This window comes from Lutjanus erythropterus, chromosome 21 (assembly GCF_056507025.1).
Source record: "Lutjanus erythropterus isolate fLutEry1 chromosome 21, fLutEry1.hap2, whole genome shotgun sequence".
In the NCBI taxonomy this organism is placed as follows: domain Eukaryota; kingdom Metazoa; phylum Chordata; class Actinopteri; order Lutjaniformes; family Lutjanidae; genus Lutjanus; species Lutjanus erythropterus.
In genome coordinates, this window is record NC_139337.1 from 20,145,867 (window position 1) to 20,217,955 (window position 72,089).

Consider the following 72,089-nt stretch of genomic DNA (forward strand, 5'->3'; position numbering starts at 1 on the left):
CCCTCTGTGGGAGAGACCCTGTAAAAAGCGAGAAATGGTCCGTGGTGACGGAAACAAGATTCTTTACAACCTCCCTCTTCTTTCATGGGCTGGCATCGCTGTTAGTCTTTCTTTGCCTGTTTAGTTCCAGAGCAACGCTTAACGCTAATGCTAATTTAACAAAGGCTTGTGGTGAAATTTAGCGCAACATCTTGGTGAATAAAGTCCTCACTGTCCACAGCTGGTTATTTTTCTAATCTTAAACACCAGAACAGACTTGGGTGGGTGGGGGTGGGATAATCTCAGCAGACTGCCGTCTGACTGGCTGCATGTCGATCTCTTTGCCTTTGAATCAATGAGAATACTGTGCATCAGCACTCTGCAACCACCAAGTAATTTGGTGGCATGAAATTTGGGATTTAGCGTCGGACAAGTGGAACCTTTTTTTTTTTGGGCTTAGTCCAGACCTGTTAGCAATAATTACAGCTCATTCAAGTCACTTACACCAAAACTGCTCTGTAAAATGATGTGTTTAATCCCGGCCCAGTATCCCCAGGAATTATGTTCATATTGGATGATTTATGTCCATTGTCAATATGCCAGTGCAGGAAATAGTGTTCCCTTTATATCCAAGTGGAAAGGAAAGGTGTGGACGTCGGAGTCGTAAATGGGCGTACAGCAAATCTGACTTTTTTAAATTGACATGGCACTTTGTCAGCCAGGTGCCAACAGTGTCTTATGGTGCATTCAGGTACTCCCTGGATGATCACATTTCCCAACCTGGAACATTCCCACTTTGGTGCTACACATGGATGCTGTTGTATTCTCAGAGATTTAAACAAAATGTTGATGGCAGTTTCCAGTATTTCGATTCCCTAAAACCACTAAAATTTGATAACTAACTTGCTGGGTTAATGCTAATAAATAACTATTCTAACTAATCCAGGTCACTGTACATGAACAGCAGCGGTTACTACTTAATACCGTATTACAAATTACACTTGTGCAAGAATTTCCTTTGCAATACATGAATTAATGGAAAGTTTGTTACCACAAACCCAATATTCAATTTTGTCCACCATGTTTCTGCACAATATAATGTCACCTCGGTAATTTGTATGCTAAAATGTTTACTTTTTGAGGTGTCTGATTTGAGCGGTAAATTTTTCCAGTCTGGTACTGATTTTCCGATTATTCCAACATCACATACAGGGTTTTTTCCACATCTGGCAGATAAGGATCAACATTAGCATGTGTTTCATGTTTCTGGCCACCTGGTGTGCATCCGAGTCCAATAATGTTGCAGAGCTACTCATTCACATTGTTTTCACACTGTTGTTGCAAAGATAGCTACTAACTAGCTTCTAACATCTTTCACAGACAATGGTTACAAAGTGCTTCATAGACAATAAAATAAAATCTAATAGAATCAAATAAATAAAACAAAGATAAATACATGAGGTCTGCAGTCCGAAGCTCCTGTACTAGCAGTGTAAACACCAACAATTCCCTGGTGCTCCAAGCTGCCAGTCTAGTAGGACCTCTAGCTGCACGGCTAACTGAGCTAAAGGTAGCTTAACTTCCTGGTGATGTGCTGCTCCTATTTGTTTGGAATATGAATTTGACAGGTGGCCTAATCTTATTGTGGCCATGCCACAATATTGTAGAAAGAGAGGGTTTCAAAGATGGTGGCAGTGAATGCAAAAAAGTGTCTTATAATTGTTCCTGACTTCATTTGACCTCGACTCATCTGTTGCAATTTGAATGCATATTTAGCCTTTAATGAAACTTAAGAGAAAATGTGTTTATCTAGATGAAATAATGAAACTGACCCCCCAGAAATTGATCTTAATTCATATTCAGGCCGGCTCCCTTTCAAATTAAAGCAGCAGCGTGCAGAAAATGGGCTGCTGTTGTAGACAGTATATGTCTAGTAGAGCACTTTGTCCTCTTTTAACTTGCAGTACTGTACACGAGGCCCGGCAGCCTCTGTGGGACATGTAGGCTGGCAGATTGTGGAGAGATCAATACGCTCTGCAGGAGGTAGCAAATGAAGGAGATAAGAGGAAGAGACTTTAGGATGAGATGGGGAAGATGATGTTGAGGCTCTGAAGAGAGGGATGAGAGGAAGTGGTAAGAAATTTTCACTGAGCGCCGCCTTGATGACAGCCCACTTATGAATCCGTATGTGTAGAACTAATGGCGGAATAAGCAACGTGCTGCATGCTTCCTACCATGAAGACTTGATTGAAATGATACAAGAGGATCAAAGTGAAGCAAAACAGACTGCTGTTGCTGCTGCTGACTCGGGAGGTCTTATCTGAGCTGAGAGAGTTCACAGTTAGACTGAACTCTGCTGCAAGTGGCTCGTGTTAATGTGATTAGGGCTCTTTGAACCCTCACCGGGCAAAGCAGGGCAGGACCCTTCACTTATGTAACCCTCTCCAGTAAGCTACCAGTATGTCAGACACACTGGGACTGGTCTCGTTCCACCCACAGGGGCTGTTGTAGCTGCCAGTTTGTGTTAGATAATCAGGGATAATGAGATGACTTGTGCTCGCTGTGTATTTTTGTGATACGGGAATTCATTACAGTATGAAAAATGCCGTTAATGATCACGAATAGGAGACTAAGCGAGCGATGTAATTACAGGTGACACTGTCGGGTATTTTGTTGTGTGTTTTCCAGGTTGGCAAACACTGATTAAATAAACTGAGTGCACCAAATGCTGAGGGTCCTTCCCACTTTTATACAGTGATGCAATGATATGACAACAAGGACTACAGCTATAGAGGGATTTTTGCAACAATTTGGCATTATAATGCATTATAAACATACTTTACTAGCTTTATAACAATAATCATAGCATAGTATTAAGCATTTCAGAATGACTTATAAGGGCAAGTACTATAATACTTCATAATTGCTGGTCACTCGCTGATATTTTTTGGCAAGGATCATAGTGTATTATATTTGTCATAGTACTTTATATTTTATAACCAAAGCATTATAATCACTGTTATAATACATTAGAATGTGATTATGTTTTTTGGAGAAACATTACATTAGTTGCAAATGTTAATTAAATGTTAAAATGTTAATTAATTAATTGCAAATGTCCTTCATTCAGTTGTTAATTAGTGTTAAAAATTTTTAATTTCTGTTATGACCCGTTAATTTTGTTTGGTGTGCTGTTCTTGCAGAGATTTCAATTTTCTTTTTACTTTATTTAAAGCAAATAATGACCACGTATAGTGACTTATAATCAGCTTATTGTGAATTATAATTTTTCATGACACCATTACAAAAGCATGTAAGTGTAATAAAAGTTAATGACATCTTTGTGATAAATCCAAAATGTACCGTTTCACTTGAGGTCAGGGAAAATATTCATGATACACGTATAATGGTTTAATGTCCTGTTAAAACATAAAACTAAACAGCCTCTAGAAGTTTGATAATGTCAACTTGACATGAGAAAGACACTGACATTGATGCTGTCTTGGGTAATTTCACACAGACATGACATGGTTATGACAGTCTTATGCACACCCCTTCAAATAAAGTGTTACTGTATGTTTATAATGACATGGGTGTCAAAGAAGGATTGGAGCTGAAATGTGACCGATCCAAAGTGGCTGCAGCTCAGTAACAGGAAGATGTCCCTGATAATTGGTGCATTCAGTGAATTTTCCACTGGGTGTTTCTGGTTGTAGGCATAATTGACCAGTGACACAGCAGCCCAGCATTGATAACCAAACATGGACAGAGTGGGCTCAGCTGTTTAAGGTACTCATCTGTGCGGTTTCTGCTGCTGTGTATTAATGGGGCTTTGGAGTGCTCCTGAGCTCTGCGGACTCCTTATCCCCATCACTGTTGTGTAAAGAGAGGGAGCCTAATCCTATCTGGCCTGCAAATCCTCCTCTGGGGCCCAGACTGTGTGGAAACAGGCAAACCAATGCACAGGCGCCTGCCTGGCCCTCTCTTTGTCTTTTGTACACTTAGTTGCACACACATACACACACACATGCACACACAGCTCTGGATAGCTGCCAATGCCAGTACAGTCACAGGTGAGCACTGTAGTTTACTGCAAACAAAGACAGGGATTGTCAGGATACTTTCCTCGTCACATACACTGCGGTGGAAAAGTGCCGCCTCTTGTGTATGTATAAGCACGAGGGAAGCTCATGCATTGGTAGGTTATGAATAGAAATGTACATCAACAAAGTCAAGACTGTAAACAGCTGAGAGAAAAATGTGTATCTTTCATTTCACACTACATTTCCCTCCGCTGAATAAAGAGGCTGACGTGAAGTGGGAGCGCATGTCCTGCTTTCAACTCTCCTTACAGTAAGACGGCAGTTGATTATTACACTGCGGCCGAGCAAACCTGACCAAATGAAAACAGTGACCTCCTCTCATCTCCTGTTCGTGAGCCAGAGAGAACAGTTCTCTAATTGTTGCTTTGCTGCGCTCCTTTGCCAGCCAGCTACATTATCCCTAAATGACAAACACACGGTGTTATTTTGGGTGATCCGCAAAACTGCAGGAGTCAGTAGGACTCCGCATTAAAACACACACAAATGATAGTCTGCCAGGTTTGGTACACAAATCATCCGCTGGAAATAAGCAGTGTGTATCCAGAGTGTCCTTGTGTTCAGACAAAATTGCCTCCGTATTTTACAAATAAAACCGAAAAATCTATGTTTTGATTTCAAATTGCAGGTTATCATGTGTGGCAGGTTTTGTTCTGTTTATTTTAGTCTCTTTCATGTTTGGTTTTGAAAGATAGCTTATTTATCTTCAACCTGACTTGGTTTTAGCATCATTTTTTATCAACTCTACTCAACTGTTAGTCAATTAATTTTAGTTTTCAGGGAATTCTGGACTCTAATATTCCAGTGGAGGCGTTGAAAAGCACCCGTTATTTCCCCTTTTGATGCAAAATCAGATGTGTGTAATAGGGCAACATGTTAACTTGCTGCACCTGTCTCATACATCCACAGATATCCAAAAAAAGTAATATGCAAATAAAAAAAAAATACTTGTCGACGTCCAAGGGGGGCTGTAAACAAATGCTCACATACTGAATGTGATTTGCATGTTGTACAGACATACAGATTTGGTCCTGGACTGACTGATATAATATATAGACATGTTGCCTGGGCTTTCTCCAGTCTTTATGCTAAGCTAGGCTAACAGCTGCAGACTGTAGCTACATATTTATCCTGTGATGGTATCAATCTTCTTATCTGTCTCTCTGCAAGAAAGCAAATAACCATATTTCCCAAACTGTCTGACTATTTTTTATGATTTCACACAAAATATAGAGCTGTGATAATCAACGGCACTGAAACAACTCATATATATATATCAGCTGAGCCTGTCATCTCTGCCACAACATGTCATCAACATGAGAAATCATTCCATCACATCTCTGTAAATTTGCATTTTTATTAATCCCAAATCACTGCCCTGAATTGGAATTATTCCTCACAGATTAGCGCCCCTCTTTATTCCTCTGAGGCTTATACTCCTGTAGTCGATCTATCTCGGCTCTGCAGAGCCCATAAATTGTGGCTAAAGAGGGTAGACAAACACAGTGGGCTGGTGGTGTGGGAATCAGGCGATTTAATCCTTTGTCATTATCTGGCAGGCCCTGCCAGCAGACATCTGCTTGTGAATGCAGTTTCAGGGAACACTGAGAAAACCGGCGTTACTTAGGTTAGAGAGGAAGAGACACACCCCGGTCCCTTTATGCCGCTTACATGCACTTCATTAGGGGTCTGGGTGTTCCTCTCAACAATGGAGAACAGGCCCTGTCGCTGATAGCTTTATCTCTGGGTGGCTACGCAGGCGCCAAAATCCGCCCAGAAGCGGTCCATCCCATTGCCAGCTTCAGCAGAAAAAAATGTAACTTCCTGTATCCTGCTGTGATTATGGTCGGCAAGACTGATGAGTCAGGTTAATAAAGGTGAAATAATGAGTCATGCTTGAGAAGAAGAGTACAGAGAGTGCTAGAGCGGCGAAGTGAAACCAACCACACAATGCAGGAAAGTCTGTTGTTTGACGGTACCTGGCTGAGCAGCTTGACATTTCAGTATGTACAACTGAGATCCAGCAGTCAGCTGGTGAAAGCAGGAAAAAAAATATTTAGTCTGCAAGGCATATTTGACGAAAACAACATTTAAAAAAAACAACAATAGGCTGAGTAAGAATAAAAACAGGGAAAGCTGATCCTGTTTGTTTCTTAAAAAGGACCGCTGGAAAGGCAATGTGGCAAACAGAGGAAAACAGAGTCGGTGGAAAGGATACTAATCTAGACCTAATCCCCTCAGCATCTGTCACTGATGCATTAATCAGACAGAAAGGAAACATGTTATTCTGTAATACCTCCTCTTATCTAAAGCCACTGTTGTTGAATTTTACAGACTGGACATGCGTCACAGTTCTATTTCTCCTAGAAACAACAAAAAACGCTTCCATGTAAACCAGTTTTACCATGTCTAGTTGGCTTTAATAGATTAGGTAAACTGAGTATTCAGTTGATTATAAGTGGTTATAACCACACTCTGAATTAAGGGTACACATATAAATGGTTTGTAAAGGATTGCTTGTGATTAGATTATAAAAGATTTACAGGCTTGATATTTAATGTATGTGTCCTCCTTTATTAAATTCACTATACTGTAAAATCATATAAATCATCATTCATACAGGAATTTAGTGGAATTCATTTATCTAAATTAATAAAATTTAAAATATACTTAAGATTTACTTCTAACTTGAAGTCATGTAAAGAAACATGATCAGCATGTCAGCAGACCTCCCAGCATGCTTTGTGTAAGGGCTAAAACTCTTCTGAGACCCTTCTTTTTTATAGCTTGAAGAAAACATGCATGATGAAAACTCGCTGTTTGTCTCAAATTCATTTGAAGATTAGTCATGGTTGCTAGTTTTCACAATAGGGATGGACGGATCGACGGATCTGCGTTTGGTATCGGTTCCAGTTACCCTTGTTTTCAATCGCAACCATTTAATTTTCAAGCACAAATAATGAGCTCACTGTGAACAATTTTTTAAACACGAATTTTGGGGGTTTCTAAAACTCAAAGATTCAAGTTTAACTAAAAAACAAAAGCAGATTAGCTGAAGAAAATATTATAGGTCACCAAAACTTGTTTTAATTTATTTCAGGTTTGACGAGTTTGATTCAAAGCTCAAAAATCTAGCAATGGAAGTTGCATTGAAATTAGGAGTTTTCTCAACTTTTTTTTTCACAGTGTTGTCAACCCTGCTTATTTACTTATGCTTCATATTTACTCATTAGGGTTTAACAGTGCTGAGGTGTCAGATTCCATCAACATCTTGTGTTGCTGTCTAATCACACCTGAAAATACAAACCTACTGAAGAATTAACTATAAATAATAATTAACTTTTTGCTTTTACTAGTTTGATTAATTAGAGTATCAGGGGGCCATTAGCAACATTGATGTAGATCAGTCAGATCTCAATTTGCCTGCCATAACAGCTCTTCTCACCCCCCCAAAAAACACTTGTCATCAGTGGTATCACTGTCGTTACCATAACGACTGCTGATACCGGGGCTGATGGGTTCACGGCCGATTGCCCGTGCATATGGATCCATTGTGCGTGAGATGGAGGTAGTGTATTGTTTAGATGATTAACAGCACCTGGAGGTGTGTGTGAGCTGATGGCCGGTCGCTGATGGGCTCCTCGCTCAGCATTTAATCATTATGAAACACATGCTGTCACTCCTCGTCCCTGAGCCCCATCAGTTAGAGAGGGGCTTATGTTGGGCCAATCCCAGCGGGGCTTTCACCACCAGGGATGAGTGTGGGGTGAAACAGGCCTGAAGGCTGCATCTGTAGCAGAGTACTCTGGTACAGTGTGAGGTCATGTCAGAACTGGGATGATTAAAGTAGCCACAACACACATCAAATCTCAAACACACAGGATCTGCTGCATTAATCTCTGCAGCTTTTCTGCAGACAAAAAAAAAAAAAAAAACAAGCACTCAGACTCCTTCGAAAAAATATAAAATGTGTTTACACAGGCTGAGGTTAGCTGCTCGGCGCTGATTGGATTCGCTTTGTTGTGTGTTTTTAATCATTAGAGCTAAGACACGAGTATTTACAGCACTGATGGACGTTTAGCTCCAGAGTGTCAGCCTTCATTTGCATTTCTACCTCACCACACGCGGGATTTTAGACAAAAACTAATCTGCTTCATCACGATAAACACATTGATTATGCAATAACACATAATTAGGATAGTGATTCACTCTGTCGCACATGACAGTTAACGCCTGTCTTCAAAAGAAAACAAATGGCCCCTTTAGCGCATGGCTTTTATTTTCAGTTTCATCTTTGCTTATCTAGATTAGTCTCATTAAGATCAGAAATCTCTTTTATAAGCAGCACAACAGCAGCACATTCGGCGTCAGACAGAAAACATTACAAACAATAAATGATACATCATAAAAAGTAGGAACAAAGAGAAGAAAACATATTCACATCTCTTTAATTTCAGTTTATTTGCTTGCACATGCATGCACAAAAATGCATTATACATGCAATCTACAGCTCTTGACTACTGGAGTCCTGGGTCTGCATGTGACGTGCAACTCCCTCTCCATTTCACCCTGACGACCTTCCTCCTGGTACACAAATATTGCTCATTACATGGGGGTTTATGTGCTCGATATAGCCATTGACCCTCAGCCTGCCTCTGGCTCCTGCCTTTCCCTCTCTCTTCCTCATCTCCTCCCTGTCGATGGCTAGTTACCGATGGGGCAGTAAATTATAGTGGCTGGGCTCGGATTAGGCATGAGAGGGGGATGTCTGAGAGGCAGAGTGGAGGAGGATGCACGCACACACACACACACACATACACAAACAAATACGCACATACCCACACAGATGATTGTCTCTTCGTATGCCAGACAACTCTGCATTTTAGTGCTCCTCCCCCTCCTCCACCTGCAGATTGCGCTATCAATCAATCCAATTTCCTGTTTGCTTTTTTACTTTTTATGTTTGCAGATGCACACGTTTGAATACGCATGCAGCATACAAGAGATTTCAAGGCTGAAAAGAACCATTTCTGCAGCTGTTCAGACAACAAACAACATGTTGGACAATTAGGAAATTAATATGTGGACTTAGTTGATGAGAGTGGGATTTGTTTTATCAGAGCAAGCAGGTGCAAATTTTGGAAACAGGTATGATATACTGGCAAAAACATGCTTATTTTCCTTAAAACAAGCTAGTTGGTACTTCTTTAACATTTTTTTTCCTGTATTTAGTTTGGGGTGAAACAACAGAGAAACAAAGGATTGATTTAATCTAAGATTACCTTAAACCAGAGTTATGTCAAACTAAAATGACTAAATTCAGATTTTTAGTTTCAGCAGAGCTCTGTTGCACAATTAAAATCTATGTTTAGTATATCCAAGTTTATTGACAGTTTACTGAAATTCTGTTAACAAAATTTTAGGCTGCATTGTTTGCTAGCCAGCTATAAAGTTCACAAAATGTTACGTTGTTTGCTAGCTACCCTAAAAAGTTACCAAAATGTTACACTGCAAGGTAGCTAAAAAGTTAACTTAGTTTAATGTGTTGTTTGCCAACTAACTAAAAACTTAACAAAGCATTACATTGTTTGCTAGCTATTTAAAAAGTTAGTTAGCCTACTCACGATGGCTCGGCAGAAGAAATCTAATTAATAGAGCTATATGGCCAAATAGCTGGATAAGAGATTAAAAAGTTAATACTGGATCACCTTTTAAATTGGAGTTCAGAGTTTAAAGAGGGGTTTAAATTCAATCTTTCTTAATTTTAAACTAGTCTTATAGTTTGGTGCAGCATAATTTAAAATTAGACCATGATTTAATGTGGTTTCAAGTGAATGCTTTTTGGTGCAACCCGGCCTTAGTGTAATTTTCTAAAAATAGTAAATAATTGTCACTCTATCCTTCATGCAAATTTTGGAAAGTCTAAATCACTTCACCTAATGACACAATTTTTCATTCTAATCCTGCATGTGGGAGTAAATGACTTGTTAAGGTCGATATCTTTTTTTTTTTTTTGCAGTGCATGTTGGGGGTAAGAGGAGCCTGTAGTCTTAATATAGGGGATGACCTCAGCGGTGTCCTTTCCTCGGCTCCTACTATAGACGGACTGTGCACACATGGACTCACGCTCAAGGCAGCCGATGGAAATAGAATTGCTGCAGGGATTTCTCCACCAAATGACCTGGAAAACATTGCCTGCTTGACTTGTGGGATAATATGTGTGTATCTCCTGCACATCTTTGCGCTGATATCTAATTTCTCAGGACACCAGAGTCATCTTTAGCTATTTGTTTGCTTGCTTAATTAAATCAGATACTGTTCTCTTTTTTTTTTCCACTGTGAGGAAGAATATGAAATAAGCTTTCTTGACATCACGAGATCAGGGCACTTTAAAGTCTTAAATATCAGGACTGTGCTGTGTTGTAGGAACAAATTCACTCCATGACTAAATGCTAAACCAATTCAAGACTGCTCTGTTGGTGTGACTCCAAACTATTTGGCATTCCTTTCTCAGTTCTCTCTGCAGAGCGCTGCCAAAACATTTTAGAAATAATTACGTGTACTTCTGTGAAAACGCTCAGGAATCTCCATCCTCTCGCTTGCTCTTTTCTCCTTTTTCCCTCACATGCACAAGCAGATATGCAAGTATTCATTATGTTTGTGTGTTCGCATGTGTATGCAGCGGAGTCGGTGTGTGGGGTCTTTGTGTCCAGGAGTGAGAGACCTGCTCCAGTGATTAATGGGGTTCCTGTGTGAGGCACCGCACGGCGCCGTACACAATCACTGGGCCAGACCGCAGCCCCGCCAGGCTTGTCCTTCACATGAGGAGAAGAGAAAGGCGGGAAGGAGGGAGGGTGGAGGGGAAAATATTCCCTCGCTGTCCTTTACTCTCTCTTTCCTCTCCTCTGCCCATCCATCCTGCTTTTCCCCTCCTAAAACTATCTACTTTTACAACTACTCCCAGCCTTCACTCTGTCTTCCAGCGCCATACGCTTTCTTTCCATTGGCCCCCGTGTCCTCCGTTCAACTCTGTGGCATGTCCCCACGTACCCTCACACGTGCACACGGACACTGTGAAAAACAAATTCTAGAAAACACAGAGGACAAAAAAAAAAAAAAAGCAGAAGTGCAGTGAGAGAAAAAGATAAAGTGAATTGTCAGCACAACACGGGCTCAGCTTTGAAGAAAAAGCTGGGGTGGAGGGTGAGGAGCCTGCTGTGAATCCCTCTCCCTCCCCCCTACCTCCCCTTCCCTGCGGTTCGGGTATGCGGCCCCTCTTCTCAGTGTTAAACAAGCCTTTTAAATAGGCTTTAACCTGGGCCCACCCTCAATGGGGCCATTGTGGGAACGGATGTGTGGACAGTAGTGCTCGGTAAACACTGCTACTTGTCCCTTTCTCACATTCTGAGACCATTCTGCACCGGCTAGCCCGGAGGTTGACGCTGTGGTGTGCATGTGCGCGTGTGTTTGTGTATTGAGGGAAGTGTGAGTGTGAGAGTTAGTGAGGTACAGAGAGAGAGAGAGAAGAAAAAGGAGAGAGAGAAGGGGGAAATAACAGTTTGTTAGAGAAGGAGAAAGTGTGATAAAGCAAGCTAACCAAGGACATCTAACGGTTGAAATTTAATCTTAGATTTGGTTGAACTTTACAGAAACTGCGCTATGTATGAAATAAGACAAAAATCTGAAATAATATGTTTTTTACAAGAGTGCTCTTTATTAGACATAATTAGAGGGTAATTAGAGACACATTACAACATTTTATTTCCCCACTATAAGACTCTAATTAGACTTTCTTAGAGTATAATTTGAGCCACATTATGACAGAACTGTACTGTAAACTAAAGTGACATCACACAGACACGCCTTTTTTTAATTCGTCCCATATAACTGACAGAGCAGCCGAGACCGATGCCTACTTCTTTGATCAAATAACATTTTTAAATGGAGGAGTAGCAGGGATCTAACAGTTTGGAAACTGCACACTTTAGTTTACAGTACAGTTCTGTTGTAATATGTGCCTTATTACCCTCTAAGAAAGTCTAATAAGGGTCTAATAAAGGGTTTTGTCTAATTTAATACCAAATACAGCTTGTTATGTCTTATTAGTGTACTGTAAAATAGACAGGGAGGGGGGAGGACTGTGCTGTACTGTAAATTCTTATATAATACTGTACCAAGTCCAATAGACTTCTCAGTCTGTCAGTCAATAAATGTTAATGACTGTCCAGGGGTCTGTGACCACTTTTCCCTGCCCTGACATCCACCCAGTCGTCTTTTTTTGTTAACGCTAAACGACTGTGGACTTATTTAGTTAACCCACGTCGGTCCGGGGCTGGATTTCATTATCTTCCCTCTCCCAGGGTCTCTAATTGGGCCTCACTGTTGTCGGCCTGGCACCTGCAGTCGGCCCGCATGTCACTGTAGCCGTGGTAACAGCAGCATGCTGTGATGCTGATTCTCCGAGCCTCAGCGACTGCACGTCCCCCCAGCCACCCCCACCTGCTCCTCCCCTGCCGTTCCCCCATTACCAGCGCCGTATTGTGCTCCATCCCCCCAAGTGAAAAAATGCCACTCATTAGACGTTTCGGGGTGATTTTGTTTGACGACAACCGACCGCTGCAGAGCCGAGAGCTGAGATTTTGCTAACTAACTACACTTACAGGACTGTTTTAATGGAGTGGGTGCAAACATGACTCAGACTGTATGTTTACATAAACACAAATAACTGGATTACATAACCAGAGTAAGTGAAATTATTACACTTACATGGCTCTCAGTTACTTGTCATCCTCTGTACATAAAATTTAAAGATGTTCTGTTACTGTGTAGAGAAAGTGGAAAGACTTTGTTGCTGTTAAGTGTTTTGTTTCCCTTTCCTGCCAATAGTTAGATGGCAAGATTGATACCACTGTTATGAACCACAGCCAGCAGCCTGTTTGCTAAGCTTAGCATAAAGAATGAAAACATGAGAAAACAGCTAGCCTGGCTCCTAAGGTAACAAAAACTGTCTACTAACACCTCTCAAACTTACTAGTTAACATGTTAAGTCCAACACAGACAAGTCATGGAACTACTTTTTTGCTGGCAGTAGTCTCACATCAGTGTACTTCTGGGTTTATGTACAGATTAAACAAACAAAATATGATATATATCATGTTTTAGGGACTGTGTCCACCAAAGTAGGGTTCTTTTTTTGACACTAAAAGCGACAGACATTGGGAGCTCTTGAGGAGGCACGTATTTTCAAATAAGACGCTTTGGTTGCTATGATTAGAAACATCCATGGAAATAACAGTTAATACATGCTTGCAAGTACCTAATTTTGATAGATTGATTGTGTGATCAAAAAAATATTAAATGAAAAAAAAGTCTGTGCAAGATCCCTGTTCTGGATGAAGGAAAGGCTGAAGAACGAAGGGAGAGCGGACCGGCCTACCAGCGTCTGTGGGTTTGTGAGGTTTTGTGGGTGATGAAACGACTTCCAAGTTCCATCATTTGGTTCAAGAGCCCGGTTCGAGGAGCACTTCCATATGAGCAGGACACGGTTTGTGGTGTTTGTCCTGCTCCTCCTCCACTGTGATCATACCGCCTGGTAAAAAAAAAAAAAATGACAGTGATGAGCGCAGCATCTTGCCCAAAGTCAAACATTTTTCAACTCTTGTCAACCAGTAAAAACATGATAAGCATGCAGTGCTGTTTGTAACATAGCGTAAATATGCAGTGCTCTCATTGTATTGGTAGACACTGCCCCTTAGTCTTAATGCTAAGCTAAGCTAACCGGTTGAAGCTTTAAATCTGCTGTACGAACATGAAAGTGGTATCAATCTTTTCATCTAACTCTCGGCAAGAAGACACAATATTTCCCAAATGTTGAACTATAGCTTACAGCCTTTTCTTTCTGTTATTTTGCAGGTGCACATCTTCCGGGCAACTTAAAGGACCAGTGTGTAGTATTTACTGCCATGTATCAGTGACCTTGCAGATGCAAACACGTTGTTTCACTTTTCCTTTCCACGTGTGTACTGTAAATCTGCATAAATCCTACATACTGGACATTTTATTTAAGTTGAACTAGCTGAAATGTGATTGTTGTCACCTGACCAAAGTCTTATTTTCTATCACAAATAGTCTCAAAAAGCTACTTTCCGTCCAATTTGTTTATAACTTCTAAGGCTCTACATGCGCACAAAACCAAAAATACAGAAAGAAAACCACACACAAACAGAATAATTGAAAAGCTTTCTTTGCTGAGTTATGATCACTACATTGTTATTTGTCTTAGTAGGTAAAACACTGAGTGAGCTGTTGATACTTGACTCACAAATATTTCTTCTGAACCTTCGAGGTGACACGATCGGTTTTCTGTTATTGCTGGAAATGAGTTTTTCCAGCAACAGCTATTTTGACATTCCGATACTACAGTACACACTTTGATATTCTCACTCAGACAATGAGAACAAAAAAAAAAAAAAAGGAGGAAGTGTTCGGTTTGTGACGGGAAACACGGCCGTGTGTGGTTTCCTTCTCCTTGTGTCTGTGAGAGCGTGACGCGACGAGGGACTTCCATCACATTCAGACTCTCACCTTCTGTTGCAGAGAAACAGCTTCTCGATTTCTGCTGAAACCAATCTATTTCTGTAAATCATGTCTCTAATAACACTGATAAGTATCACAGTGTCATAGTGGAGGTATTAGAGGTAGAATAAGGAGGTTATTACTGGTCACATACACTAATAATTTGTTTGCTTATCGGCGCGGTGGCTATCAATCTAGAGAAGGAAATCTTTAGTCAAGGCGTTGCCCTTTATGTTACAGTACACTAATAAGACATAACAACCTGTTCTTTTTATCAAATTAGACAAAATCTTGAAATATGTTCTTTATTAGACCTTTATTACACTTTATAGAGCGTACTTAGGGACACATTTCACTTTGGTTTACAGTACAGTACTGCTGCAATGTATCCCTAATTACCTTTTCATAAGGGTCAAACACTGGAAAATAATACACTTTATTTTATTGTAATACTGTCTAATTACGATCTAACAGTAGGAAACAATGCAATTTAGTTTACAGTACAGTTTTGTTGTAATGTGTCCCTAACTATGCTCTAAGAATGTTTAATAGGCTCTAATACTGTCTAATATAATATATTATTTCTATTTTTTTTTCTTTTTAGCTTTGTACACTTGTAAAAATTAAGTGCAACCATAGAGTTTTGCAATTTTATGGGTTTTTTTTTTTTCAATAGTCTTGCTTGTTATTATGTGTCCATGTGAAACGATACTGTGTGTGACTTCAGTGTTATCAGCTCTCTATCAGTATCAGGGCAGCAGAGCGCTTCCTTTGCTTCAGAAGCCTCTGTCTTTTCTTTGAAAGCACGTGTGCTGCATGTAAACATTACAATGAGGAAGTGCTGCAGTAAAAGGAAAATAAGCAGATGAGGGGTTTCTCTTTTGTTGTCTGGCACTCAACGGCAATATCTCCGCATGCACTCATACACTACATCTTTTAGCACTGTTATGTAGCCATAAAGCACAGGTCGCCATGTATTGATTTCTGGGCAATGCAGGGAGCCATCAAGAGCTGTAAATTCTGTAAGACATGTGTCCTGACAACACTGCTGCTGCTGCCTGAGCGCTGACAGTAGTTTCACAGCTATTGAGGAGAGTGTGATGGCAGCTCAGGAGTCTACAATCACCACAGTGTCTTTGTGATGAAGTCGCAGAGATAGAGGCCAATTGCGGGGTCCGGTGTGGAAGTGAGGTTTAGCTCAGTCATGTGAATAATGGGCCTGAGTATTGGTGAGGGATGCGATTGGACGAGCAGTATGCTCCAAGCAGGGGACCCCTTCACTAATACCCGTGTCACTCATCATTAACCCTCTCAGCACCGGATTTACACACCTCTTTTTTTCACTTTCTGTTGTCTATAACGGCTTCCTGTGAACACAATCATTGTGTAGCGAGCGATACTGTCTGGTGATCTCTTACCTGTTCGCTTCACGCTGCAAAAACACTGCAATAATAGATTCAGCCTATTAATATTCTGGGTGTCAGGGCCATCTGTCTCATGAAACTGGAGGATGACCTGGATTCACAAAATGCACCTCATGTTCAAAAATGAAAAAGAAAGGTCAAAGGAGGTGAAACAATTGCTTGAGACCAGTCAGTCAATAGAAAATGAATCATAACTATGTTCGTCATTGATTGTTAAAGTCCTTTTTCAAGCACAAACATCAAACATAAGCATCTCAGTTGTGAGGATTTGCTGCTTTTTTAGGGCTGCAACTAATTTGGTTAGTAAGTTAGTTGGTCTGTTAAATGTCAGGAAGTTGACATATTGAAAGATTTTTTTGCTTTTAACCGTTTTGTTTCACTTTCTTGCCAGTAGACGAGAAGCCCGACACCACTCTTATGTCTGTGCAGCAAAGATGAAGCGACGGTCGGCAGCTTGTTAGCTTAGCTTAGCATAAAGAGTGGGTACAGTGGAAAGCCTGGCTCTGTCCTCAGGCAACAAAGTCACCTACCAACACCTCTAAAACTCACTCATTGACATGTTTTTGTTTAATCCATACAAAAAGATGTAAAAACAAGCAACTTATGGTTTTTTATTTGTGGTTATTTGTGGAACTACTTTTTGGGTGGGAGCAGTGACTTTTGGAGATTCACTTAAATCTACTGTTGAGTTTGTGTACGGATGAAACAAACAAGTTATAATGTGTCAGTCGGTTGCTTTTATGCAGTGTTTTGTGCATCGAGACGACAGCAACATGTCTACAGATAAAAGTTGGACAGAACTGTGCGTTCAACTGACTTAATGAGACACAAAAGACAAATGAAGCGCCAAAAATACATTTTAAAAACTCAACAGCAGTGTCTCTTTCCAGAATTCATGAACTCAAGATAAAACACAGACCTTGTTGTCTGAACTATATTCTTTTTACCGAACTACATCCGCCGACCGTAACACTGTGCAGAACGAGAAGTGCATCTACTCATGGGGGAGAGGCTTGTGCTCATGACAGCACAGGTTATAAGCATTCATCTGGGCTGTAACGTCTTCTATTTTTGATTTTTGAACTGCTCCTTTTATTTTTTATAAATTTAAACAATAAATCAATTAAATTATTAAAATCGCTACAGATTAATTTGGCTTAATGGTCATATACGCAATACTTTTCTTTGTCTTTTGTGATTGGATTACATTGAATCTCTCTGGGTTTTGGACTGTTGGTTAGGTTTTAGAGGATTTTCTGACATTTTATCGACCAAACCGTTTACTAGTTAATCAGGAAAATGAAGCAGCAAATTAATCAATAGTGAAACTTACTGTTACTCGCATGCCCGCCTTTCTAAAATCTAATTATCTATAAAAAATAAAGGTACCCCAAACCCTTGATGCCTTGAGTGAGGCCATTCTTTTGATAGTCTATTAGGCAATCAATAATATTATGTCAGGGGGGAGTCTATAGCACATCACACCGATGAATAAAACATAGAACAAACGTCCTGGGAGAGACAATCCAGAATGCATTAGTCAGACAGCCCTGTGACGTTGCCAAGTAAACAAAACCCAAACTGGCAGCTTTTCTTCCCCCTAAAGCTAAAGACACATACAGAGAACCAGTAAGAGCAAACACACATACTGTATGCAGCGAGGGCAACCCAAACATAGTGCTTGTTTGTTAGTGAATGAATGGAAGCATTGAAAACTGAGCATTTCTTGCCTCAGTGTTGCGGCGACAAAGGAAAACAGCAGCAGTGGCAAGTTGTTGAATTTGCCTGTCTCAGAGCTGAGCAACTGAAACCCATCAATATTGCTCAAATATACAGTGCAGAGAATCCTGGGAAATTAAATTGAGAATAGACGATGGCAGCAATTATTTTATATCTGCAGTCAATCTGAGGAAAACCAGGAAAGGTAGATTTTTGAAAGGGTCTTTGTTCCTTATGGAAAACTGCATCACATTTCCTCACTCATCCTGAACGGTGGAGGAAAAAGGGGGAAGAAAAGAAAAAAGTGACCTCTCCTTTAATGGGCAGCTGATGATGTCATATCACTACACACAGATTCTTTGGTCTCCAAGTAAACCAGCTCCTCTGCGTGATGATTGGCTGGCTGGCTGGCTGCGAGAGGGGGAGGGTGTCTCTTTTTTTTCTTCTTCTTCTTTCCCTCTTGCTTGTGGATTAATCCCTGTGCCTGAGTGAGCTCATCTCTTTTTGTTTTGTCTCTCATGTAACTTGTGTCAAAACAACAGTTATTCTCAATGTAGTCATGTGTTAGTGATTCCCAGCGCTGGGAGGGTAACTTTAAAAATGTATTCTGATACAATTACTAATTACCTGTAAAAAAAAATGTAGCCAGTAACCTAATCCATTATCACAATGTTTAAGTAATTAAGCTTAAGCCTAATATAATGTTTTATGTTTGTTTATCCAGCAATTCCTTCCTTTCTTTTAGATTAAAGCTATAAAATGTAACATTTCTGCATTAAAATGTCTAACAATGCTAGACATATTTTGTATATTTTGTTGAGTTGTGTTCTTGCATGATCCAGATCCAGAACAATGGTGAAACCCAAAGAAATTTGTTCAAACTAATGGTGTGCTTTCTGCTACCCGTTGCTAGCTAGTTGCTAGCCGCTATAATTCACGGGAAAACATGTAATATGTCAGATATGTCAGACAGTGAGAAACGAATGAAGTCTGAGTAACAATAACATGAATAAAACTTTAATATTACCTAATTTATGGTCATGTTTTTTGCCAGAGTCATGTCTGATGTAGTGGTTATTTAAAAGTGAAGACAACTCCCATGATCCCATACCACTGCACAATGTCATCAAACTCTTTTGTTATTGTTTTATTGTGAGAGAGACTGTCAGCAGCAGAATTTACATATTGTGCCATAAACCTATTCCTGTCTAAGGCTTGCTAGGTTAGCTGGTGAACTGGATTTCTCTATAGCTAAGTTAGCAGTTGTTCTGTGTGTGTTTTCTGCTCAGGTGTTAAGTAATCTTATTAACAAAACACTTAAGTTCTGAATTGCTGCTCAAAATCCAATAAATTAGCCTTATGCATGCTTTCCTCAGTTAAATCTATTTCCTCAAGTGCTCTTTTAATCCTCAAGTCTCATCCCCTGTAGCTGCGCCGCTTGTTGTCTTGGTTGTGATGAACAGTGGCCTGAACTCTGCATTGCACTGCTTGCCCTCCGCAGTGAAACACAATGCCATGCGCCTCTATCACAGTCATGTCTGGGGCTACAGGTGACCAGCTGTCTGCTTGTGTTCCTCTCCGCTGGGACAGCTGGAGCCATCAATCAGCTCCCCCAGAGCCCCGTTGTGTCTGTCTGCCCCAGTCTGACCACCACAACAACATCGGACTGTCTCATCTGGTCTGTCGCTCCTCCAGGGGACACTTCACTCGACTTCTATCAGCACGAATGTTGTTGTAAATTTGTACTTTGCTTATTCCCAGGCAGGCTTTCTAAGACTAGGTTGCACCAACAAAGATTAATCAAAAATCTAAGATAATTGTTTATTCAACATGGCAGTGCTTGCTTACCCCAAATTTAAATAAATAAATAAATAAATTCATAATAAATTTAAGTGCTGTCTGTATCTAGTAAGTATAAAAGAGGAGTGAAACCCCTTTTGGCTGCTCTGTATTCCTTAACAAAATATTTATTGCATTGTTTGCTAGCTACATAAAAGCTAACAAAATGTTATGTTGTTTACTAGCTAGCTTTTTTTAAAATTATTGGCCAAATGAACAACTAGAGTGAAAGATAGAAGAGACGCATCATAAAACTCAACTGGGTTGCGTCTGTCACTGAGCTTTCTTCAAGATAATTTTGTTCAGTCGATCTAAAAAAGGCGGTTTATATTGAAGTTTACAGTTTTGGTGCAACAGAATCGAGATTAATCTTGGGCTAAGAGTAAAAACCAAACTGAAAAGAAAGGCTAGTTTTAAAGTTTGGTGCGACATAATTTTTAAGTTAAACCGTGATCTAATCGAGTTTAAAAATTCATCCTTGTTGGCGCAACGCAGCCTGAATCTTAGCTGACAACGTCATGCCAATTCATGCCTATTTATTGATGGCTTTGGCATTTCACTCCGCGGCCCCCGGTCTTCACCTTGGGGGCAGTTTTATGATGCCTCTGATGGCCATAAATTGATACATTGTTGAGCCCACTCCACGCCGCACGTGCAGTCACAGGCCTTTCTCCCTCCGCAGATGGAAAGCATTGAAGCCCATTATTGTGCTCTTGGAGGGGCGTCTTCCACCATGAACTCTCTGGCACACTTTTAAAGAGAGTGGCCTTAATGTATTCAGGCCTGATTCAGTGGCTTTGGCACTAAGGGCTCCCATCCCCCCGTCCTACACGCACAAACACACATACATATGCAGCTTCTTTTTCTTAGAAGAGAGAGTAAACATGTGCGAGTCTCACTGTTCCCTGGAACTTTTGCTTGTTTATCAAAATGGGAATTGATGTGCCTGACAGGGGACTTCAAAGGGCAACATGAAAAGCATGAGTCCCACCACCAAGACATTTCCTGTTTATCTCAAGAGAACTTCATGAAGGACACTTCATCAAAGAACAAAAAAAAAAAAAAAACAACGCAGGAACTCACAACGAGTCTCTGTGTTACCCATTTTTGCCTCTTACATAATGTTGTCCATCAAAACAACACTGTTGGAGCTGGGTCGGCGATCTGATGTTTGCCAAAGCTGCGTCTATAATTAGGCTTTACGCTGTAACCAAACCACACAAGTGTCAGAATGTCTCCAGGCTCTCAGGCACTTGTCAAACAGAAGGCTAATTGTTAATGCTAGAGTTTATTATTAGATTTTTTTTTGTGAAGAGAACAGAATTCAACTGTGACTGCTGCTGCTGCTGCTCATGTGACTGTCGGTTTCTTCCTCGGGGCCGCGGATGCTTCATTGTTGTGTCTTTAAGAGTTGCAGAGGGCGACAGGGAGGCTAATTGGGTGGAGTCTGTCTGGACACACAGACTCCCAGGCTCACGCTGGAGCATTACCATGTCACCCACGCCCTCACCTACAGTATTACACACCTTAGATGCATGAAAACAAAAACAAAACTCAACTAGACTGTTATTATTACAGCACAGATAACAGCCAAGATCTGCTATGCAGATAACACTATTTGTTTGTTTACTTGGCTCCCTATTTGCTAAACCTTTGTTTTATTGCCTTGACCTGTCTTCAAGCAAAGTAGTTATTTGGGAGCAGTTTATATAGTTGTTTTCTTCTCAGCTTTTTTTTTTTTTTTTTTTTTTTAGGATTTTAAAGATCTTAAAGTAGTGAAAGTGTTGTATTCGACAATATAACAGACAGAAATGAGAGAAAAACTCTTTTTCTCTTCCATTTAATCATCAATAAATGGTAAACTGATAGTTAATTAAACCTTAGTTAATAGTTATTTTATTATTAACAAAGAGAAGCATTTATTATACAGTTGTAAAGTTTTGTAAACACTTTATAAACAAAGTTGCAACTTTATAATGACCATCCAAATCATGATCATAGATGCACTACAGAGTGTTTTATTAATCATAAACATCAGCTGCAATTTTATAATCATCATTCAGATGTTTATAAAGGCACTAAACAGTTTTTAACCACTTACAAAGTATTATAAACATCAGTTGCAAAACAAAGTTGCAACTTCATGACATCCAAATAATGTATATACATACACTACACAGTATTTATCAACCATTTACAGTACAGTAAGTGTTATAAACATCGGTTGCAACTTTATAATTACCATCCAAATAATGTTTATGAACGGCACATTCTCACTTCCGTCTCATCTAATTATGGCAGCTCGGTCAGTGGCCCTATAGGCTTCAAACCACGACACTGTATTTACCCCTGTACCGTCAGTTTTGCATGCGCGGGTCTCCCTGGTCAAGTTAGAAACCTGGGTAGATTTTCAAAATACTGGCACAGAAACTACCTCACTGGGTTTTGGGAAAAGATCATGGTTTGGGTTAAGATAAGTATGCATTATCAGATGCAACTTCATCATACAAATAATGTTTGTAGACTGTCTCTAAACTAATTATGTGTTACAAATATCTGGTCCATCTTTCTAGTTATGATTTCTGTAAGGGTTCCAAATCACCTGGTGATAATTAACAAATACTTAATATTGTTTGTTGATTGTGAAACAACCATTAACTAAAGTTTAATTAACTGTCAATTTACCGTTTATTAACAGTCAGTTAAAGTGTTACCAAATCATCATGTGCCCCCCTCAGATGGATCCCCAGGTTGTGAGTCAACTCTCTTCATTCTTCCACTTCTATCATTTCTTCCACTTGCAGTAACAACAATGCAAAAGCAGGATAACACTTTAAATGGCACCTTTTGCTCCTCGTCTTAATCACAGTGTATTCAGGCTATAACCGTGTGATGAAAATGAATACCTTGATCTTGACTATTTACTGAGGAAATGCAGAAAAACATTACTTTTAGCGACTTCTTTTACACCATGTTTTCCTAAATACACTCGCTGGATTTTTTTCACTTATTAGACAGAATCTGGCTTCAATGTCACACTAACTTGTTAATGTTGAAACCAATAAGACTTGACACTGGACCCTGTTTGTGTTGTAAATCAACAGCTTTTCACACATTTTCACTATAGCTTCAAACTACTCCTTTGGGTTCACAAATAAATTGCGTGGCCGGCCATAATCTGTTATCTAACATGTTCATTATCACACAGCCATTCGCTCCTGTTTAAATGCTAATTTATGACTCTAGTGAAACTACTACCTCCAAAGCAGATTAAGTAAATCCACACACTTGCACACTGTGTCTTGTCTTATCTAGCGTCTTAATTATGCTTTACTCATAAACTTGGAAAAACAGAATTTCATTTGTAAACAGGAACACCGTGGACCCAACAGGAGCAGTAATGGGGCTGTTTCTGCTGTCATTCAGCTTGATGTGCTTGTTTTGCCTTGGAGGGGTGATGCCCTAAATGAGGCCCTCAAGCTCAACAGTCTCGTGAGAAAAGGGCCCTCTATTAGCAGGAGACAATTAGCATAGCTCTGTGTACACACAGCCTTTAGGAGACCTCTCCCCACATTTCTGAGTCAAGCACCTGTATTGACATTGGCAGAACACTTTGCCTCAGTGTTCAGGTCCAGCTGAGAATGAAAGCAGAGCATGTCAGCGCGCTCGCCGTGGGCAGGGAGACTTGTAAATACCTGAGAGCAGTTCAGCGGAGGAGGGGAAGGGTGTGTATCACTGCTCGCCCTGCTTCTGGAGAAAAGGCTGATTCAATCAGCAGTTACAAAACCATGGAATTTCAAATACTGTCCTTGCGAAATCATCAATTCTGGTTGAAAATTCATTCTTGACCTTCAGTGTAAAAATGTGGAGGAGTAAAACCCCCATCAATTCCCAAACACCAAAATAAAGTTCTTCACTTTTTCTCAAAGATCAACAAACTCTAATGAATTCAACTAACTTACAGAACATTTTCTATTTTCCTTTAAATTCCTTGTTCCTTCCAAGAAATTAAATTGTTTTTTCCATCCAGAGTACCCAGAACTTTTTGTTCAAGGAACTAATGGGACTTTTCCATTGTCACTTTTAGCTGAACCATGTCAAAACATGCCATGCTGGTTAGCATTTCCATTATCACTTTCATTTTTGCCGAGCAGTGCCCGAGATGGCCCCAGCCTGCCTCCTAGCATTTTGCCAACCGCGGCCAACCCATGATGACCCCACTTCCTCCTCTTTCTCAAGCGTGTTCGGTGCTTCTGTAGCTTCTAACTGAATCTCTGTGGTCTGAAGTTTAGTTTTTCTCCCTTGTCTCTTTTTGTACTTTCAGGTATCTGCTTTATTTTACTGTTTCATGTTTCACTGGTTATGCTGCTTCATAATGAAAGCATTTAATGACAAAATAATCTTGTGCTTTTATTGTGTTTATTTGCAGGCACTCGATTTGAGCTTGTCACCAATTCACACATGCCTTCAAGTGGGTAGTCCTGTCAAAGAGAGTCAAGCCAAGCCAGCACATGTGTATGGAAAATAGGTACAAAAGATTACTAGTCTCCGGGGAAAGTTACTTTGTGGAAACGTCATGAGAAAGTAAAAACTTTTATTTTCAAATTAAAGATCTAAATGATGTTTTAAAGTTCTCTCTGTGCTGTCAGAAATGGTTCATTTATTTGGAGCATAACTTTCCATTAAACAGACAACTTTTTTACAATTTATATATGTGTTGATTAAACAAATTAGATATTAATTGGTGAGTTTTAAAGATACTGATGTAGGTGATTTTCATTACTGAGCCAGGCTAGCTGTCTGCTGTCTTTGTGCTAAGCTAAGCTAACTGGTTGCTAGCTGTACCCTTTACTAAACAGACATATATGAGCGTGGTATTCATCTTCTCATCTACTCTTAGCAAGAAGGCGAAGGATATTTTTCAAAAAAGACAAACTCTCCTCCTCATGGTCTCCAGGAAACCCCAAGCTTTATTTTGTCAAACCACCAATAAACTGAAGTGCCATTACAGCGGAGGAGCTATTAATGGCAACCGATTTTATATCAGCTGAGTCCGAGCTCCTGCTGTGAATCAATTTAAGAACGTGCTTCTGGTCGTTTATTATAAGAGCAGTTGTTTCCTTAGAAACCATGCCTCACTTTTGTGTTCCATGAAAAAGAAACTGAGTCATAATTTCATAGAGCTTAGTCAGTGTTTTCCCTTGACTGGAAATAAGCCACACCACACAGCATTACAGCACCGCCCACGTCACTATTAGAGATGATGTTATCTGTGCAGTGATGGTAATGCTTCTCACTGTGTACCAGTGAGCTCATACAGAGAACGATGTGGGGATCCTCTGACAGTGTTTATGTGAAGACGTAACATGTTTTGGTGGTGATATTGATCAGAGCCTCAGTTAAGAACAGCGTTACATGACAGTGATGTGTTGTTGGCGTTCTGGTAAAACCACGCATCTCAAAAACATCAGCTCTGTTTTCAGCTTTGTCACAATGCATTTTTAAGATAAAACTTTTAAATATTTCAGCTAAATAATTAGGAGAATTATCTCAGCCTATAAACAGACTTAATCCTACTCTTCTAACCATGAATAGAATATTACCACAAACTAGCAATGCATATATTTAGAATAATAGTGTTTATTTTTAGTTTATGTTAGAATTTTAGTTAAATGTTTTTATATAACCTGTCTACCTAGCTACCAATTCACTTCTACATCTAATCTATCAACACAGAAAAAAACTCATCTCAAAAATGTTACATTTCTAGGAAAATAGAAAAATAAAACACCCAGGTTTATGTATATAACAATGAATTTCTCAGCCAACTAAACTCATTTAGGTACAGAGCTATTTTCCAACAATAAAACGGTTATGTAGTTATCCATGATTATATACTTTTATTATCCTATCAGTCTCTTTGGGTGCCCTAATGTTGTTTGTTTTAGTATTTTTCCAAGCAAAAATGACCACAATTTACCAGTTCCAGCTTCTTAAATGAAAGCATTTGCTGTTTTTCTTTGCTTATTACGATAATAAATGAAGAGCCTTTAGGTTTTGGACTTGGTGGGACAGATGAAACAATCTGAAGATGTCACTTCAGCTGAAGTAATGACGAAAAGTTCGCAGAGGTTCTTGAGCAACATATGATGCCATTCAGACAATTTCTTTTTCAGGGACATTCCTGCTTTCAGTGAGACGATGCCAAGCCATAATCTGCACGTTACAATTGTGTGGCTTCATAATAAAAGAGTTTGGACACTATATGGGCCTTTCTGCAGTCCAGCAGCTCCCACTGAATATATGTGGTGCATTATGAAGCAGAAAATACAACAATGGAGACTATATGGAGATTAAATATCTTGTCTTTGCACTGTAATCAATTGAATATAAGGATTTGCAATTCATTGCATTTTTGTTTTGTTTACATTTTACAAAGCATCCCACTTTTTGGAGTTGGGGTTTTATGCACTGGTTATATTGTTTAATTTTTCGGAAACTTCTAACGCAACTCCTTCATAGCGAAACTCATTTTGATTTTATTGCTCATCGTTTCTCTTTCCTTTTTGAAAACTACCTATCAGTCTATAATAACTTGATTTGACTTCACATCAGTTTACCTACAAAAACCCATAAACAACTATATATATTCGCAAACTCGCCACCAGAGGCTCTTTAAGGGCTCAGTAGTGCCTGTTTGTTTTATGAGACGTGTTATCCTTATTATTGTATGAGTACAATAGCTGGCCATATGTTATTCCCGTGCAGGTAAGTAGTAGTGTATGGGTACAGTCACTATAGAGGAGGACAGGCAGGCAGGCAGGAAGCAGCGTGGGCAGCCTCCCTGTGTCACCGCCTGCGTCAGACCAGACGCCAGGAGGGAGTTTTCCACTGACGAAAAAGGCTGCGCTTCTCGGCAGTCTGCTACAGACAAGGGAAGCGCTTCAGCTGGTACGGAGCCCCGTGCGGCGGACACACACAGACAATAGCACCGAGAGGAGAAGGAGCTGCCTCTATGCGGGGATAAACGCTATTATTTATTCGTGCCATTTTTTTTCTGGATTACTACTTACACTGTTACCCCATCGGCTGTTTATACCCGACGCTATTTTGTCACTAATGGTGATCGGATACTGGAATTGGTGGTGAGTAGTTCGCTGTTTGGTGTTATTGAACGCATCGTAGCCTATTTAATGTGTTTAACCTGAGCTCAGGAGGGAAGCCGAATAGTTTGAATCTTCTTTCTCTTGTGTGGGATTCATTTAAATGGACTGTTTGTGCGGTTGTGTGAGAGAAAACGCTGTTACAGGTGAATTTTTGTGTTTTTTTTGGCTGGAGTTCTGTTAAAAACACACTTTGGATTCAGTCTTGTCCATTTAACTTGCCTGTTTTAAATATTGACACGGTTGTCTGCTCGTTGAAGTGAGTCTTAACTAATAGACACAGGTGTTCGCAATTAGATAATTGCAAATATATAAAATAATTTATTGATTTGGGCGAGATTCCAACAATCCGCGCTTCATTTACTTATTGATTTATATCGATCTCTGATTATTTTAGGGGGTTTTTCTTTAGAAACTTCCCACTCCGCACCGGGAGTGCTGTAGCCTACTTTACATTACAGTGTGTGTTTTCGGCTGTGGGTCCATTTATGTGAAGTGTTGATGAGCTTTGTGTATTCAGAGTTGTTCTTGTTCACCTCAGCGGTGCTGGTGCGCCTCTTGTAACTCGAGCGACTCCTGAAGGCACTACATGTGAGCACACACACACACACACACACACACACACACACACACACACACACACACACACACACACACAGCTGACAGGGCTGCTGTCATTAGAATTAGCATTAATCATGAGGAATGATCAGGTCAACGTGAAAAGGGACGCACGACGTGCACGTTTGGGCCAGATTTTGACTACTGATGATTGATTTTTGATTGATGATTGATATTTAACCTCACGAGCCAGGTGTGGAAACGGAATTTTGAGCGCCTTCATTGTTTGAACATTTGTTCCATGACTGCACATGGATATTTTCTTATCATAAGCAGTAATTGACGCATAAATTCAGTTTGTATTCATTTGTAGAAATGCATGCATGTTTGATTATTTATTTACAGGATTATGATTATCCCATCAGGAGCTGTTATTAATGCATTTTGTGAGAAATGACAGCACAGTTTGAGCCATCCTCTATCTGTTTTTGATAGAGCGACTGAATGAATTTAATCGTCTCTAGCGCGACCTCACCCGGATCATTTTTGGAATCATGTTTTCTGGAATTAGGCTACAGAGAGGGAGCTGAATGATCCTTTGTTTACAGAGAGGGGAATATAGCACTTGATGCTGTGCATTTCATTTCCCAGGAATGCGCTGTGTTGTTGAATAACTCTTTATCTCCACTTATATAATAGAATTTTCCATTTTAGCTCACATTTTACACCCTGGTGCCTCTGTGAATTAACCATGGCTGATCAATATGTTACATATGTTTCTTTAAAAACTACACTTAAAATAAGATGAATTCTGAAATGAAAACTGGGGACATTTACAGTTTGATAATCAATATATTATAATTATATTCAATATTATTATCTATAAAATAATAAAAAATCCAGTTACATGTATTTTGACCAGAGTAACTGTTGAGCTGTTGTATAGTCAATCTGAATGATAAAAATCAGGTGCCAAGTAACTTTGTAAACCGTGCCAGAAAATCATTGTTGAGAATAGCACAGTCTTCATCTTCCTCTTTATCTTTAATAATACACAGTATTAGGTCAAATATAACTAAAATACTGACAGGGCTCAACATTAAGGATTGCCTGCTTGCCTGGGGCAAGTAAAATGCCATGGCAGGCTAGTAAAACTGAAAATAATTAAAATATTTTGATAATTTATTTATTATTTAAGTAATTTCTCATGCTAAATGGCAGAAAATGTTGTTTCCAGGCTCTCATATATGGAGATTTCCTGGTTGTCTTTGTTTATTATCATATTAAACTCACTATCTTTGAGTTTTAGACTGACAAAAAAAGACATTTAAATGGTATTTAATGGCTGCTAATAAATAAAAGAATTTGCAGGGGCAAGTAAAAAATGACTTTGGGCAATTGTAATCATACCGTTACATTTCTTCCTGTATCTCCCTCAATTGTCTTCATATCTTCTTTAACACACAGTAAAAAACAGAGACATTTCAGGGAACAAGCCTCCAAAAACGGGGATGTCTGGTCACCCTAAGTTAAATGACACAAAGGAAACAAAAGCTGTGCAACATTTGGAGGAATTTCTCGCTCATCTCCATCATATGATCCCCAGCCAACCTTGTGGTGCCTGCCTGCAGCTGTCAGACACAGCATAGACAAACTGGATGGCCACTTCCTGTGCACTGCAGTGTATGTTTCACAACCTCAGGAAGCTCACACACAGTTTTAGTATCTGACTGTTTGCCTCCCCAGCTGGGAGGGAGAGGCGGCGGCAGCAGCAGCAGCACTGCTGTGGGTTCAGACAAGGTTGTCTGTGCCTGCTTCATTTTGGTCACGCAGGATGGCCCCCACGCTTTTGTGCCTAGAGACGAGAGAGAGACAGAGGGTGAGGGGAGGGTGTGTGTGTGTGTGTGTGTGTGTGTGTGTGTGTGTGTGTGTGTGTGTGTGTGTGTGTGTGTGTGTGTGTGTGTGTGTGTGTGTGTGTCTCCCACACAGCAGTGGAGAGCTCCCATCTGCTTTGTCCTCTCCCAGCATTCCATACTGCAAGTGTCCCAGACTGGAGCACGACCCCTGAACCCACAACCACCACCTCCTCCCTTCCTCCACACACACACACACACACACACACACACACACACACGCTCACACACCCAAAACTGCATGTTTTCTGTGTGCAGACTGTTATGCAAAGGAATTCTTTACTTGAGAGTTTCTCAACTCACTGCACAGTTTCTGATACATGCAAATCTGCCAGAAACAAAACAGCTTCTTTTATCTTTCTCTGTAGAAGTTAGTATATTTAAAGGTGGAGCAACAATGATTAATCAATTAGTTGTCATCTATTAAAATTAAGCAATATTTTCTGAATTCTTTAGTCCTCTATGACAGTTAATTATTCATATTAAGTGAGCTGGACAGGATTTTGACTTTTTTTCCTTAAAAAAAGACTCAAAATGATTAAATAACTATCCAAATAGCTGGCAATTAATTTCATAATGAATTCATTATTGATTAATCGATTAGTAGTTGCAGAACTACTACAGATCTTTGGGTTGTGAACAAAACAAGACATTTTTAAGATGTCATGTTGGCACTGATCAACATTTTCTGACATTTTATAGACCAGACAACTAATTGATTAATAGAGAAAATATGACAGACTAGTCAGCAATGTAAATAATCATTTTATTTAAAGGTACACTTTGCGGGTTTTTCAAAAACAATGTATATACTCATATGAACATCATCCCTCTCAATCATCACTTATGACTGACAAGAAGTGTGCAGTAGTGCCTGTATTTTCTAATGATTTAGTTGTGTTTCAGGACATTTTTAAAAACCTGAAGTGTCTGTATTTGACGTTGTTCTTTGTGTCTACAAACAGCGACTGAAAAAAGCTGCATATATTACCTTTAAAATCTGATTTTTCAGCCTTCTTTTTGCTTTGCGGTTTGAGTAAACTATCCCAAAACAGTACACACAGTCTGGCCCCTGCAGGCTTCACCTGGCCATTCAAGTTTGGCCTGCATACCAGATTAAGGCCAGCTGAGGGCATGTGAGGTCCACATGCAAGCTAATACCCTGTCAGGTGTGGCTAGGAAAGGTAGCCCGCTGCCTCATGGGGGCAGGACTTTCCAGTGGTGAGCAGTAGAAAACACATCTGGGTTAGATAGAGCCTGTGTTCTTCTCCCACTATTACAGCAAAGAGCAAGGCTGCCAAAATGGCATTCCTGTGGTTTGGAGACATGACATTATTTATTTGTTTTGTACAATCCTCCCTCCTTCTTCCCACTACCTCTCCTTTTTGGAATCAGTGTGTGCACGGGTCGAGGCAGAGGAACAGAATGTTTCTGTGGCACGGTCACAGCGAGCTCCGGGCTCCAGTGAGAACAACAGGCTCATAGAGAGGAGAGGGCAGAAAAACTGGAGCTCTCGCTGCATTGTTCCAGCAGGTGGAGCGCTTCAGACTTTAACAGCTGAGTTGAAGAAATGAGCCAGTGTTTCCCCAGCTGTGCAGGAGCTGGAATCCAGCCCCGCTGTGCACCGTCACCTTGATGGCTCTGATCAATTACCCTCCGTCTTCTCAGTGACAGAGCTGGAAGTGAGAGGTGCAATACCTTGAAGCCTGGAGGGGAGGGGAGAGGGGGGCAGCGGCCTGCTCAGACACGCACGCACACACGCGGGAAGACTCCCAGGCTCATCATTATCACATTTTATGAGCACTCGGCTCAGTCAGTCATTCAGACGCTGCACAGGGCTGTCAGTGTGCCATGTAAATGCTCTCGGCTGGCTAAGTTTAGTGAGACTTGTCGCTCCCACCCACACTGTTATCAGCTGCAAAGGGGCTGGACAAGCAGTGCACAGGGGCAAAGTCAACTGTGACTTGTCCTGTTGGGCTGCAGGGCAGACAGGGGCAGTTTGAACAGGCTGCTGGGAGATGTCTCTACATATGCAGGGATGCATAAACATTTTTTTTCCCTTTAGGCTTTCAAGAGTTTAGATTTTCCTGGACGTGCAAATTCCACTCTGCTTTCCTGTCTTTTGCTCTTCTTTTTTAATAGTTATTAATAACTATAAGAATTTTTAAAAAATAGACAAGATATGCATAAAATGTTGCTATAAAACTAAAACAGAAAATAATAAAAACCCTAATTCATTATGTTTGCTTTTTGCTTTTTGAAAATGTAAAAGGCCGTTGTCAGAGCATAAAACCTGATCTGTTGATCTGAACAAATCAAGATTCAATAGTCAAAGGTCACTGTCAGTGCTAGAAAAAAAAACTCTTTAAATCAAATTGAATCGAATCATGACTTTAAAATTGAAAGATTGAATTATGGATTTGGACAATTATAACACCCCCTAGTCCATAGTGAGTGATTGATTAAACCAAAACTTTTTAACATTTCTTAACATCCTCCCCATTTAAATAATTGAACATTCCTTAATAAGAACTTGAGTAGCTGTCTGCAGATAAAACGGCAATGAATTTGGATTCTGAAGTCATATTAACAGCCTGTAGCTGCATGTATCAAGATAATCTTATTCGACTGACATAGTTCTGCATCTGACTGGAGCTGTGTAGTGCTTCTAGTGACAAATCTCCTCGCCTGAGATTTATCTTCCCAACTCTGTGACAACTGGCTGGGGAGCACCTCGGCGGATGCGTCCTTTATCTGCCTGCCTGTGTGCAGTTGATGGAATGACAGTGATGCATAATTTAGCGCGCGTTGAAAACATGCTGTGCTCCCTCTCTGGCTCGGCTGTCCGATCACATCCATTCTCCATTTAGAGCAGACATTCACAGGCAGGCAGGCAGGCAGGCAGGCAGGCAGGCAGGCAGGCAGGCAGGCAGGCAGGCAGGCAGGCGCTGCTTTCTTCAGGAGCTGCCTCTGAATTCTCCTCTTTTATCTTTGTTCTTTTTTTCCTTTCCCTCCCTCCACCCTTTTTTTTTTTTTTTGCAAATGAGTCATTGCACGATTGTTGTCTTTTTACCCCCAGTCCCTTGTTCCTTCCATCCATCCACTCTGCCTGCTCCTCTCTTGGCCTTGTTGTGTGGGTGCAGCGGCTGAGCGGGCTGAGAAGCTCCAGATTGACTACAAGCCGTCCCCTTGCCAGGATTAACCTCTCGCCATTGTTTCTGCCCGTTGAACAGGATTAACAAATCAATGTGTCAGGTAGACTGCAGTCAAGAGACAATGACCCAGTTCTGACACCACTGCCCCCCCACCTCTCCTCCCCCTTCTGCCTCACTGCAGCTTTTAATTAAAAAGACTTTGCTTAGCTGGCGCTATGCACTCCCTTGAGGATGCCTCACAGCTTTGTTTTCATTTTTTTTATGGGGAAACAGGGGGGGTGGGAGCGATGGCAAAAATGTAAGGTGAGCCCATGTGTGTTCTGTTCTCACACTGAGATACGTATGCTGTTTGGAACACACTTGTTGTCTCAGTGAACATATCAGCAACAGATGCTGCACCCAGGTGTTTCTCAATTGTTTCGAGGCAAATCCCATGACGTGATAATATTAGTAGCCGTGAAAGACATTTGGAGATTATTTCCCGCTCAAGTAAGTTGATGGATGGGAAATAAGTGGCTGATTTTCTCACTGGTTTGGTAAAACGTGCTTAAAGGTCCAGTGTGTAAGATTTACAAAGGTTTATTGGCTGAATATGGAACACATGGAACATCATATTCTTAAGGGATGAATGAATGAATGATTTCATTGAGATGTTTTGGCTTCACTTTTCGGGGAGTTGTCATGCTGTCCATCTTTACATATGTCAGTGATTTTGAAGGGGAGAGTAGGACGATGCCACTAAATCCTACACACTGGTCCTTTAAGTACCAAGATGGTCTCAGTGTGTAGGAAACCTTTTTGTTGGTTGCAGAGACGATGTGAGCCAGGTTGACCTATTGCAAGGTGATTCATTCATCATCTGTGCACTGGGGACAACAATATCTGACTGCAGCAATAACAGTAACCCTGTATACAGCTGCAAAGCTGCCCTCGCTGCCCATACAAAGGTGTCAGCCTCTTGCCCTTGACTCTGACTTCTCTTTTATCCTTGTCAAAAGGCAGGACCGGTTTTGCATAATTACTCCCCGTTGCATGCAGAAAATGACCCCCTCCTTCCTTGCGTACCTGGTCAGGCATTTTTTCTGTTCTGTAAATGCTGACCCTTGCATAACATCCTGATAAGGCAAACCAGGCATGCAGCAGGTTATTGGATGATCTCTGGGCATTACGTATGTTGCCCTTGACACGTTTAGCCGTTTTCTAAGGAGTAGTGCTGACAAATTAGGTTGTTGGCAGGACAGTTTGGTGTCTGTGTGTCTGAGCCGTATTTGGTCTAATAATTGACATGTTTAGGACATAAATGTAACTAATTTAAAGGTCTGTAGTCTGCAATTACCCAGAAAGATCCAACGAGCTTGTGCAAAAGTGACCTTTGACAGTTCCCTCTAAACACTTTTACAAAATTATAGGTATTACCAAGCAAATATTTGAACCAACATAGCTAAAAATAACCAAAGATTAAAGTACATCCATGACATGCTTGAGCTGCAGCAGCTGTAAGTGATTTGGCTTCGATGCCCAGAGACAGTAAACAGTTTGATGGCGAAATGATCTCTTTACGCGCAAAGTAAAAGCCTCCTTTCCCATTCCACATCATCGAAGGGAGTGTCCTCGTTGGACCTGAGCCCAGTCATGTCTCCCCTCTCCCCTTCACTTCCTTCCTTCCTCCACCCCTCCATCCCTCCTTGTTTAAGTTAGCAAGAGCTCAGCCCACAGACTGACTGCGTTGGCGATGACTTGTCTTATCTAGCCGCCACCGTTACCTCGCAACTTCCCAGAAGTTGTGAATACAGTTGTCTCCAGGCTATGTGACACATTTACGTCCCGTAATCATAAAACGCACCAGCAATAAACCTTCCTACTCATCCACCATGTTAATTTTTCATGTCATGTGATTTCTGTTCTCCTCTGTTCCTGCAAAGTTTGATTTGGCTGAGCTATGAGAGTATTATTCATTGATGATTTTAAGATATCAACCAAGCTTGTTTGTGGAAGAGCTTAGAGTGTAAATGGCTTTCCCTCTTGTCGTGAACTGGTGATCATTTTTTCTTCCTGTCTCTGCCTGCCTGTCTGTCAGTTTCTCTCAAAGGATTGATTGTTTTTATCGCTGAAGCAGCAGCCCCTCTCACGGGAGCTCTGGAAGAATACATGCAGGAGTTGCATAACAAAACATCCTGACTATGCATAGCTGTACATATTTACTGACAGACATGAGCACATTAAACAGGACAAATGGCAAATTGCCCTGGCTTTTGAGGCTTCCTAAGGGGAATGATTTGAAATTAAATGGCCATGGTTAGATGATTTGGTCACCTCTGTAGGCTATTTGGTCCTTCTCTCACTAATCAATGCATTTGCAGAGCCGAAGGGATTTGGAAGAGGGTGAAGGGTCCAGTAATTGTTGACTTATGCGAATAGGCCTGATTGATTGCTTCCTGTGCCATGGCTTGTTTCCACTCTCAGCTGAGTGCAGCACGAGATTGGGATGCACAGTCTCACATGGCTGAGCACAGGACTCACTTGTGCCTGTGTGTGTGTGTGTGTGTGTGTGTGTACAATAGCTTCCATGCAACAAACAGATTGTGTTTATTCTTTGGTCTGGTTGTGTTACATTAATGGGACAAAACTTGAATCCTTAGACTTATACCAGCAAAGATTAATTTAATCTAAGATTAGTTCTAATCAGAGTGGAGTAAAACTTTGTTTAAAATAGTAAATCCAGATTTAAAATGAAGCGGAGCCCTGTTGCACAAACTATTTTCAGTTTACTAAATCCAAGCTTAGTGATGTAAATCGAAATTAAAAGGAGTCAGTGTGGAGATGCTTGCTTATCCAAATTAAGATAAATAAATCAATGTGTCATACTGTGCGCTAGCTCGCTAAAATGTTAACAGAAGAGTACAGTTTGCAAGCCAGGTAAAAAGTAAAAAAAATGTTATTTGCTTGCTACCTAAAACTTTTTTAATGATCATGTTTGTTAGCTAGCTAAAAAAGTTAACACAAATTAAAATGAAATAAAGAAGAGTAGCTCAAAAAACCTAATTGGGTTGAGTCATCCCTTTAACTTTCCTTGAGGAACTTATTATTTTATTATTTTTGTCAATCCATCTCCAAAAGACAGCTGTTTTAAAAAGTTAGTTTATAGTTAATACCTGTTTATATTATTGTTGTTGTTTATATTATTTATACACGGCCTCAGTGATGAAAGCTGTCAAAGTATGTATAAATAATTTGCTAATAACCCCTCCCTCTGCTCTTTTCCTGCAGATTGTTCGTGCTAACGCCATGAGTGGGCTTCTCAAGAGGAAGTTTGAGGAGGTGGATGAGGACCCATGCTACTCCTCACCCTCCTCCCTCTCCTCTGCCTGCTCGGGCTGGGACTCAGAGGGGGAGAGCTGCTACTCGGACACCCTGGATTCCACTCCCAGCAACCCCAGCTCCCCAGCAACAAATTTCAACAGTGAGTTTCCTCTTCCAGCAACACTAAATCATAGAAAGAGCTGATGGTACATGCTTTTTAATGCGTCCTCTCGCCTTGTCTTTACTGCTCCGTGGAGGTGCTGATAACAAACCCATAAAAATCGGGGAGAGTTAAGGAATTTAGGCAGCTGGCAGCCCATGAAACACTTCACAGAAATGATTTCAGACTTCTGCAATGAATACCCCTTTTGATTTCATGCCTTGAAGCTGCAAAATGGCTAATCGCATTATGCAGTGGCTGCTCACCTTGGCTCCGTATCCACCTTCTTCTTCCCTGAGCCTCGCAGACAGACAGACACAGCCTCACCTTTCCTTGAGAGATGCAGGTCGAGCAGCTTCAGGGGTGTTTCTGTCTGGACCTGGATGTGCGTCTGCTGGCCTTTAGGGGACCGGTCGGGTTGGAGAGGGATTGTAGAAGGGGGGGAGAAGGGCAAACAGTTGTGAGGTTTCCAGGATGGTGGGGCACGGAGCCAGGAAGAGAAGCATGGCAGGTTGCCAAGGCTGGGAACACACAGAGCCTTGTCTGAAGCCCGGGCATGCACCCAGCACAGGTGCTGAAAGAGGCTGGGTGAAGGGATACAAAAAAGAGAAGGGGGGGGGGGGGTTGGCCAATCAAGAAAAGCAGGCATGCAGACACATCTAGAAGAGCAGCTTGTGCAGACCATTATAAATCCGGTTGTTTGTGTTGGACAGAAAGTTGCCTGCATTGTGGAGTGAAGGGGGGGAAAACAGCCAGCAAAGCTATCCCATTTAGAGGCAGCAGAGTAGGTGTCATTTGTCTCCTGTGGGTGTCATAAGCCTGACTGGATTTGATGGATGTAAAGCTGAAACTGCCAGTTTCTTTCATCTGTATTACCCCTCGCGGCAGCTTAGACAACAAAGTATGGTATTGTCTGTACCTGCATTTGGCTAAAAGGTTGCTTCAATTATCACACCAAGTACACTGTAAAAACATAGAGGAATGTAACGGAATCAACTAATTTCTCTCATTAACTCAAAGTTTTGTCTGTTCAGCATGTTGGGAGAATTCCCAGCATGCATTGTTTGAGAGTTAAACCTCTCCTGAGTAGCTGTAAGCTCTTCGTGTGAAATGAAGAAGTGACTCTTCAACCTAAGAAAACTTAAAATCAAATTTGTTGTAGTGTTAGCAGCGTGACTGAAGAGTGTTGGTTCAACTTAATATCTTAAACTTAATGAACAAAGTTTTGCAAGTACAACTGAATTAATATCAGACTGATATGACTAGAAAGGTTCAATTTTTGCAAAATGACCTCAGCTTGTCCTTTAAAATTCAGTCAACTTAAAATTTAAAAGGAGCTCAGACAACAGATTTTTTACAGCGTACACATATTTTCCTGTTCGACTTTTTGCGAGCTGTTGTTCAGGGTGTGTCCCAAGAAAACTGAGAAAATTGGAATCTACAAGGAATTCCCCACCACACAATAAAGGTAATGCTCAACACATGTGGAGCATTAGCATCCTTTTCTCTTCAGACATACATAAAAAAAAAAAAAAACATCGGCTCTTGGCGGCTCAAGTGGAGGAAAAAGTTGCTTGTCTTTAAGTGAGGCTCAAAAGTCGTGTTGAATATTCCTGGGCAGGGGAAGTGGAATTTATAATAAAGCTTGAATAATTGTTGGACTTGTTCCCACATGTGGTTCCACTTTGATTCCCATATGGTTTTATTGTATGTGTCTGGGTACAGAAAGATGGCTGCTTGCTGTGGGTCCTACTGAACGTCTTTAACAGAGAAAGGACCTTTGACCCTTGTCAGTAACTGGGCCATTTGTGAGGATTGTCAGCTAGCAGGGAGGGAGACCAGGGTGGGCAGTTTTTATTTCTGTCCTGGGAGTTACACTTCCAGCCTCCACCTCTTCCGGGAGCCCCGAGCATTTACTCACCCGTTTGTGATCCTGGCAGCTCTGCTTCCTCCTCTGTGTTCTGGCGACCAAGGGGAAATTCCTAGGCTGGGTGGTTTTTTTGTCGCATAGGAGGAAAAGAAACAAGGCTGAATGGATTCTCGGTAGTTGAGGTTTCACTTTACAGGATGCAAGTGTGTTGGACTCTTGTTAGCAGCGTCTTTTAATTGAGTACATGATAAGGCTGGGTTGAAGGCTGGGCAATGAATCAGAGGGGTGTCCTTTTACAGTCTGTTCAGCACACATCTGAAGGTTTCAAGTGGTGGGGCATCACGCCATCTAGTGGCACATTAAAGCAATTAAGGCAGTTCAAAATAATGCTGCTGTTTTAAACACTTCCTCCTTGGAAAACTTGTATTCTAAATCTATTTGTTCTTCGTCCACAGCGACATCCATCCTAAAGAAGTCCAAGCGAGCACGGCGGGGCAACGTGACATTTGACCAGGTGACAGTGTTCTTCTTCCCGCGGTGCCAGGGCTTCACCAGTGTTCCCAGTCGAGGAGGATGCACTCTGGGCATGATGCAGCGCCACAGTGTGCTCCGCACGTACACCCTCGCTGAGTTTGCTGTAGAGCAGCGGCTCCTACGCCGGGAAAAACTCCTCAACAGGCTCAGGGAGGAGAAACTGGAGGCTCTCAAGCTGAAGGTGAGGAAACTTGCCCCATAGTGTTTTGGGATAATTTGTAAAAATCCAAAAATTAGGGATGTCATTGTTTTTATTCAATTTTATTGAAAGGACTGCACAAATTCAATGCAACAGTTCCTCATTTGTCGCCTTTTGTTCTCTCCAGCTGACTAAGAATGGCACCCAAGAGAGTGAGGAGGCAGAACAGCTGACCGTGGACGACATCCCCGAGCAAGACATCGACATCAGCGGCACCAACTTAGAGGAGGGCTCCTTCCTCCAGCCTTACCCGCCCAAACGTCGCTACGCACTGCTCAAAGCGGCCGGCGTGAAGAAGATCGACAAGGAGGAGAAAAGGCAGCTGCACGAGCTGAGGATCTCCAGGGAGAATTGCGGCTGCGACTGCCAGGGCTTCTGTGAGCCAGAGACGTGTAGCTGCAGCCTGGCTGGCATTAAATGTCAGGTAAGAGCTGATTGATCCTCCCCCTTTCCTGCTTGCCAATCGTAGTTATGCTATGTGCATCTATGTAAAACCAAATTTTGCAAATGGGTAAAAGATGTTGCTGGGGGACCTGTAAAAGCAATGTCACCTAGCCTATATATTGTCATTTCTAAAGTTAGCTAATGCCAGCTAACTAGCTAGCTGGCTAGCCAGATTGAAGTAGACTAGCTAGCTAATTTGTATTTTTGGCCTCACAGTATAATCTTTTACAATGTTTGGTTTTCTCTTTAACACAGATAAGCCTAGCACATAGCATATCTAAGTACAGGAAATGGGAAAGGAGGAAGTTGACCAAGGTTCACCGGCTAACAAGCTCGGTGTAGGACTTAAGGGGAATTGGCTCTCCAAATCATCTCTATTTCACAAGTAATTTAAGAACTTCTTTCTGCTTCTCACAGATGGATCATTCCTCTTTCCCGTGTGGCTGCACCAAGGATGGCTGCGGAAACACAGAGGGTCGCATCGAGTTCAACTCGACCAGGGTACAGACGCATTACATCCACACTATCATGAAGCTGGAGCTGGAGAAGAGGCTGGAGGAGCAGTCCAGCACAGAGGAGGAAGAGGAGGACAACACCTCCTTACCAGCAGTGCCCTCCTTTCCCTTTAGCTCAGAATTGGCAGCAGCTGGAGAGAACAGCTGCAGCAGCGATATGACGGACTCGGACTCTTCGGGTCAAAGCGAGGACTCGGGGGCAGGCGAGAGCCTCTGTGAGCATCACTCTCAGCTTGACGTCGATGAGAAAGGCCTGAGCCGCATTCTCAGTTTTAGCGACACGGAGAACTGCTCGAGGAGTAGCCGGGACGGTGGGGAGCGTAAGGACATGTGCTGCCAAGATCAGCGGCAAGAACAGCAGCAGCAGCCATCTACGGAGGCTTTTAGTAGCTTTAGCATGGTGGACTTTGCTGACGAGAATGACAATATAGACGCCGCACTCTTGGACTCCACAGACAATCGAGCAACAGCCATCTCAGAACTTTTAGATGAGAATGCCAACCAGGGAAACGCCCTATTCCATAGCAGTAGCGTGCCACGCACGCCCTCCCCCACCGTCGACCGCTCTGCGAGCTACAACATGGACTTGAGCCTCTCCTCAGAGTCAGATCTGGAGTTCTTCGATGGCTTCCCATGCTTGGGGCCCAGCTCACTCTACAACTCCCTCAAGGAGTACGAACACATGGACAACTTCTTTCAGTTTCAGTTGCCTAGTTACCCCAGCCTCCCTCCGGCGAGCGACCCGGGAACTTGCCTCCTGGAGTCGCTGATTGGCCTTTCGGAATCCGTCCCAGAGCCCCCCGCCACATTTACAGACAATCAGCTGTTGGAGGAAGCCATGAAATTGTCTGTGATGGAGTCTGTGAAAGTTTGACAAAACGTGAAAATGTGTGGACAGTGCAAGAATTAAAAAAAAAAAAGCGAGGGGTTTGGGAGGGGACTGAACATGCACATAAGAAGTGATTTTTGGGAGGAAGCTGTGATTTCCCTCTTGCCTAATAATAAATGTTCAAATTCCAGACTTGCCTTCAAAACGTTAGCAAAGCAGTGTGGGATTATTGCTGTGTGAGATGGCAGCTAGTGTTAAAAGTGATACAAAATAAGAGATCAATTTGACCAGGCCCATAGAAACCAATGATGGCTCTCAATTCCTAAGAAAGCTCTTTTAACCAAACCAAGATCACCAACCATATGCTACAACAGGAATCAACCTTAAAACCGGGGCCAGGTTGGGAATCTCAACACAGCTGAATGTGCACCTCAGGGATATTTTTCTAGCTTTCTAGCTTTTGGAGGCAATGTATGGTGACCATTGCTGTGATGGCCTTCATATGACACCCGAGTCGAATCACAACCTGTTCACGTCCTCCCTTGACGACTTGAGTAGGCGTTGAATCCTGAAGCTAGAGGACTCTTTCTCCTCAAGATCTCTCCCAATATGGTACAAAACAAATCCCTCTAAAAGCTCCTCGATCAGCACTTTATCTGTGAAAATAGTTATTGTATGAATAGGCATTGTTTTGGTTGTATGGGGTCGATTTCAACAGTTCAACGCTAAATTATGGAGTTCCTTATTTATGAGCCGGGTAACTAGAAATAATGCTCATACCATTAAAAAGCTGTAGCTGTATTGTCTTTATTGCTTTTGTTTTAAATTATGATTTTATTTTATTTATTTCAGATAAAAAAGCCTACTTTCACTCAAGCAGCACTGTGGTTTGATTTTCTCACCTCAAAGTGCAATCTTCCTTTTCCTTTTTTCCATATCACATTTATGGGAAACGGGACCACAAGTCCATCAGAAAGTATTTAATATCTATTCTCTTATACATTTAACTTTTTTTTTTGGTAACTTATTATGTCATCATTTCATTTAGTTATTTAATTTAAGACATTTTTGGCAATAAAAATGGGGTGTTGTGAAGTTTACTGGATGTGCCTGCTTATCAGGGGAGCCATGCCTGCCGACGGGTGTGCGCACAGTGCTTCCATTTAAGCTTTGGGACTGAAAACTGTGGAATCTCCCTAATCACTGAAACTAAATTATGGGTCTATTATTGTATCGCTGCCTATAATGTAACCATAGAAAATTACACTAATATTTTGTAACTAATTTATGTAGGTTGACAAAAGAATTCTAATCACTGACAAATTGAATATTTTATTAAGAAAGCGAAATGAGTAATTTTCAATCTGGGACAACCTTTGTAATATATGAATTATAGAGAAATGTATACTTATGAAGGTTATCGCTCTCTAGCATTCTGAAGTATTTTTCATAGGCAGTCTTATGGTTTGATATTTTAGCGAAATGCCACTAAAACCTAAAGAAATTGCAAAGATCAATTTGATTGTACTCTGAATATTTTGGAAGTCTGTGACTTGGGTTACATTATGTTATGAAATACACATGTAAAAGGGTTTTTGTGGATAAAAACTGCATATATTATACAATTTTTATCGCGCACGCAAACCCTGAAAATCGAAGAGTTGCCTCATTAATTGTAGAACAAGACCTTTCCGAAGGTGATTGTGCTGTCACCTGCGTGAACAGTTGAGGACACTAGAGAGTTGATGTACATATCTCACCCTTTCTACAGCTGTTTCAACAGCCTTTCTGGACCCTTTAGAAATTATGCATGCAGGTCCTGTTTGTTAAAACTTGTTCTGATTAATTGTATACTTTGAAAAGTGCTGAGTGCACAATGGAAATGTATTATTCGCTTTTTGCCTTTTTGATTACTTTGAAATCCATCCGATATATGTTCTTATGCCATGAAGAGGGCACTGATTTTTGCAAGCAAACATTTGTTTCTCTTGTATAAAACATCAATTCTCATGAAGAAAATGGCAACAGTGAGTGTTTATCAATGTAATGTATTACAGAACAGCTTTTTTAATTTTATTTTCAAAGAACGTGTCTTACTTTTTTGCCTTTTGTGTTGTATATATTTCTGCTTGAATGGTCCTGCAGAGCAAACAAAGCTGCTTTATTTTTTACATATTCACACTTTAACCTGCTGTTCAAAAACAGTTTCTTTCATCTAAGCCATTTTGACAGCCTGTCCCTCCAAATAATAATAAAAAAAACATTTTCTAAATGCTTGACTCTGTTGTTTGTTGTATTCTGATTTGGTGAACTTCATTCTGCATATCAGGGACGTAAGAATACAAAAAACCTAAGATACGGGTACAGCTTATAAACACTTGAATTTTAATATAGCGTTCCCAGCGTTTGAAAAGTGCTTGAGTGCTTGAAACAGTTTGAAATTGTAATATATATGTGTCTGTGTGTGTGTGTGTATATATATACACACACATATATATGTGTATATATATATATGTGTGTGTATATATATATATATATATATATATATATATACATATATATATATATATATATATATATATATATATATATATATATATATATATATATATATATATATATATATATATATACATATACATATGTATATGTATGTATATATAACTTTGGCTAAAATGACACAATTAATAGTTCATGTGCCAACTTTTAGAACATTCTTTAAGCAACTAACCACTTTCTTAAAAGTTTTTCACACAGACTAAAGTGAAAGAACTGGACAGTGGTTGTTTAGAACACTGGAAAAAATAAGAATAGTAATCTTTGAATAAATGAAGAGCTATTAAATTAAATAAACAAAACAAAACAAAAACAAAACACACACACAAAAAACATCTTTTTCCTGTTATCATACTATCATCTCCATGTAGTTCCCCTACGCTGACAACATCCTGTCAGGTAAACTACAGACTTCACCTCTCTCTATCTTGAAGTGTAGAAACTGCCGACACAAATTCCCTGAAAACGTGCACTCTGGTGAGTTAATCAATAATACACATTTCTGAGTAAATTAAAGACGAATCCCCAGTGTGTAGTAAACATAGTCATAAAGTCACATGACCTGTGAACTTGACCCCCAACTTAATGCCCCTCCCCCATAACCTATCAAATGGCTGTATACCTCAGGATTCAGACACCATTTAAGGGAATAAAATAAAAAATAATAAAATAATTAACCATGTAATATCACGTTAAAAACTGCCCCCGTCCAGTATGGTATCAGTATTTCCTTTTTTATTGCAATATTTAACATATTGTTACATCCCTACAGTTTGATAAACCTTACTGAAGTTCAGAATCAGAGGCAGAGGAAAGGCAAATACACAGCACACAGCTGCTTTCTTTGATTTATTTCATGCATATTTCATGCAGTCCTCCTGGCTTCCTAACTGAAAACAGTTTCATTGGTTTGATGTTTTAAATACCTTAAAATACACTGTAGAAATAACTTTAAAAAGTTATTGTCTGGGTTGCCTTAAAGTTTTTAAGTTGACTGAATTGAGACAGCTTTAGATATTAACAGCTAATACTCTGAACACTAGAAATTTTGAGTTATAGTAATTTGTATAAATAAAGACTGGATATGTACATCATGTTAAAAAAAATAAGTTGCTTCCACTAAATTCCTGTATGATTTTTTTCTACAGTGTAATTATATTTCTATAGTATTAAAGGCAGTAAGGAGTTCACGCTCACATTAGATGCACTGGCATGCTTTTTGGTGTTTTTTGTGGAAACCACTGGAATTCATCTGTGGCTTTTGGTCACCATGGTTAAGAGAAAAACACTTTATGTGATGTCATGCTGTAGTCGCCTGACTACCACCACAAACATATGGCCAGAAATCCCAGATGGGCCTGTTCCTGCATGCAGCTCACATTTGGCCACCATTAAGAAAAATGTGCTCCTTGTTAAGTCTTTAGGTAGATGTGATTCTGACAGTAAAAGGCTTTACCTTCGTACCGCACTGCCACTTAAAGCCTTTTTAAGCTAATAAGTCCAGCCGCTTTGGTCTTTGGTTTGAAACATCCATCAAAACACGCTGAGGAATTTTCCATGTACTGAGGCTGCAGCCTGGGAGGTCAGAGGATCAGGACTGTCACTGTTCCAGTGTTTGTTGGTGTTCATCCGCTGACACTTTTAAGTGTGGTGCCATTTACAGACTGCTTGTTACTATCACCACAAAATGCATCCAATAAGCAATACATTTCTGAGGGTGAAGAAACACATGAAACCCTGACAGGGGTCAGAGGGGTATTCAGCCTAAACATGAACCAATATCGCCACCGCTTGGCTGAAGCAAGAACTACAAGTAAAATCCACCTCAATCAAGAATTTTAACTTTTTTCTTCAGGAAAAGAATCATTACAAACCATTACAAATAGGGTAGAAATTCTAAAAGATTTTCTCTCGTATATGTATATGTCAGTTTCTATCTGTCTTGGTGTTATAAATCTGGTCGTTAGAATTACTGAAGGCATCCTTTTTATTTTATTTGACTTATTTTATTTATGTACCACTATCTTGTCTATTTATCTTTTTCATATTTTGTATTGTTTTCGAGTTATAAAACATTTTTTCAGTTTCTGATTTTTCAACATCCTCAGTTAAAGGGGAGGTGGTGGGCTTCAGACAGGTCATATGCCGATATTAAACAGCTGTGATCATTTGCAGCCACAACAGTTGCATTGCCATTGAACTGTAGGTTAGAAAATAAAACATTTAACCTGATCCAGTTAAACAGATACAGATACACATAATGACATCTCTGTGCACCTCTAGTTTGTAATACACAAAAGACTGAGATGCATATTGCAAATAATGATCAATGAAAAAATCTAAATGTTGTTGTTGTTTTTTTGCAGTCCTCTCAAAATTTGAAAAGTGCTTTTATTTTGGATAAAGTGCTTAAAATTGGAATTGCGTTACCTTCATAATTATAGTATGAAATACACAAAAAACTGGGATGCATATTTGTTTTATTTCACTGGTTCCACGTGACAGTTTGGTCAACAGTTTGGATTTTACAGAACCTGGAAAAATACACAAAGAAACACGGGTCAAAGAGACAAAGTATGCAGACAGAACATGGTGGTGACATTTTCAGAATCACATGATGGAGGTAAAAAGGGAGGCTTACTGAAAAGATCCAGTCCAGGTAGGAAGAGACTCTGGTGAAGACAGTGGGCTTTTTCACCTGGTTGCACATACCAGCTGGACCGTAACTGACGACACCGTGGACCCTCCAGGCTCCGTCAGTGAAACAGTTCAGGGGACCGCCAGAGTCGCCCTGAGACAGGGAGCAATGAGAACAGAGACACGTCTTACTCAGCCTCTTTTATACAACCTTTACAAAGTAATCTGCTGGGTGGCAGATTTGATTATGACTTAACATCTCAAAGGAAGAACTTATTAGCTCAAAATAATTTCTTAATATCTCAAATAAAGACTTAGTATCAGAAAATAATGACTTATGATCTAAACATGGAGACTTATTATCTCAAAATAATGGATTAGTATCTAGTTTCTCATTATTTTGAGAATATTGGGTCATTATTCTGATAAATTAAAAAAAAAAATGACTTAGTAACACAGAATATTGAGTTAGTATCTCAAAATAATGAGAATTATTTTTCAAAATGATGATTTAGTATCTCAGAATAATGACTTAACTGGTTTCTCATTATTTTGAAATATTAAGTCATTATTTTGCGATACCAAGTCATCAGTTTTTATAACGTTTCTTATTATAAAGACTCACAGGATCTTTTTGTCGTATGTGCTTCCATACATAAAGTTCACTTGAAATTACAGAAGAAAAATAATCCACTGTTTTAAAATCAGAAATTAGATGCAAAATAGTCTTTGTTGAGTTTTGCTTATAGTGTTTGAGAGTCACTACCTTTGAAACAAAAGAGAAATATACTGTTTCTCTGTGAGTCTGTGCTGAGGGGGCGAAACCTTCCTGCATTAGTCAGATGCACACAGACAATATGTTTTCTGTACCTGGCAGCCTGAAATGACTCCGTCCCCTCCAGCACACACCATGGTCCTCAGAGCAATGCTGCCCCACCACTCAGGCTGGGAGCACACCGAGTGCTCCACAATTTTGATGGGAGCCTCCTGCAGGATGTCAGGGACGACAGACGGGTCTGCGAAAAGAGCGAGTGTGTTTTTATTACGTGCACATGAATGGTGTGCCTGTGACATATCTGTGTGCAGGAGTGTTTTCTCACAGGCCATGATTCCCCAGCCGGTGACGAAACATTCGAAATCATGGGGCAGCATCTGACCAGGGTAAGGAAGGTTGGCGATGGCCACGTAGCCGCTGCCATACACAGGTTCATCAAGTCTCATGATGGCAATATCATTTCTAATAGACAAAAAAAAAAAACATGACAAACAAAATATCAATAAATTGTGGGTGTTTTTTTTTTTTTTGATAGCCTGCCTGTCTGACTTTGTGTCACTTTACCCCAGGGCAAGGTCTCCATTCCACCCAGGATGGACGATGATCCTGTCCACACCCTTGAACTGCTCAGTGCCCTCATACTCGAACAGGTTGTACTCACCGATCACCACACGGTACTGTCTAGGTTCCAGGCTAACAGGAATAAAAGAAACAAAAACACCACAACACTTACAGTCATCCATACAGCATGGAACACTATAAAAACAACCTTTTTCTTTTTCTTTTTTTTTACTTAAAAGTCTTAAAAGTATTAGTACTAATAAAGTATTTATTTATTTTTAAAGTGTAAGGGACTACAGACTGAATTTAATTCTAACTCTTATCAGGGTTCAGACTTTTCACTATTTCATTATGTTTCCTTCAGAAATATGAAAAAAAAGAGACTCAAGAAAGTTTTATCTGTCAAACAATGCATGCTGGGAAGTCTGCTGATATGCCGATCGTGTTTCATCAGAAACTTAAGGAGCTGATTCACTGTTAATTTTTTTTTGTAAGTTGACAACCTTTGTGTCTGACTACTGAGTGCATTCAGTTTGACAGACATGTGTTCAACAGGTGTTTATTGATGGCAATAAGACCAAACCTGAGGATGCAGTGAGCTGCAGTCATGATGTGGAAGGCATCAATGATAGTACCTCCACACATGTGGTAGAAATAACCGTCATTGTACGAATCGTACTGGAGAGAGATCTGAGGAAAAACCAAATACACACTGATAATAAGGTACAAGATTACAGGAGGACGATTACAGAGGACTGGGAGCTCAATTTTAAACCATAAGAATTTAAATAAAAGCCACGTCAAGTGTATCTTGGACAAAATCATATGAAATGTTGAATATAATTTAACTTTTTTTATATTTTACCTGCCATTTCCACTTGTTGGGTTCAGCATTGCTGCCTCCTATGACCCTCTGATTGTGCACATTATGGTTGAAGGGCTGTTCAGCACAAATCAACCCTGAATATGAACAGAGAGTACAGTGGTTGCATTATTTTAATGTTCACAAAATCACTAACAGCACTGAAAAAAAGTCCATTATAAACTGTGTTGGTATCTTTCTTTTAAAAACTCACCAATGCAGGACAGAAAAGCCACAAGCCAAATCATGTTGGAGCAGTGAGAGTGAAGATCGACAGCAGTTTAACTATTTATATAAGTTTGAGACCGGAAGACCTTCAGAAAGTGTTGGGCAACAATTAACTTACCTGCCAATGTCAGCAATCCATGTGGATGATTCCATATCAAATGTACACCTGGCCATGTTGGACCAGGGAATGGAAAAACACACTGGAAACAGAAATACATTTATTTATACATACTCAGCAATCATACAAACCTCTCAAAATATATATATACTTATTTAGTCATTGCTGTCATCGTATTTGCATTTTTATTCATTTATGAAATTGCATTCACTGACGAGGAAAAAACAAGAGCTCATGAGTTATCGTGCTGGGAAAGGAGCAGGTGGATTCACTTGCAGGGAAATCGCCAAACCACCTGTAAAATGCTCGACTCAAGCACAAATTTTCCTACAGATAACTGTTGGAACAGATCAGCCACACGTGAGAGACAGAACATGTTCCACAGCCCAGAATAGGACTTTATTTGACCCCATGTTGAGAAAAACTGACATTATCCTATTTCAGTTATTTCAACATCAATAACTTAATAATAATAATAATAATAATAATAATAATACACTTTATTTATATAGCACCTTTCATACAAAGCATGCAGCTCAAAGTGCTTCACATAATAGAAACTATGAACAATAGGAATAAAAAGTACAAATATATGCAATGCAATGCACATAAATGTAACTCTGGTAACTTAATAAATCAGGTGTCTAGATCTGCAGGCTGTGGATTCAACAGACTTGTTTCAGGTAGTCCTACTGCTAGTACTTTTGGTAACTTTATTCACTATAGTTACTCTGCAGATTTAGATTATTGAAGCAAAATAGAATAAACAAATAATGATGTATTATTATAGATTATAGAATAAATATACTTTTGTACTTTTGCTTAAGTAAAAGAAAAAAATACCTACTTTTACGTGTGTAAAAGATGTAATAATATTAATAATAAGGAATAAAAAACAAAAACGTACAAACACAAAATAACGGAGATTATATTATTACTGTTGTTGTTATATTATTTTCAATCAAATACGCTTTATTTCCTTATTTATTTCTACACAGTTATCTCTATTTCTACAACAATCTATTCTGTATTAAACATCCATACAGCAGATGTAAAGTTTTTATGAATGAGATTTGAACATTTACATTAGCGTCGTCTGTTGCCAGGCAACCGCGTAGAACGCCCTGTCAAGGACAGCTAATCGAACATGGATAACTTGATGCCATCGCGGGTACGTCGCTGAACGCAGGATCGATTTTTCTGGCATCTTTATTTATTAGCTTGGTCTAGACCCGGAGCGCCTGCCGTCCGTCAACCCGCATTCTCAGCTGTAGGCGCTAGCAAGCTAGCTTGAATCAAGTGTTTAGCCTCCAGTAATGACTTCTAACATCAGTCTACCTCAGTGACAGTCGGTCAGTGTTTGTGTTACGGGACTGTTGAAGACGATGGGGCTGCCGCAGAGCTCGTTTCTGTCAGACGGGGGAACTAACAGTGGATATCATGTCCACGGGGTATGTTGTAGTGTAGTACGAGGTTAGCCTATTGACAAACCTCGGCTCGTCCTTACAGCTCTCTCTCTTTTGAAAGCACCCTTTTTTTTTTTTTAGCTCAGTGGCTTGCTAGCTGTGCTAATCGTGAACAGATACTGTTGCTGCATTTATTTACGAAGAGACACAGCAGTTAATTTATTGTCAGGTTATTCTGTGAGTGTAGTAACTCGTGGTCAGCTTTAATGGTATCCGCCCATGATGAGGTGGCATCTGGCGCACAGCCAAGCTGTTTTAGCTCTGCTCGAGACTGAAACTGATCAGTACTCACTGCACAAACTGATACGAGCAAGATTAAATAACCTTAAAATTGCTTATCAACCCAATCACCATGTGAGGAACACCAGCTGTGATGAGGATCCCCAAATTCTGCTCGTTGCTGTGTGTTTAGTTGGCACCAGGTGGCGACTGTAACACTGCACTCTTTGTGTTGTGTCATTCAGGTTCAGGAGGACTCACCTGCTCTGAAGGCTGGTCTGGAGCCTTTCTTTGACTTCATTCTCTCTATAGGAAATACCAGACTTGTAAGTAGACTCCTATATTAATAAATGGTAATATTACCATATAAAAAACACTGGGTTGTATTAAAGTAAACTCCCACACACTGTTTAACATGCAACATTTATTTGCCAGATTTCAGTGCTAGACCTTTATCAGGTAAACTGTGACAATGAAAAATATGAGAATTAAAAGGGGAGTGGTTTATAGTCTACAACCAGTCCTGTACTGCACATGCAATAAGAAGACACAGATGACAGTTAAGTATTTGACTCACCACAATATCCAGCAGTTCAGCTGCAGAAGGCGTGTTTGTATGATCCTTTTGAAATATTCCTCCAAGTCACTATGAATCACAGGGTGTTAAACATATTTTCATGTAAGTCATCTGATCCTTTATTTGTCAGAAGTGTTGAGGCAAAATATGTAGGATTTTTCCAAAAACAATGCATAGATGCATGCAAAAATAATCACTCTCAATCATCACCCGCGACCCACCAGAAGTGTGTGGCAGCAGTGGTTTAAACCCCCTCAGCAAAATAACTACAAATCTCGTCCTCGCATGGCTTCTTGCTTAGAGGGAGAAAACACTGTTGTGAGTGATATACTAAACACTGAGTTCATCTTTCCCGTTTTTCACAGAGAAAACTTTTACATGAAAACTGGTTTGCTGTCACTGCTGGAATTGTTCATATTTCTCTGTTTCCCCAGAACAAAGAAAGTGACTTGCTGAAAGACCTTCTCAAAGCTAATGTGGAGAAAGCAGTCAGACTTGAAGTGTACAACTCCAAAACCCAGCGGGTGAGGGAACTGGAGGTGACACCCAGTAACATGTGGGGCGGTCAGGGTCTGCTGGGTGCTAGTGTCCGCTTTTGCAGCTTTGAAGGAGCCAATGAGAACGTTTGGCATGTGTTGGTAAGTCTGAATGGGGGCTATTCTTTAACTTCCTTTGTTTAACTCACATAAACTTGTGCTGGCCTGATATAAAACAGTTTATTGGCAGCTTTGAGGTAGCAGCCAACACATTTTCTTTCAGTATGTCCTTGTAAGTTAGACACAATTAATGAAAACAAAAGAGTTTAAAAAAACAAAACAAAACAAATCTACTTAAATGTTGTGCCAAACTTATTAGGGGGTCCTAACCATAAAAAAAAGTAATGTTCTTGCAGGGTTGGTGGACAAATAGACAAATGTTTGTGTGTCACTCTCATACATAAATCCCTACATAATGGTACAGAAAACACTTAAACCTTAATTTAATTTAAATGGTGTAATAGTAGTGCTGTTAAAAAAGGATAAATCCAAAGAATAAGAAAATAAATGTGGAAATATGCATAAAAGGAAGGAATAAATAAATAAAATGTGGAAATATGAAGAGAAATAAATAAATGTGGAAATATCAAGTATAAGCATTTTCATTTATTTTCACAATTAATTTCTTTCTATATGTTTTAATTCACACACATTTATTTTCTTACTCTTTCAAGATTTATTCTTTTTTATGTCATTCCTATAGCTCCATAAGTTCAGACAGCACTTTTAATAAAAATGTCTTCATCACCTTCTTTTCTAGGATGTGGAGGCCAGCTCTCCTGCAGCTTTAGCCGGCCTCATTGCTCACAATGACTTCATTGTTGGAGCTGATCAGGTGTTGCAAGATGTAAGCTTTCCCTCTTCTTCTCTTCTCCTCTGTCTTTCTTTTCTTATTATTTTTACAAATGTATATAAAAAGTGACTTGAGCATCCATGAACAAAATATAGTCCAACCATTAAATTGCTCTCTTTTTCTGCCACTTTCGCAGTCAGAAGATTTCTTTTCTTTGATTGAAGCCAATGAGGGGAAACCTTTGAAGCTGCTGGTGTACAACACACAGACCGATCAGTGCAGAGAGGTGGTGGTGACTCCAAATGGAGCATGGGGAGGAGAAGGGAGGTACGCATTATTGTATCTCTTCAAAATTAAGTTGTTTTTAAATAGCTGAACCCCTTTATTATCATGCCCCCTTTATATGCTCCTGACATTTAGAGCAACACCTTTTTCTTTCTTGTCTTAAATGTTAGCTTAGGCTGTGGCATCGGCTACGGCTACTTGCACAGAATCCCAACTCGTCCAGCTCAGCCAAACACCCACAACAAAAATGTTCTGCAGTCCACGGTGATTGGCAGCAGTGAAGAGCCTGCTGCGAGTGACCACACTGAGGTACAGCTTATCACATCTTTCTTTTATTAAATGCTCTTTGGAAGAGACCTTTGTTGAGTTTATTTACTCTGTCTGATCTCAGGTGCCTTCAGAGGCTGCGTTCAGCCCCTCTGGTGTCAGTGAAGTAGCTTTGAGTCAAACGGAAGGAGCTGTGCAAGACTTGTCTGTAACCTCGTCTACGCAGCCGGCTGGAGACTTAGGTAACCAGATCTAAATTTAAGGCGCATGGATTTGTTTCCAGTGACTGACAATCTCAAGGTTTTCACACAGATTATTTGTCCTTTGCGAATTGCAGATATTTCCAGCATACCTGAAGCGATGATGCCAGACTTGTCAGACATGGTTTCAGCCAATGACATCGTCCAGAGCTCCATGTTTGCTAATTATGGAGATGACTCCGGTGATCAGTGTAGTTTGGGTAAGTACCTCTAACACCCTCTACAAGTGATTGAATTGTGCAGCTGAATAGAGCAATTACATGCTTTCAATGTCATCCTCTTGAAAAGGAAAAAACAGTTGAAACCAGCTATTGTTGGTCCGCCTCACACGTCAGTGTTCATTTATTCTCTTTGTTGGTGAATGTTTTTTTTTAATTCTTGCTGCACAGTGTTTCCAAATTCTAGACACAGGAACACTGTTCATGTCGTACAACACAGCTAAAATTCAACAGTCTGGGTTTAATGGATGGAGATGGAGCACTTTGCCGACCTATGTGGCTCAGTGGTGACATGAATATAAATTTAGCAAGTTAAAAGAAATGTTGCAGGTTTGCATAGCATCATTCGGATCACTCGGCACAAATGACATGAAATTCACGTTTATTTGCATCTCTCCATTAACTTTTGTTTATAATCTACTCGTGCTGAAAATTGTATTTGCTTTCTGTGTGAACACACCATTACAGGATCTTTTTTTAATCACATTTGCAGAAATGGGCTTCCACATTTCCACTATTCATATCTCATGCATTTGTTCCTTTGTTGTTCCTGTGGCTGTTTTGACAGAAAGTATGTTGGTGTTCAACTTTGACCATCATGCACCATTTAGTTTGATGTCATTATATAGACTGACCTCTCAGCACCGCCAACTGTTACTGACTTCCAGTGTCCCTGTACATAGTGGTACCAAATTAGAACTAAAATCATCCTTAAAGGACCAGTGTGTAATAATTACAGGAATTTATGTACATAAATGAAATATATTATATATAAGTATGTTATTTATTATTATCAATCAACGTAAACTCATAATCTATATGTTCCCGTTACTTTAGAAATAGCCATTTATAGTTACATACGGTCGGGTCGACTTATGGAGATCATCATCCTGCGCCGTCTACGGCAGCGCAGAGCGGACAAACTGCACTAACAGTGAGTCTTGGGAAGCCCATGGCTTACGTAGACGCCGCAGCGTAAACACGGAAGTAGACGGGGAGGATAGACGCAGGTGATTTCTGGCAGACCATTTAGCGTTGTGAACCTTGACTGGCACAGTTTTGACAAATGGAGGATCATACATACACTGTACCAGAACAAAAAGCAGCGGACAGTGAACCCCCGTCATCCAAGAAGCGCAGACGCGAAGAAAGTAAACGCAAGCATGACAGGAAACGGCAAAAACGCGAATCAACGTCGGCATAGCGTTTACACGATGGAAATCGCTGATGGAGGACAAACGTTTTCACAGTGACGCCGAGGTTGCCTGTGTTCTGCTGGACAGGTAATTCATCCTACACACATAATTGTAGTTTGTTGTGAGATAGCTTTCGCTCGCCATTTTGTCCGCTGATGGCCACCGTACTCTTGGTGAGAGAGGGGCGGTGTCGGGGTAAATCCTCTTAGTTGCAATCTAAGGTTTGAACGTTAGATGCCACTGGAAATCACACACTTCTCCTTTAACCTGTAATATGAATTTATTATTTCTGTGGACTTATAATCATTGTTTTGCCTTGCTGCCTTGGCCTTTGTGCCCCTGAAATGATGAAATGCCAAGCTTAGTGTGGAATTTTCCCTTAACTGCACATTATTTTTTACAGATACCTCATCTTTTGACCAAAGACCTTCATCTCCAGAAAGGGAAGAAGACACAGACACCCAGGAAACTGATCAGGATCGTATTATTGACACGACCACTACCACTTCTCCAAGTGGACAGACTGCAGACGACCCTGCAGGCCTTGCAGTCACCACGGAAAACGTGAGAGACCCGAGTATCCCAGAGGTGCAAGATGGTAATCCTGAGCTCTCGAGCTCAGCTAATGTTATGGAGGAGATATCGGAGACTACTGTACCAGGCAGTTAAGAAGAAGTTAAAGCAGAGTATAAGTAACGTGTTTCACTCATAACTGTGTTGCATTAGAAGAGAGTTAGAGCACATTACGACACAGAAAGCTTCCCTTACGATTGTAAGATATATCACTGGAATTATGTTTTAAGAGTTTTATTTCTATACAGGTGCCATTGCTGCATGCTGAATTGCACATTTGAGAAAGATGGACTGGAAAGTAGGCTGGATGATTAATACAATATGAATGTATCCTATAATTTAGGCACCTCAACATCAAGCAGGATGAAGCCTTAGTCGAGTCTTCAGTTGCTGTTAAACGTCATCCTAGTTTGCACTTAAAAAGCCAAAGGTGAATAATATTTTGTCTTGTTGCTCTCACCTGCTAAGTAGTACAAAACACTGTTAGAGCAAGAAAGTTCACACAAATCCATCATGTGGTTTTATTTGTTTATATTTTGTGATTTTAGGGTTGTTTTTAGTTTTCTGTGGGTTGAGTTTGAGACGAGTATGAAGATGTTTTAATCTCAGGCCTTTACCATTTAAGCCTCTTTGCCTTATGTCTCATTTTAAATACCCTTCTGTCTTATGTGTAGGTTTGACTTTTGATTGGTGTAAATGAGTGAGTCATGTTTGTTCCAGCTGTCTGATTGTTTCTGTTTCTTCTCTTTCTATAGATTTTAATTCAATTATGTTTCAGATTTTTATGGATGGATAAAAATATTCAAATATTTATAAAAAGAAGATGCTCAAGATCAACCTGCAGCAGTCTAATTCATGTTTTTATTCTTTTTGGTGTGTGTGTGTGTTTATTAGGTACACCTGTTCAACTGCTCGTTAACGGCAATGTCTAATTAGCCAATCACGTGGCAGCATCTCGATGCATTTGGACATATAGACATGATAAAAACCCAGAGACATCGTTTACTTGTATTTGTCTACAGGCCAGTCTTACTCTGTCCAACATGGTGGCGACACTGATGTACGAACCAATGCAGCATCTTTGTATATGTCTGTAATCAAGATGATCTGCTGTTGAGTTAAAACCAAACATAAGAACAGGAAAGATTTAAGTGACTCTGGATGTGGCAGACAGGCTGGTTTAGTATTTCAGAAACTGCAGATCTGTTGGAATTTTCACACACAACAGTCTCCAGGGTTTACAGAGACTGGCTAGAAAAACAGAAAATATCCAGTGAGCAGCAGTTCTCAGGGTGAAAATGTCTCTGTGATGCAGAGGTCAGATGAGAATGTTGAGATTGGTTTGAGCTGATAGAAAGGCAGCAGCACAGTATATAGTATGAGTGTGTGCAGATATATGTACTAGTATTTATTACCAGTAAATACTACCACTAATAATACTGGTGTATTTACTAGTTAACTACTCTCTTTTGAACCCACAAAATTATTTGGCTCTGTATCTGGATACAAAATGAACGTGGGCGTGGTTTATTTGTAGCCTGCAGGAAGTCGCGTTCAATCAGGTAAATGTTTTCTACCTAATATTCATTGCAATTGTTGTGGCTGTAAAGCATCACAATGGTTTAATACTGGCATATAATTAATTATGAAATACATTTCCACATCCTCATACTGTTTTGCATTGGAAATAGAAACTTAAATGCACGGTTACAAGATAAATATTCGTCAATGATTTAGAGAAACCTTTCTCAATGTAGTGTTGTTGGTTGTCATAATTCAAAAAGACTGATGCAAAATGTTGCTTTAACTTTTTTGTTGAGCCAAAACATCCATTTTTAGAGTGATGTACAAGTATATAAATATATAATTCAGATGAAAGGAATAATTACAAGGCATTAAATCACATTGACTGAGGTAGATGCAAGCTTTTATAATTATGTCGAGGCAATCATGGAGCTGGCTGATAGATAGAAAAATATGTTTCCATCATGTTGTTTGTGCTTTCCTGAATAACGTATTCAGGTTTGGGTGTATCCCTAATACATATATGTAAATATATGAGTCTGCGTTCATTCATTCATTCATTGTCTGTAACCACTTACCCTTGATGGGTCGCGGGAGGCTGGAGCCTATCCCAGCTGACATTGTGTGAGAGGTGGGGTACATCCTGGAGAAGTCGCCAGTCTGTGTATTGATACACATGCATATGTATATCGCATGTATTTGTGTGTGTGTGTAAGTGTAAGTTCATGCTTTGAGACAGCAGGTGTCAGCAAACGCCTCATTTTAGATCCCAACCAGAAACCATTCAGTTTCCTGCCACTGCAGCCTCAAAATTGCTGTCAAACCACATCTGCTCTCTCATATTTTCAGTTCTGGATGATGAATAGACACATGAAGCGTCTCTGTGCAATGATTTTGCAAACACTACATCTTCTCTGCAGTGTCTTCAGTACAATTATGGGATTTGTTTGTTTGATCTTGCAGAACAGGAGCAGCTTGCATGAGTGAGGGAACCTCTCAGACCCAGTGACATAACGCATCGTTTGTACCATTCATATCATCCACTGCTGAATATATTCAGTTTTGGCCATGATATATAGTCCATGCCGGGTTTGCCAAACCACTTGGCAGAAAAGTCCTCATCAAAATGAAATCGGAGGCAAGTTGGGGGCAATGGGAAATAGGGGTTTTCTGATTGATAATGTAGAGATCTATGTTTGTATTTCTTTCTGCTATTCAAACTCAAGGATCCTTCTGACACAAATCAACCATTTATCATAACGTGCATCACATTTTTTCTTAATATCTCTGTGTATATCACTTGGTAATTCCAGATCAGAATATCCTAATATTAATGAGACTCAGATTATGGGAAAAAAACACTAAGCAGGGAAGCTACAGTAGCAGAGCGGGAATATGCCTCAATTATTTACCAGGGCCCTCCTCAGTTGAAGGGGGGATGGGCACTGAGGGAAAGAAAAGACTGTGTGGGGGAAGAAAGCGGAGAGGGAGATGGATTTGTCTTTATCCACCAAAGAGTGAGTGGAGCTCTTAAGGAAGCCTTCCTCTGGAACACCTGTGCGTGTGTGTGTGTGTGTGTGTGAGTCAAATGAGGGATTATATTTCTGAGAAGACGATTATGTAGCAGCTCAGTTGCTTTGGCTCCTTTGCCTACACACTGAAATTTAATAGTTGTTGAAATTTGACAGAAAAATTAAAACCCCAAGCTTCAAATCAACACAGAATAGAGCTGGGAGGGGTTTATTATTTTTAACGCATGATCTCAGGGTGAATATGCTGTTTTACTCCCTCTGCAACATGAAGAAAGCTTTAATTGAAGATGCAGCCCGAGGCAAAAGCCAGCAGCTGCATGCCAGGAGGAGCCAAGAGGTGAAGTGTAAAGGGGGCCACCTTTGTAGGAACATGCCTTGCCTTCATTTCCTCCCTTTTCTGAGACCGTTTCAAAGGACACTGTGACGCAGCTGAACCCACTTGTCAGCTTAGCTTTATCTCAGCCCCTGAGAGGCTCGGCTCACAGGCACCAGCATAGTGCCCGTTGCCTCAGCCTGTCGTTGCAGCATGACAAATTGTGAAATAGAATAACTACGCAGAAAGAGAGAGGGGAGCGGGCTGGTGAAGGCATGCATGGCGGGGAAAAGGATGAAAAAGGTGCCGAGATAAGGCGGAAGAAAGCTCTGAAAAATGAGCGAGTAATTGTTTCACACATCGGTCTCACAATGGTCACAAATAAAACCGAATCTTACTTTTTATCCTCTGGCTGATGTGAATGTGCAGGCTTTGACTCCATGCCAATAGAAAATAGGCACGTGTGGATGCATCTAAAAGTGCTTCATAACAGAAAAAAAGAAAAATCAAAATTAATTAAAGTCAGAAGGGAATATGGTGATAATATAATACAAAATAATTACATAAATACATACATGTGTATATCCAGGAAATATATCTGTAGTACATTGTTTTAATTTTTGTCAGGTTTAATGTAAACAGCAGCAATAAGATAGTGATGATTGTGACTGATGACTGTGTTTGATTCACAAGCATCATCGTCATCAGAAGAGTCCTCCTCCCTCATCCTATCAGAGTCTTGCATCCTGTCAGCGTAGAGTGCGATCCACCCCTCAGGTGTAACAGCTCGACAGTCTCCGGTTTCACCTTGTTTGGCCTGAATCCCATTTTGTCCATTTCATTTTTCTGAGCTGTAATATGGCTCTTCTCAGCTCACCTCCTCTCCTCCTGGGGCGTTCACCCACAGCAACGCGTCCAGGTGATCTGACTGCATATGGGAAAGATGCCGACCGCATTTGTTGATCGTCTCAGGAGCCGCTGTTCTTTAGTCCAAACACCACATCTTCATTTTCCAGTGCCTACGAGTGTATTTATGTCATAGGTGATGTGTGTTTCAGCAATGAATCCAAAAAATGAAAGATTTCCTAAAATATGAAAATATGAAACCATATGTTACATTAACAAGCCAGTGTTAAAGGACCTAAATGAACTGTTTGAGACATACCCAGTCACACAATCGGAAAGATATGAAGGTGCACTGACTGCTTTAAAACAAATAAAATAATTGTAAAATCAATCCTCAGCTTTACATGTAGCCAGTGTGTAATATGTTCTTTTCTCTTGGTTTTTGTTAAAATTCTTGCTGCTGCATTTTGTTGCAGCCTATCAAAGGTCTGTTTTGGTATTCCAGTAGAGAGTGCTTTACAGTAATCTAAGACAAAACAAAGGCATGGCTCAGCTTTTTAGCATCTTCCAAAGAAAGGTGCGGTCTAACTCTTGCTATATTTCTCAGACGATTAAAAGTGACGTTGTCGTTTTAAGATTCAGCTCAGAATCAAGAATGACACCCAGGTTTCTTACTTCAGACTTATTCTGCAGAGCCAGACTTCTAAGATCGCTTAATATCTCTTACCAATTCTGATTTTTCTGAGCAGCATGTAGAAATAAAATCATAATGGACCATGAATTGAGCCCTGTGGGATACCAAAAGGAAAAAAACATGCTTATAAACTTGGCCATCGAGGCTAACAAAGAAACTTCAAACAGTGAAATAAGTATTAAACCAATTCACTCTTTCTGGGAAATCAATCCAGTTTTCAAGTCGGTTTAGAATTATCCCATGATCAGCTGTATCAGAGGCAACAGTTTGACTGAGAAGTAGGAGAATGGAAACATTTTTATTATCTGCTCTCAGTCTAATGAAATTAAATATGGCAATTCACTGACATGTTTGTAGCATGTATGAGTGGGATAAAACAGCCATTTCTTGGTTCATATGTGTCTGCACAGATCCTCACACTCGCTTCCAGACTTCTATTTTCTGTCGCTGCCACCTTCCCGCCATAATCACAGATATCTTGGTGTGATGTAGCCTATATTTGGAAGTGCCGGGAGCTGCACTTTCCAACAAGTGTCATGCAGTGTTCTGCACTGTGTGCATGCCAGAGCCTGGGAATAATCTCAATAAGTGCCTGTCTGCGTTAGACCACAAATATACAGGCTGTAATTACATTTATTCTTGCAAGAGGACTAAGGGGCCTTTCTACAATGCTGTGCTGTTGCCTTTATTAGCCGACATGTGTGCTGAATGCTGGAAAAGCAACTGAGGGGCAGTGCTGTTGGCAGTAGAGTAATACCTACATGACAAAAGATTCATCTGAGCAAATTATTTTTGTTGGGACTGATTATTTCCTCAGTTGACCCTTGAGAGTTGATTTCTGGAAGCACAAGAGTCAGTTCAGGTAGTCATAAGATGTCACGATTGGTTACAAACAGATGGGATGAGCAGGCGATAGAAACAGCTTGTGCTCACAGTAGTCAAGGTCAGTTAAAAGGCTGTATTCAGGGTTCGGTGTGAGATGAGAGCAGCATTTTATGTCTTTACTAGATAACTGACAATAGACTCATTGAGATTAATGTGTGATCATGTCATGCTCAAAGAAAACCAATACTGACCACAATTTCTTCCCCTGGTGTGGTTAGGGTTAGGTGGTTTTGTGGTGGTATAACACCATCACACTGCCTCTGCCTTCTTTCTGAGAGAGGATGGTCATTATAAGCACGAGCGTAAGAAGTAATTTGTCAGAGAGGCGTAAAAATTGATTTGAACAAATGGTCAATACTGTTGTCTTTCTGAGTAAGACAGTCTCTCAGGAAAATGCCGGTGCTTCTAAGGTGTCGAACAAGATTAAGAGTCTGTGGGTGTCACTCACAGGTTTCTGAAGAGCTTACAGTGTGCTGACTCTGGCCATCACCACCTTGGCTCAGCTCATTCTGCATATAACTTTAAGCCTTAATATAAATAAAACTGTTGTCATTAAGGGAGAAATTAGCTGTACATTTTTATACAATTCATAAAAGGCTGGGAACATGTTTATTTCTTGATTAAAGTTGGGCATTTTGGAGCCAGCCTTGAGTGGGCTTTCAAGGCACTGCAGCTTTTGGCACTAAATGCAGTGGCTTTACTTTTCCCCGGAGGTTGCAGCTTGGGCATGTCAACATACTCATCTCTGTACAAAATTTCATAGCAATCAGTCCATTAGCTGTTGATATATTTCACCCAAAACCGCAAACAACAATCTTATGGAAGATGTTGAGATATTTCATTGAATAAGTAAAAATTTGAAGTCAACAGGGTTCATTTTCTGGAGTCCATTAATGTCTGCACAAATATCCTTGGCAATCCATCCAGTGGTTTCAATCTGGAAATCAACCAATGTTGTCACCACTGCAACAAAACAACAACAGAAATAAACATCCAGTATGATTATTTTATCTAAAAAGCAGGTGTCCCAGCTTTTATTTTTGCTACAGCCCTGTCTGGGATCTCTGCCACCTCTCTCTACCTAACACATTTTCCCTTCCTTCTATCAAAGGCAGCAAAATTGCCCAAAGTAAATCTTCATGACAACAGAACAAGAGATAAGGCAAATAGAATGCAGCAGCCAATAAGCAGGTTAAGAGAGGAAGCCCTGCTTTATTCCCCATACTAATTGCCATTCAGCAGGGGTGAGGAGCTGGACACACAAACCAGGACACATTGTTCTACTGTCAGGATGACCCTGCTGCTGTCAGGTCTGCACCCATCTGCTACTGTGGCTCTCAATCTCCGGCATCTTCTTGCTTACTGCTTTACAAACATCCAAGGCGTGCGATTTGTCCAAATGAGATTGCTTGATTATCATCCAATATCTTTCAACCCCTCAGGTGCTTGTTTGTAACATTCACAAATGAATTTGAGATTTATTCACAAGCTGTTTCCTGGTAGATGCTCATTACATTTCTTTTTTTTTCTAATAGTTTGGAAGGAAAGTTTTTATGCCTTTTGTGTCCTACAGGCATCCTTTTTGAAATTATATCGTAGCATTAAAAAGAAATATTGCTACTGCACTTCCCTTGTAAGGCTGCTGCTTCCATCGAGGCAGAAGAAAAACAAGAACTGATTTGCTCTGGCAGTGTTTTCTATATATTATAAAGATTTTTCAAAAAAACGTCAAAATGCTGCAACTTCATACAGTCAGCGGCGTTTTTTACTCTCTGTTTCCTCACTTTTTTTTTTGTCCGCCTGATCAGGAAGCCCTTTTGTTCTGGTGAGAAGCAGCGGATGAGACAGAAGGATAAAGGTTTGGCTCAGGCCCTCGCAATGAATATGAGTGGATGGAGAAACACAAGTCAGCACGGTCCCTGCTGTTTTTGTCTGACATATTTGCTGTGACATCCCCACCACTGCCCAGGCTTGGTTTTGACCCGATAGGGAGCTGTCTCTTAGTGTTAACCTCATTCACCAGTTAACCATGGACCCCACAGGGCAATGCATGCCTGGCTTTGGCCCTCCTCAGTCAACATATATAGAGATGTACACGATATAGCGTGATATTCACTATGACCTATAAAGCATGGGAAACTGAATTCTGCAGGATTAGCCTGAATGTTGGGAACACTGGGGTAATGTTTTTGTCATCTAGAAAACGTCGTCCTTAGGTAAGGCTGTGAGAGCATTCATGTAGGTGTGTTGCAGTTTCAAAACATTGCAGCTGCAGTGCTTCAGATGTATTATTATGCTCTCTTATTTGTAGAAATCCTAGTTTTCCACAGCACATCCAACCAAATGATATTTGCCATATCATGTTCACAGTTCATTCTGCTCCAGAGAAAAGCCTGAATACAGTGTTTCCTCTGTCAATGAATAAAATCCATCCCAGTCACATGATTTATCATCCACTCAGATGAACAGCTCCAGCACTCATTTCTTATTGTAGCTCCTTCAATCAGCTTTGGCTCCGCTCTGCGTGTGTGTGTTCGTAAACAGATGACAGGCCCAATTTGACAACACGGCGAGTGCGTCACTCGGCTCGTGTCCTTGTGTCAAGCCAGAAAAAAAAGCACTGATCTACCTGATAGCCTGAAGAGGTGTGTTTGCGCAGGGTGGCGCTGTCAGTATGGTGGGGAGGGGGGGTTGGGGGCCGAACTGTGTCAGCCTTTCAGAGCAAAGTGGAGGCACCATCTCATGGAGCCAGGGGAAGAGGGATTAGAAGGAACGGTGGTGCAGACAGATAGAAAAATGTAGGAAAATTATAAACACAGTGTAGCTGTCAGATGTGTGCAGATGGATGTGAGGGAGAGGGGATGTAGAAATTTGCTTTGCCTGCCTCTTTGTCTACTTCTTCTTCTGTGAATCCATTTTTAAACACATTTAACTTATTAACTTCATGCTAGAGACCCCCCCCCCCCTTAAGGACAAAGCTGACCGAGGTTCCACAAGATATAAAGCTATATAAAGGAGTGAGACATACAAAAGGTCAATATGTAACATTTGATGGTATTTGTTTTATTACAGATGGATAATATTCAGACAGAAGCACTGTGAGCAAAACAAATATACTGAGTTTTGATATTCTGACCACAAGACTGAGTTCTCTGCTTTGTTCAGTCAAGATCAACAGGATAAGACAAAGTGCAGAATATATCAAAAAACTCATTTCAGAGTCGTACATGACTAATATTGGAGTATCTGTAGGCAACTGATGCTTATGTAAACATCTAAAGGCTGATATTGTTAGCTTTTGCTGCTGAGCCTCAGCACTGCGCCTCTGTGTACACATTATTTTGACAAAAACCTGAGCCCCCAGACATGGAGAGTGTAATATTATTCAAACAGAGCAGGGAGGGGGTGAAAATTGAAGAGGGACACACACAGAAGAGAGCTGATGAAAACAATGGTCAAAAAGAGAACAACCCTGTGGAATATTTTTTGTGTGTGTGCATGTGTGGGTGGAATATGTGCTGCAGTCGTACTAAAGTGGAAATGTGCTGTTATCAGGTTAGGCCACTGCATATTCTCTGACAACAGCTAAGCTGCACACACACAGACACACACACAGACAGACACACACACACACACACACACACACACACACACACACACACACACACACACACACACACAGCATCCCCCTGAGATTCTCTTTTTTTGTAATTACTTTGCAGAGCCGAGGGGGGGAGAAAATGGGCGCCGTGCTTTTCTCCCACTGTGTGAAAGCCTTATGTTGCTCTTCCTCCTGCTTTTAAATGGTCAGGCTTCTGCCAGGAGCTTTCTTATTCAGCCTGCATCCACATTACTACACTTTTCAAAATAAGGGTTTCAAAAGGGTTCTTCCTGAAAGGCTGAGGCTCTACACAGAACCATTTGCTTCTGAGGAATCCTTTTTCTGAAGAAAGGCCTTGTCAAGGGATCTTTGTAAGACTGATGATTGAATTAAAAATCCTTTTCATCTGGAGAAGCCTTTTTAGAAAAAAGGGTTCTTTAAGGATTTAAAACATCTGGTATCTAAAAAGGTTCTTGGTAGAAACCCTTGGGTGGGTTCTAGATAAAACCCTTAGTATATAAAAAGGTTCTTATTAGAGCCCCATGAATGTGTTCTGGCTAAAATCCTTGGAATCTAAAAAGGTTCCTGGTAGAATCCCCTGAGTAAGTTCTAGATAAAACACTTGTAATATAAAAAGGTTCTTGGTAGAACCCACTGACTGTGTTTTAGATCAATCCCTTGGAATCTAAAAAGGTCCTCTGTAGAACCAGCTGGTTGCTTTCTAGATTAAACCGTTTGAATATAAAAAGGGTCCTGACAGAACCTTCCTGGTGAGTTCTTGTTAGCACCCTTAGGAGGGGGAACCATTCTGGATAGAACCCCCAGAAGAGTTCTGGGTGGAACCATTACAGCATAGAAGGGTTCTCTGTAGAACATCTCATCGGACAGTCTGGGTAAAACCTTGCACAGAAGGTTGTAGGTATAACTCTCTGAAAGGGTTTCAAGTGGAACCTTTATAAAAGGTTCTAGCAGGAACCAAAAAGAGTTATCTTATGGGGTCAAACCAAAGAACCTTTTCTGGTTCTAGTTAGCACCTTCATTTCTCAGAGTGTAATGCATCCTTAAATGGTGCTTTGAATCAGGGCCATTTGTTATCCGAGCCATTAAATTGCTATTAGAGTTTGCGTGAACGGCTATCAGTCGCTGGCATTAACAATCTATCATAATCACAGTGATTGTATGAATGGGAGGGTTTGTGTCCACACATAGTGTATTTCAGCTCGTGGGGACAGGCGGAGGTGGACATGCCTGTCTTTTAGTGTAAAGACAACACATGAAATGAAGACTTTATTTACCCAGCCAGGGGCAAACAGAGGATGGCAGGTGGGTTCAGGCCGCTGCCTCCACCTGTGACTGCAATTACTGTGATAAATGGAGATCAGAACAGTCAGGTGACTCGGCGAGGGTCGGCTGATCACTTATCTGGTGGTGAGTCATCAGCGGCTCCTACTGTCAACACTGGCCCATCAGACACAGGAATTGGTGGGAGCATTGCATATACATGCATCTGGATGTGTGTGTGTGTGTGTGTGTGTGTAGGGGCGGGGAGGGTCTGTGTTTGTGTGTCTGCATCTGCGTGTGTGTGTGGGAGGTTTTCCATGTGCTGATGGCAACTTTCCACTGTGGTCATTTAGTGTCCTCTGACAATGTGACCGTGGCCTCTTCATGTTTTTCCGGCTCTGCCTGCAGACACATGTGTCACACAAACATGTATATGAAGACACAAGGCACAGGAGGCAGCGCTTCACTGACTTAGATGTTAATTTGTCCTCAGTACATTGTGTTCCCTGCATGCACTGCACAGACCTCTGTGGACAAGGCTTCCTCATATGGAAAGGAGTTACTGTTGTAACAACGGTGAAGAGGTTAATTAAAGTCTATGAATTAACCGAATCACTCTCTGACATCTAAATGAGACTTTGTCTCTGTCAAACTTTCCTGTATGAAAGTTATTCTCGACAAAAATATAAGCAAAACACTTTTGCTCTTTTGCTCTCATATTTTATGTGTTGAAATAAAACAAAAAAGATTTCTCTCAAATTTTCACAAATTTGTTAAAATCTGTACTAGTGAGCACTTCTCCTTTCCTACATAATTCATCCACCTGACAGGTGTAACATGCTGAGATGCTGATTAAACAGCACGATCATTCCACAGGTGTTCCTTGGACGGGTCGCAATAAAAGGGCACTCTAAAATATGCAGTTTTATTTTGAAAAAGATATTTGTGCAGCACTGAACTATGACTATTCGACACAGGGCTATGGACTGACAGTGTTGCACAAAGCGCAACAGAAACTTAAATTTAGCAGTAAGTTGTCAACCTGGCAGTAAATGTACAGATTACAGTGTGTCAGTTAAAAAAATCTGCATTTTCCCAACACCAAGAAAAGTCTTGTTTTTAGTTTCCAGACTGCTGGAAAAGTGAAGGGGGTTTGCCCCTAAGCGAGCTAAGCAGCGTCTTTATTGGAGACTTTGTAAAATATTGATGAATCCAACACTGATGCCTTGGGTTTAGTGTCAATCTGTGGTTGTGTTCCTGACTTGTTGTGTGTAGCACTGATCTAAAGTGCATTGCATAATGGAAGAACAGAGACTGACCCTTCAAAATAAAATCTGCAGCAGGGACAGTAATGAGCTCAGGTAGGCATCACAGAACTGAAGTATCGCGGCACAGCAGTAATGCAGTTATTGCCAAAGCCCTAGATGGAATATCTTTGGAAAGGAGAAGTGCTCACTAACACAAATCTTTTTACATGCATAGAGGAAGTCTTGTATCTTACAGTATTATGTATGCATCTGGAATTATAAGTGCAGCCTTCCACTGCAAGAACCCTTTAATAATCCCTTTTTTGTCATAGAAACAATGTGCTCTGCCTTTAATCTGCTGAATAGTTATTTGAATTATTTTCTCTCCAGCAGACCAACACATGTGGTCTAATTGATTGCATTGTCTCTGTCCCTATGGCAACTGGAAATTAACATGAAGGACATAATTACAGGGTGCTGAGAGATGTCTGAAAGTTCATAGAATTGTCTCTTTTTGAACTTCCCATTTTTATGCACCGCCTCCATGTATTTCCTATTCATGTTATGCTCAGATTGATTTAGTAATTGATTTTTGAGCGACCTCCTAAGCTATAGCTGCAAAGTGCACAGTGTTCATAAATGCCAACACTGAGAGAGAGGCAGGGCTGAACCTATAGGTGTTTCCGGTGAGCAGGGAGCTACGATCAAAGCCTTTTTTCTTCCCCTTAACACCATAATGTAGCTCTACATGTAGGCGTGACTTCAGCACTGTGCCCTGAAGTTAGCCAGCTGGCAGTTGCTGAATTTTCTCTTCCTTTCAATTGCAGTGTCCCTGCCCTAGATTCCCATCATGACGTTTCAGGCAGCATGCAATTCCAGTCAGAGGATGTGAAAAGAAAATATGCACTCGTGTTTTCAGCTTAACCTCCTGTAGCGGTTACAGTGCCGTGATATGTTCATACCTTTGTCAGACACCAGCTGTTTTTTTGACATGGCGAGATTAAATTCAAACGGCGTGGTACATTCACACAATGCTGTGGAACACATTTCACTAACAAAGGAGAGGATTAACAGAAATCTGCTTTCCTCTGTCTGGAGTTTGGCAGAATAACAGAAGATCCATTCCTCTTTCCCCAGAATAACACCTCTGTTCCACTGACTATCCTCATGAGTACATTCAGACATTAGTTAAGACCCTAAAACAGTATTAGACCCTTTATTAGACCATTATTAGACTTAATTAGAGGGTAATTAGGACACATTACAACAAAACTGAACTATAAAGTAAAGTGAAATCAAATATCCTCTACTTCCCCATTTAAAAACAATATAAGAACTAGATCTACCAAGTAAATACCAAAGTTATAGCGGTACAAGAATAACACTGCAGGCAGATAATGTGATTGGCTCAAAGAAGCAGACATCAATCTTGGCTTTTCTGTCAGTTGTACAGACCAGCCAAAGAAGGTGTAGCAGGATGTGTGGCTTCAGTGCAGTTCAGTTGTAATGGGTCTGTAATTAGTCTCTAACAAAGTCTAGTAAGGGTCTAATAAAAGGTCCAATAAAGAACAAATTCTAATTTTTGTCTTATTTGATATGAAGTCCAGTTTCTCACATCTTATTAGTGTACTGTAAAATAAAGTGCAGCCCAAAGTCTGTTTATTAAAAACTGTTAAAAAAAATTCATACTATTGCATAATAAAAATATCATCCTCCACATCTGCACTGAGATTACGTCTCTTTTCCTTCTCTGCTAGCCCCTTGATAACCTCTAAGAACTGCCTGTGCTCCAGTCAGAAACAATCAATTGATCGAAAAGGCTAAGTAGGATCCATTTGCATCCGTCTAATGGCTCCTGGCAGATTGCAGCGGTGGTACTTCTGCGTGGTCCTCAGCGGTGGGATGCTGGAAGCGGCATCAAACCGTGTGTGGTTAAAAATGGAGCACGAGCAGCTGGATGAAGACTCAGAGGGCTCGAAAGCCTCCAAAACCATGTGCTAGAAAACTTACATGTATGATGGCTGAATGCTGGTGTAGATTCACAGACAGTTTTTTTTTCTTTTTTACGAGAAATACAAAACTGAAGCATTTGTCCAAGCATCTTATCTTACAACATCTTTTTTAAAAATAGTTTAACATTTTGATAAATATACTTATTTGTTCCCTCGCCACAGTGATACCATTTTCAACCTGCTTAGCTTAGCTTGAAGGAAGAATTTCTCAGTTGCTGCATGTAAACGCACCAGAAAGATATCTCATTGCCAGAACTTCAAATACTGACATTTTGGGTTGGTAAAGCATCCTGAGAACAGTGAAATAATGAGGAACAGACAAGGGGGGGTGGAGTCTCTGTGGATGCAAACACCACAGCACATTTCTGGTGTGTTGTGGGTGATGATTAAGCAGGATTCTTTTTGTGTGAGATCATGTTTTTTCTTCTTTTTTTTTTGAGAAAATCCTGCACAATTTTCAACAAAGGCGAAACAGTTCTGCCAACAAATCCACCTGCCAGCATGTCTAAAGCTCACTGACTAACAGTTTATATCTCATTTGTTTAATCTGTACAAAAACAGAAGTGTGAAACGCACAAGTCGTGGCTTTAGGGATTAAACAAATGAGATAGTGCATGTTTACCCCACTGTTTCTTTTGGTGTCACATGTCGATGCTGGAACAGGAAAACACACCTGCCAAATGACTGGTTGTTTGCATGTCACTCATAGCAAACTCCATTATCAAGATATGATAGGTACTTTATGAGCCAGGGTGTATTTGCTGTGTGCTTTCATGTTGGTTTGCATTTAATGCATTTAAGTAAAACAACTGAACATTTTATTGATCAAGTGTCCTATTGCTATTGATGAAATGTCTATTGCTGATGCATATCACTACGCCCAGGCTTAATCAATATTCTCATCTAACTCCTGGCAAGGAAACAAATAAGTGTATGTTGCTTTAAAGATGCTTTCAAATTCATTCAGCTGCCATGCAAAGGGACCTATAATAATTTTCCATTATAAGATGCTAAAAGTCAATCAATGGCTTTCATTTCCCCGATGATACAAATATGATAATGTGTTTGTTTGTATGAGTGATTAGAGACACTCAAAACTGGAATGTAGAAAATATTAAAACGCATTTCTAATACAACTGAACTATTTAGTCTGCTTTCAATATTTCATCTTTACACAGAAACCAAACAGAGATATTACATTCTAATGTCTATGGACTATAAAATAGGTCCCTTATGTTAATTTGTTCTGTGATTGGATCTGTCTTCTCTGATAATGTTGCTCTCAGACTGCTGTCAGGCGCTTTTATCTCCATCTGCTATTCAGTGTGGGCAAAGAAGCCTTTTATCCTGCCTGTTGATTTAATAATAAAAATGACTGTAATGTTCATTCCCCACCAGACACATGCAAACACGGGCATGGACAGCAAATAATTCATATCTGTGGCACAAACAATGTCGAACTGTATGAAACACAAGAGTTAGAAATGTGGTATGATAGCTAAAACAAACCAAAGAGATAAAAAAAATGATATTTTTACAATTTAATCTCATTTAATGACATTTTATTTCATTAGTTTCATTTCCCACCCCTCGTACTCTTGGATAGGACCGGCCTTCTCTATCTGATGCATCGAAAGATAAACAATATGAACACGCTCATGTTAGAAATGATGTGAAAGATCATGCTTTTTCAGAACCTGGCATTTTGAATCATTTCGCCATCACTCTGCACAGGTGCAAGAATATCCTTCAATCCATTACCATGTTTTCCAGTCCCAGTGGCAAAAAAAAAAATCAGAAATTGCTCTTATTTTGACTAAAGTTAACATTTCAGGAGGATAAATAACAGTACAAACTAGTTTAGAAATTGTTGATGCTCTGTCTCTTTACATTTAGATATTCCTACCCAGGTCACATCCAAAAAACAGATCCGACCAAAACTGTTAACGCAAGTATACGAGGGTTTTAAGACCATTTGATCCATAGGAGAAGATCCTGCTGAGAATTTTAACACAATAATTACTCGGCAGCAGAACACACAATTATAAGCTGCTTAGTTCTCAGTCTGTGATTCAGTACATTGAACCAATTGCATGAGTCAGCTGCATTTAAAATCTCATTTCATTTTCCATTTTCACACATTTTCTCCTTAATCCTCGCAGATCTGAGGAAAGGATTAGTTAAAACATACTCAAACATAAAAAGTGATCACTGACTGAGTGGAAGTGATACTCTGGGGTTTACAGAACACACAAAAAAAAAAGTGTGATGATATATTATAACTAGATTGTATGGCCAAAACTCAAAGGTGGACATCTAAAATTATACTCATATTTGTTTGCTGTCAGTCTTATTCCCAAACCACTGTGCTGCTATAACAGCCCGTCACTCTTCTGGGAAGGATTTCCAAAAATTTTGACTGCAGAGATTTGCTCTCATTCAGACACTCAGGCATTAGTGAAGTCAGCCACCAATTTTGAGCTGCTCTAAATCAGCATCTTAGTTCATCCAGAAGATGCTGGATCGAGTTGAAGTTCTGTGCAGAAGCCTCTGTCAAGTTCTTCAATACCAAAACTGCAAAACCCTCATCCTCAGCAAATCCTCACATTTGAGTGGCTGGAACTATGAAATGTTTTTGCAACAAAAATAATAGAATAGTTGCCACTGTTCACTACTTTTACTGTTGGACAGTTAGATAGATAACAATTATCTTCATATGTTCTGTATGGAAAAATATTAATTTGTGAACAAGACTGGGGAGTAACAGATTACATGTGATCTGGTTACACAACTATAACCAGCCCAGATTACATTTGAACAAATGTGCTCTTTTAAGTATAGTTACATTGTCAAAGATTACTCTATTAAATGTTTGATTACATATCTAAAAATGGCAATTTTAAAATTCTAAAACATATTTTTCACCGGTACAGTGCTCTATTGACTCATAAAAGGGTTTAGGGTTAGGGTTTCAATTTGCTTTGTATTTATTTGCACTGAAAATGTTTTGAGAAGTTTAAAGATAAACTCACATTTTTGTGACTGCATCAATCTTTTTTTATATTTTGCAGAACTTTTTGTGATCCAATGTCTTAAATTAATAATTACAAAAATTGCTACATCATTTGTAGTCTGTAACTAACTAAAGCTGTCAAATAAATCCAGAGGAGTAAAAAGTACAATATTTCAGTATTTATAGTGGAGTAGAAGGAGAAAGTGGCATATAAAGAAAATTTTGCACATTTGTGTTCAGTACTTGTGTAAATATACTCCTATATATGTGTTTGTAATTACATTCCACCACTGACAATATAATTTCATGATGTAACATTAAACCTGCAGTAATTGTTTTTTTCACTAGCCCAACAAGGTGTAAATACAACACTGATCACCTCATAAAGATGATACGATGAACGTGTCAGAAATAACAACAACATTTGCTTTAATGTGGAAATTGCAAGATGTAAAACTCCAGCATCTGAAAGATGCTAAAAGGCAAATGAAATATAGCTAATGTGATAATTTTGTCTGGGACGTAAAGCAGCTTTTTATAGATTACACATAATCACTGGGTGATTTGTGCGTACATTAATACTGATGATAGCAGCTTTAAGATTTCCAATAATCAATGTTGCCATTTGAAAATGCATTTTGAAGTTGCAGTGTTATTTTGTGTAAATACAAAGTTTTTTTTTTCAGCATAGAGTTGTAACAGAAATGTGCTGTCCTCTAAAAGTGCAACAGACTAACA

The 72,089-nt window shown here is 40.2% G+C and overlaps 3 protein-coding genes across 3 annotated transcripts; 2 read left to right on the forward strand and 1 right to left on the reverse strand.

Moving 5' to 3' along the window:
- The first annotated feature begins 26,546 nt into the window (after positions 1 to 26,546).
- On the forward strand, positions 26,547 to 42,548 carry csrnp1b (cysteine-serine-rich nuclear protein 1b). The gene is made up of 5 exons (XM_084747211.1): positions 26,547 to 26,781; positions 35,693 to 35,885; positions 38,211 to 38,470; positions 38,616 to 38,912; positions 39,350 to 42,548. Exons 2-5 carry the CDS (start codon positions 35,711 to 35,713, stop codon positions 40,319 to 40,321), a joined length of 1,704 nt encoding a protein of 567 aa, XP_084603337.1. The 5' UTR covers positions 26,547 to 26,781; positions 35,693 to 35,710; the 3' UTR covers positions 40,322 to 42,548.
- Positions 42,549 to 45,295: 2,747 nt separating this feature from the next.
- Positions 45,296 to 47,931, reverse strand: LOC146307602 (elastase-1-like). Its single transcript, XM_084747031.1, has 8 exons — positions 47,882 to 47,931; positions 47,671 to 47,765; positions 47,389 to 47,495; positions 46,809 to 46,937; positions 46,570 to 46,706; positions 46,340 to 46,485; positions 45,474 to 45,623; positions 45,296 to 45,366 (listed from the first exon to the last, which is right to left on the reverse strand). The coding sequence occupies exons 1-8, from the start codon at positions 47,913 to 47,915 to the stop codon at positions 45,358 to 45,360; spliced, it is 807 nt and encodes a 268-aa protein (XP_084603157.1). The 5' UTR covers positions 47,916 to 47,931; the 3' UTR covers positions 45,296 to 45,357.
- A 1,325-nt stretch (positions 47,932 to 49,256) lies between these two features.
- LOC146307603 (Golgi reassembly-stacking protein 2-like) lies at positions 49,257 to 55,240 on the forward strand. Its single transcript, XM_084747150.1, has 9 exons — positions 49,257 to 49,464; positions 49,944 to 50,024; positions 50,710 to 50,913; positions 51,572 to 51,658; positions 51,801 to 51,931; positions 52,060 to 52,198; positions 52,281 to 52,398; positions 52,494 to 52,616; positions 54,234 to 55,240. Exons 1-9 carry the CDS (start codon positions 49,399 to 49,401, stop codon positions 54,497 to 54,499), a joined length of 1,215 nt encoding a protein of 404 aa, XP_084603276.1. The 5' UTR covers positions 49,257 to 49,398; the 3' UTR covers positions 54,500 to 55,240.
- The last annotated feature ends 16,849 nt before the right edge of the window (positions 55,241 to 72,089 follow it).

Excerpts from the sequence above, each read along its gene's own strand:
- csrnp1b (XM_084747211.1), top strand. The coding sequence starts at position 35,711 with ATGAGTGGGCTTCTCAAGAGGAAGTTTGAGGAGGTGGATGAGGACCCA. Across the intron at positions 38,471-38,615 it reads TGGAGGCTCTCAAGCTGAAG|CTGACTAAGAATGGCACCCA; the intron begins GTGAGGAAACTT and ends TGTTCTCTCCAG. Across the intron at positions 38,913-39,349 it reads TGGCTGGCATTAAATGTCAG|ATGGATCATTCCTCTTTCCC; the intron begins GTAAGAGCTGAT and ends TGCTTCTCACAG.
- LOC146307602 (XM_084747031.1), bottom strand. The coding sequence starts at position 47,915 with ATGATTTGGCTTGTGGCTTTTCTGTCCTGCATTG. Across the intron at positions 46,486-46,569 it reads CGGCTGGGGAATCATGGCCT|ACCCGTCTGTCGTCCCTGAC; the intron begins GTGAGAAAACAC and ends CTCTTTTCGCAG. Across the intron at positions 45,624-46,339 it reads GAGTCATTTCAGGCTGCCAG|GGCGACTCTGGCGGTCCCCT; the intron begins GTACAGAAAACA and ends TCCCTGTCTCAG.
- LOC146307603 (XM_084747150.1), top strand. The coding sequence starts at position 49,399 with ATGGGGCTGCCGCAGAGCTCGTTTCTGTCAGACGGGGGAACTAACAGT. Across the intron at positions 52,399-52,493 it reads GCAGCCGGCTGGAGACTTAG|ATATTTCCAGCATACCTGAA; the intron begins GTAACCAGATCT and ends TGCGAATTGCAG. Across the intron at positions 52,617-54,233 it reads CGGTGATCAGTGTAGTTTGG|ATACCTCATCTTTTGACCAA; the intron begins GTAAGTACCTCT and ends TATTTTTTACAG.